The sequence below is a fragment of the Lynx canadensis genome, chromosome D1, assembly GCF_007474595.2.
Source record: "Lynx canadensis isolate LIC74 chromosome D1, mLynCan4.pri.v2, whole genome shotgun sequence".
NCBI lineage: Eukaryota > Metazoa > Chordata > Mammalia > Carnivora > Felidae > Lynx > Lynx canadensis.
The window spans coordinates 78,761,510-78,833,598 of record NC_044312.2 but is presented as its reverse complement, the minus strand read 5'-3'; the positions used below and the strand labels follow the sequence as shown (position 1 = coordinate 78,833,598).

The 72,089-nt window shown below is 37.1% G+C and overlaps 1 pseudogene; it reads left to right on the top strand.

Moving 5' to 3' along the window:
• Window positions 1–12,751: 12,751 nt before the first annotated feature.
• Window positions 12,752–48,524, top strand: LOC116738360 (annotated as a pseudogene).
• The last annotated feature ends 23,565 nt before the right edge of the window (window positions 48,525–72,089 follow it).

Genomic DNA, 72,089 nt, shown 5'->3' with positions numbered 1-72,089 from the left:
TTAACTACATCCAGCCTTACAGCATCAGTTCCTCTCTATATTTTGAGTAAGCAGTGTTGCTCTGGAGAGTTCTCAAGGGCATAGATTCACAGCAATTTTGGATTGATTTCTATGATTCCTGATTTGTTGTATTGTTAGAGTTAAAAAATACAAAGAGATGTGAAGACACAAGATTGTTTCCATCTTCAAGTATTTGACTGCTGATAGTTTCTCTCAAACGTAACACTGAAAATGGATGGGGCAAGAAAAGGAAGCCTTGCCTCTTAAACAGTACATAAATTTAATATTTGCAATCTGTTGAGTGCAAATTCACTGCCAACAATTGGGTTAATCACTTTGGATGTGTGTTCTCATTTACTTCTTCCAGCACACTCAGTACGATTATTTCTTTCAATATTTACTATACTTATTTTATGAACGAATAAAAAAGAGGTTCAGAATGGAATTAGAATCTACCAACAGTGACACAATTAGCATATTAGTTAATAACCATATTTAGCCACAGATAACAAATCTGGAAAACAGTGGCTTAAAACAGATTTTATTTTTCTTACCCAGAGGTTTGGAAGTAGGCATTTCAGATTAGGGTGGCGATTCCATGAGACTATCAGGATTCTGACAGAAATCTGAGTCCTCAATTGCCAAAAGACTGACCTAGAACTTGGGGCCAAGTTTGTCAAAGTCTAATCTAGAGCTCTTAGTTGCTCTATTATGGCACATCATCTGGATTTCCTGAGATTCAGACAAATGAAAAACTTGAATAGCTCGTAGTAGGACTTAATAAACACTAAATGTTCCATTAGGAAAATCTTATAAAAACATGGTGGGAACATAATGTACCTGAAGAATGTCTTTTTTTTATTTCTTATAATTGTAAACTTATAAAACATTTATAATATGGCACGCATAACCCTACTGAAAACATCATGTTGAAATTTTAAGGATGTGAGAAATGTGTTCTGTAGGTGTAGGAGACAATTACCTTTGTGTGCTTGATTCAAGTTCAAGACCACTGTAGATGAATTAATTTATTTTGATCTCCATTGTCCCATTTTTATAGAGATGTAAGCCTTTCTGTGCAGAATTGCAAGGAGCAAGGTAATTTTAGATGTTTACATTTATTCCAACTCATCTTTTATTTTCTTTGACCTATAAACTCATATACATTAAGAAAAGAATCAGTTGTGTTTTTTAGGAAGCTGGCAGTTTAGAAAATCTATTGAGGTGCTTTTATCTTTCAAAAGAAATAAAGCAAGTATGTTAATGAATGCCACCAATCTAAAACCTGTTTTTTTTTAATTAATCTCAAACACATGTTAAAAATGAATAATGTATTCTGTTTATTAACTTATACCACAAATACTGACAAAATTTGTATTCTGGTCCAGGTAAGAGTATTATATTCCTAAAGACAGATTTTTTTTTTTAATTCTTAATGTTTATTTACTTTTGAGACAGAGAGAGACAGAGCATGAATGGGGGAGGGTGAGAGAGAGGGAGACACAGAATCTGAAGTAGGCTCCAAGCTCTGAGCTGTCAGCACACAGCCTGACACAGGGCTCGAACTCACAGACCATGAGATCATGACCGGAGCCAAAGTCAGAAGCTCAACTGATGAACCACCCAGGCACCCCTTATAGACAGATTCTAAGTGCCAGTTGTAAGTTCTTGCTTTATTCATATATGAAATTCAGCTTTGCCTATAAAATAGACTGCAAGAGCCTTTATGCTAGAATCATCCCATGCTTGTCATAGGAATTCATTATACTAATATAAAATATGTATAAATTAATAATTTGCATTTTAAAAGAATTCATGACAGATTATTTAAATTGTCAAATTGTATAATATTAACAGATGCACAGGATAGCCTAGTTAATATAACATGATTTCTATTTAGTACAATTTAAGTTATCATGCATTCACCTGATATTTAATTATGTTTTAGTATATTCTATATATGTTTATGTACTTATCTTACTAATCTTTTTTTTTCTTTTTCACATTTCTGGAAGAGCAGTCCACTTACATAGAATGAAATTACCTTAGATTTTATTATTCTGGTTCAGCTTAAAAACAGCATTATTTAACTCTTTTTTATTTGTTTCAAATTAGTAGATCAGACAATTAGAAGCAAGATACCCATCTATCTGTGGCTTACAATACTAGAAAGAATTAGCCATTGCTTGTCCTATAAATAAATAGACTGAAGATTTATGATAAATACCCTAATCCTGTAGTGAGGTCCCTTAATTTGAGCACAGAACATAGTGTTAGCTAAAACCCTTTCTAATAACAAAAGCTTCATGTTAATAAAACTGCAATTAAACTTCTGGCATCTCCCAGGTGAAAAAATGTAATCCTTTTACAAAATAAAAAAGGAAAAGAAAAAATTTCCAGTAATTGGGGGAGGGTTAAATGTAATAAACAGCTGATGAATTATTCAATACATGTATTCAATACAGTAATCATTCAGATTACTGGCAAATCTAGAGAATTTAATAAGCTTCTCTAATTGACTTTCATGCCAAATTACATTATTTTTTTTCTACATTTTTACTGAAAAGTGCTTGTTAGCAAAATGCTGAGTCTTGACAAATAAGTACAACAGCATGACCACTCCCATGTTAAAGATATAAAAACGTTCATAGGCATCTGGGTGGCTTGGTGGTTAAGCATCCAACTCGAGATTTCGGCTCAGGTCATGATCTCGGCTCAGGTCATGATTGCACAGTTCATAAGTTCAAACCCCACATTGGACTCAATGCTGGCAGTGTGGAGCCTGCTTGGGATTCTATCTCTGTTCTTCCCCAGCTCTCTGTCTCTCTCTCTCAGAGTAAATAAACTTTCAAAAAAAGATGTAAAAAAGTTCTAATACTTTCCTTATATCTTATGAGTGTGTTTACTTATACAATGGTCAAATTAGGCAAATCATTCTCAATTCCAAATGAGTAAAGGGATATACAAACCTGAGCTGGATTCACTCAACAGAATTATATTGGGAGGAGAGAATATCTGTGCAGGCTGACCTTATGTAGACAGTCTCCAGGTCTGACCTAGTTGGGAAAGGGAAAGTAATGGTGTGAAGGACAGTGCAAACTATGCTTTCATAGAATCTTATGAGGCTAAATCTTGGCCATCCTCCTCTCTTGCTTACTGGCTTTCCTTTGTGTCCAACATAATAAAGTCAAACTTTGAGTTGGCATCCTTAAGAATTTGGGGCGCCTGGGTGGCGCAGTTGGTTGGGCGTCCGACTTCGGCCAGGTCACGATCTCGCGGTAGGTGAGTTCGAGCCCCGCGTCGGGCTCTGGGCTGATGGCTCAGAGCCTGGAGCCTGTTTCCGATTCTGTGTCTCCCTCTCTCTCTGCCCCTCCCCCGTTCATGCTCTGTCTCTCTCTGTCCCAAAAATAAATAAACGTTGAAAAAAAAAAATTAAAAAAAAAAAAAAAAGGAAAAAAAAAAAGAATTTGCTAACTGTGCCTAGACTATACATAGCAGCACAGGCCTAGTACTAAGATGTTCTACAGTTTAAACGAAAAATCAGCTGAAAATGTGATTTCTTAGCTAATGAACAAATGCGGTTTTAATCTGTCCCCTCATTCTTCACTCTACTACAGGCTTTGTTCTCACACTGTTATAAAGAGTGTACTTCTTTTTAATTTTTAAATTTTTGTCCAGCTTTATTGAGATATAATTAACAAACAACACCACGTAACTTTAAGGTGTATAACATAATCATTCGACATCTGCATATTGTGAAATGATTACCACAATAAAGATAGTTAACATATCGTCACCTCACGTAGTCACCATTTGTGTGTGTGTGTGTGTGTGTGGTGAGAACATTAACTCTCTTAACAAATTTCTTTTTTTTTTTTTTTATGAAATTTATTGACAAATTGGTTTCCATACAACACCCAGTGCTCATCCCAAAAGGTGCCCTCCTCAATACCCATCACCCACCCTCCCCTCCCTCCCACCCCCCATCAACCCTCAGTTTGTTCTCAGTTTTTAACAGTCTCTTATGCTTTGGCTCTCTCCCACTCTAACCTCTTTTTTTTTTTTCCTTCCCCTCCCCCATGGGTTCCTGTTAAGTTTCTCAGGATCCACATAAGAGTGAAACCATATGGTATCTGTCTTTCTCTGTATGGCTTATTTCACTTAGCATTACACTCTCCAGTTCCATCCACGTTGCTACAAAGGGCCATATTTCATTTTTTCTCATTGCCACATAGTATTCCATTGTGTATATAAACCACAATTTCTTTATCCATTCATCAGTTGATGGACATTTAGGCTCTTTCCATAATTTGGCTATTGTTGAGAGTGCTGCTATGAACATTGGGGTACAAGTGCCCCTATGCATCAGTACTCCTGTATCCCTTGGATAAATTCCTAGCAGTGCTATTGCTGGGTCATAGGGTAGGTCTATTTTTAATTTTCTGAGGAACCTCCACACTGCTTTCCAGAGCGGCTGCACCAATTTGCATTCCCACAAACAGTGCAAGAGGGTTCCCGTTTCTCCACATGCTCTCCAGCATCTATAGTCTCCTGATTGGTTCATTTTGGCCACTCTGACTGGCGTGAGGTGATACCTGAGTGTGGTTTTGATTTGTATTTCCCTGATAAGGAGCGACGCTGAACATCTTTTCATGTGCCTGTTGGCCATCTGGATGTCTTCTTTAGAGAAGTGTCTATTCATGTTTTCTGCCCATTTCTTCACTGGGTTATTTGTTTTTCGGGTGTGGAGTTTGGTGAGCTCTTTATAGATTTTAGATACTAGCCCTTTGTCCGATATGTCATTTGCAAATATCTTTTCCCATTCCGTTGGTTGCCTTTTAGTTTTATTGGTTGTTTCCTTTGCTGTGCAGAAGCTTTTTATCTTCATAAGGTCCCAGTAATTCACTTTTGCTTTTAATTCCCTTGCCTTTGGGGATGTGTCGAGTAAGAGATTGCTACGGCTGAGGTCAGAGAGGTCTTTTCCTGCTTTCTCCTCTAAGGTTCTGATGGTTTCCTGTCTCACATTTAGGTCCTTTATCCATTTTGAGTTTATTTTTGTAAATGGTGTGAGAAAGTGGTCTAGTTTCAACCTTCTGCATGTTGCTGTCCAGTTCTCCCAGCACCATTTGTTAAAGAGGCTGTCTTTTTTCCATTGGATGTTCTTTCCTGCTTTGTCAAAGATGAGTTGGCCATACGTTTGTGGGTCTAGTTCTGGGGTTTCTATTCTATTCCATTGGTCTGTGTGTCTGTTTTTGTGCCAATACCATGCTGTCTTGATGATGACAGCTTTGTAGTAGAGGCTAAAGTCTGGGATTGTGATGCCTCCTGCTTTGGTCTTCTTCTTCAAAATTCCTTTGGCTATTCGGGGCCTTTTGTGGTTCCATATGAATTTTAGGATTGCTTGTTCTAATTTCGAGAAGAATGCTGGTGCAATTTTGATTGGGATTGCATTGAATGTGTAGATAGCTTTGGGTAGTATTGACATTTTGACAATATTTATTTTTCCAATCCATGAGCAGGGAATGTCTTTCCATTTCTTTAAGTCTTCTTCAATTACCTTCATAAGCTTTCTATAGTTTTCAGCATACAGATCCTTTACATCTTTGGTTAGATTTATTCCTAGGTATTTTATGCTTCTTGGTGCAATTGTGAATGGGATCAGTTTCTTTATTTGTCTTTCTGTTGCTTCATTATTAGTGTATAAGAATGCAACTGATTTCTGGACATTGATTTTGTATCCTGCAACTTTGCTGAATTCATGTATCAGTTCTAGCAGACTTTTGGTGGAGTCTATCGGATTTTCCATGTATAATATCATGTCATCTGCAAAAAGTGAAAGCTTGACTTCATCTTTGCCAATTTTGATGCCTTTGATTTCCTTTTGTTGTCTGATTGCTGATGCTAGAACTTCCAGCACTATGTTAAACAACAGCGGTGAGAGTGGGCATCCCTGTCGTGTTCCTGATCTCAGGGAAAAAGCTCTCAGTTTTTCCCCGTTGAGGATGATGTTAGCTATGGGCTTTTCATAAATGGCTTTTATGATCTTTAAGTATGTTCCTTCTATCCCGACTTTCTCAAGGGTTTTTATTAAGAAAGGGTGCTGGATTTTGTCAAAGGCCTTTTCTGCATCGATTGACAGGATCATATGGTTCTTCTCTTTTTTTTTGTTAATGTGATGTATCACGTTGATTGATTTGCGGATGTTGAACCAGCCCTGCATCCCAGGAATGAATCCCACTTGATCATGGTGAATAATTCTTTTTATATGCTGTTGAATTCGATTTGCTAGTATCTTATTGAGAATTTTTGCATCCATATTCATCAGGGATATTGGCCTGTAGTTCTCTTTTTTTACTGGGTCTCTGTCTGGTTTAGGAATCAAAGTAATACTGGCTTCATAGAATGAGTCTGGAAGTTTTCCTTCCCTTTCTATTTCTTGGAATAGCTTGAGAAGGATAGGTATTATCTCTGCTTTAAATGTCTGGTAGAACTCCCCTGGGAAGCCATCTGGTCCTGGACTCTTATTTGTTGGGAGATTTTTGATAACCGATTCAATTTCTTCGCTGGTTATGGGTCTGTTCAAGCTTTCTATTTCCTCCTGATTGAGTTTTGGAAGAGTGTGGGTGTTCAGGAATGTGTCCATTTCTTCCAGGTTGTCCAATTTGTTGGCGTATAATTTTTCATAGTATTCCCTGATAATTGTTTGTATCTCTGAGGGATTGGTTGTAATAATTCCATTTTCATTCATGATTTTATCTATTTGGGTCATCTCCCTTTTCTTTTTGAGAAGCCTGGCTAGAGGTTTGTCAATTTTGTTTATTTTTTCAAAAAACCAACTCTTGGTTTCGTTGATCTGCTCTACAGTTTTTTTAGATTCTATATTGTTTATTTCTGCTCTGATCTTTATTATTTCTCTTCTTCTGCTGGGTTTAGGCTGCCTTTGCTGTTCTGCTTCTAGTTCCTTTAGGTTTGCTGTTAGATTTTGTATTTGGGATTTTTCTTGTTTCTTGAGATAGGCCTGGATTGCAATGTATTTTCCTCTCAGGACTGCCTTCGCTGCGTCCCAAAGCGTTTGGATTGTTGTATTTTCATTTTCGTTTGTTTCCATATATTTTTTGATTTCTTCTCTAATTGCCTGGTTGACCCACTCATTCGTTAGTAGGGTGTTCTTTAACCTCCACGCTTTTGGAGGTTTTCCAGACTTTTTCCTGTGGTTGATTTCAAGCTTCATAGCATTGTGGTCTGAAAGTATGCATGGTATAATTTCAATTCTTGTAAACTTATGAAGGGCTGTTTTGTGACCCAGTATATGATCTATCTTGGAGAATGTTCCATGTGCACTCGAGAAGAAAGTATATTCTGTTGCTTTGGGATGCAGAGTTCTAAATATATCTGTCAAGTCCATCTGATCCAATGTCTCATTCAGGGCCCTTGTTTCTTTATTGACTGTGTGTCTAGATGATCTATCCATTTCTGTAAGTGGGGTGTTAAAGTCCCCTGCAATTACCACATTCTTATCAATAAGGTTGCTTCTGTTTATGAGTAATTGTTTATATACTTGGGGGAACAAATTTCAAGTATACAATATGTTATATATTAGACACCCAGAACCTATTCCTCTTGTAATTGAAAGTATGTATACTTTGACCTACAGCTCCTCATTTCTCCCACGCTCGAGCCCCTGGAGGCAACCACCAATCTATTCTCTGTTTCTGAGTTTGATTTGTTTAGATTCCACCTATAAATGAGATCATACAGTAATTTTGTCTTTGATTTATTTCACTTAACAATAATACCCACAAATTTCATCCATGTTGTCACACATGTGAGGATTTCAGTGTATATATGTGTGTGTGTGTGTGTGTGTGTGTATGTGTGTGTGTGTATGTGTGTGTATATACACATTTATATACATATGTGTATATATACACATATGTATACATATATATACATATGTGTATATACACACACATACACACCCATATATACACATATATATATAAATGTACATGCACACACTACATTTTCATGATCTATTCATCCATTGATGGACAGTTAGGTTGTTTCCATGTCTTGGCTATTGTGAATAATGCTGCAATGACCATGGGAACACGTAGAGAGTCTATTTTAGAGGCAGGATCGTGTGTTGTTTAATAGCAGGAACACTTAAACCAGGTTTCTTGGTGAAAGTGTTTGCTCTGGCTTCTACCATGTAATATGGTTAAGTTATTTATTCACTTTTCTCCCACTTAGGCCCATAGCTACCTGGACAACCATAGTTATAGAAAATGAGTTTTAGGGACCCATTAATATTCTACTGGTCTCAGCGTTTCTTATAAAACAAACAAACCTACAACCATATACGTCTACTCTTAGATACCTACTTAATAAAAACTAAAATGTGTTTAAAATAATCATGTGTCTGAATATTCAGAGAAGCTGCATTTGTAATAACCAAAAACTCTAAAACAAACTAAATGTCCATGAAAGGTTCACGGATAAACGAATCGATCATTCTGTGTACGGGATGCTACTCAGAAATAAGGGAAAAACTACTTATTCATGTAGTAATGTGTCTATATCACAAGATATGCTAAATGAAAGAAGTTGAAACAAACAAGTACATATTGTATGATTCCATTTATTTGAAATTCTAGAACAGTCAAAACTAATTTATTAATGACTTAATAAGTTTTCTGGTAAGATGTGATAAAGGAGCCATGAGCAGGGAAAAGCTGTATCAAGATCAGGAGTGTCAGGACATATGTGTTGGAAAACCAAAGATATTGTGTTATTTGGCAAAAAAAAGTATAGTTTTTGCTTTAAAAATTTTTTTAAATGTCCTTTGATTGGTAAATCTGTTTACAAACTTGATTTTTCTTTCATGCTTTAGTCAAATGTAATGCTTGCTTCAGGGGGGAAAAAATCTCCTGTAATTGAAAGCTAGGCATTTATCTGTCAAGACAACAATACTGAGTATGTTGAGTGGCTCTTCTGCCTGAATATTTACAAACCTCAACAAGGCAGAGCATTAAAATAGTGACATGAGAGCCTCCCATTGTTTAACTGAATTAGCAACTTTACCAAAAGCAGTGGTAGAGTTTCCATAAAATTCAAAATAACAGATATGAATGTTCTAATAGATATTTGTGGGTTAATTTAAATACAGCTTTGAGAATAACAAAGGGACTTTTTTTTGTTTTTAATGCAAAAAGAATTTGTGAAACTCTAATGGCTTATTAAAGGGGAATAAATGACTTAGAAGGAAGGAAACTTGCTTTCCATTCTGTCTCCAATAATTTGGATTAGTCACCTAAGTTGTAAGGAATATAATACAACTTAGTCACCTAAGTTGTAAGGAATATTTGCCACCCCTTTGCCCACCCCTTTGCCATCCACCTATTCCATGTTCAGATGTCATCATGTTGCTTATAGGCCTGGTGATCGGGGAAACAAAACAAAACAAAACAAAAAAAACTTCTTGACTCGAGGGGTATATTTTATATTTTATTTATTTTTTTTATTTTTTAAAGTTTATTTATTTATTTTGAGAGAGACAGAGACAGCATGAGTGAGGCAGGGGCAGAAAGAGGGAGAGAGAGAATCCGAAGCAGGCTCCAGAGCCCAACATGGGGCTTGAACTCACAAACCATGAGATCATGACCTGAACTGAGATCAAGAGTTGGACTCTTAACCAACCGAGTCACCCAGGCGCCCCTTAAGGGGTATATTTTAAACAATAATAACGAAAATAATAGGTTTTTGATTATTTCAAGCTCTTACGTTCTAAGCACTCTGCAATAAAGCTTTTGAACATGAATTATATTATTTAAAAAGCAAATTCTCTGGAGACAAAACTATGAAGAATCTCAGACTCTGATAAATAAGTGATTTTCTCCAAATCCAAAGCCAGAAGAAAGAGGCAGAGCCTGACCTCACATCTGTGTTTGTCTTGCTACAAGCCTCTTATAATAACGGCATTTTCAGCCTCCCTGGGCTTCTGCTGGATCCACAGTAGCAAGCAGTCCATCATTTGGGTTCTTCCTCTGACTGGTGGGGAATATGGCTGCTCAGCTCTCTTGGTGCTTAAAATTCACCTGGACACTGATTAACTTGTGATTAACTTGGCCACTTGCCCATTTATTTCATTCTGCTCCTCAACGTTAGTAGCTAAATGGCCCCTGCCAAAGCCGTAGGGCTCACAGTGCTATGGCCAATGGATATCCCAACTGAATCTCCTTTGGAAATGGTCCTATAGACTTCTGGTAATTCTCAGTTACCATTCATCTCTACAGATACTCCTGAAGTTTCTGTGGGTGCCTTCAAGGTCCTAGTATCCTTAGTTCCCCAGGGTTGCTTATTTCTTCCAATGACCAACTAGGAGATAGTTTCTGTGAGTTGTTTCCCTTTTTTTTTTTTTTTTTTTAAATTTTTTTTTTCAACGTTTATTTATTTTTGGGACAGAGAGAGACAGAGCATGAATGGGGGAGGGGCAGAGAGAGAGGGAGATACAGAATCGGAAACAGGCTCCAGGCTCTGAGCCATCAGCCCAGAGCCCGACGCGGGGCTCGAACTCACGGACCGCGAGATCGTGACCTGGCTGAAGTCGGACGCTTAACGACTGCGCCACCCAGGCGCCCCTTGTTTCCCTTTTTTGTAAAATGACATGACCATTATCTATGCCTCTACATAGAAAAAGGTGCTCTGAGAATGCGTAAGTTGATGTATGCAAAAACTTTTTGAAGTTTTTAACACCTTTAATGTTCTCCTCTCTCAATTGAAGAGGATTGGACTAGATCATTTCCAAAGTTCCCATGGATCAATGATTCTGTGACCTCTAAGTTATGAGTTCAAAATCCTGATTTGGACTTCAAATGCCTCTGTTTACGCTGAGGCAGACTCTAGTAAGCATTCCATAAATTAATGAGTGCTTAGAATGAACTTAAAAGCACTCAGAAGGCTAATTTCTCAACTCTTGCTTGGGTTGCCTTATTTTAAAGGTCTTCTGATTTTCCTGAAGCGAGTCTCAGTAGACCACTGTAGCTCACTTTTAAAGACATCGGGCCACTAAGAAGTTTTAGATGATAGAGAATTTCTCTTATTTCCTTGGTCTGAGCTGTACCTATTGTCTCAAGAAATTTCAAATTGGCTTATGATGGCTATTGTAAAAAGGTCTGTTCAGTTCATCCAATCCCAAATTGAACATTTTTAATTCTAAAACAAATTTGGGGTATTAAATGACAGCAGTAATGTTCACAGCTGAACTATTGAGGGTGAAATGACGCTGAATACCTTCTAACATTTTTGTACATTGGCCATGTTTCAATCTGTAGGATATTTGGTTTATGTGCAAACAAAACTGTTGTATTTTTGCCTTTACAACTAAAAAATCTTACCCTCCAATTCAGTGTACTTAACATTCAGTATTCCATTATAAAATATTAAATTTTTATGGAGATTTTTTATAGCAGAATCACCTTACCACTTTCCAATAAGTAAGGAGTAAAAAGCTAGCAAAATGTAAGATTCTTGGAAGTCACGTCTTTGAACACTCTGCCCTGCCTTTTTTAGCTGTAGTAGAAGTGATGATCTTCCTACAAATAAAGCTGCTAAGTATAAAAATATCTGCATTTTTACTGAATATTAGTGTTTAATTGCTTGTTTTCAATTGAGAAAGAGATAGTTAATTGTTATTGAACTTTTTAATGGAACTTTAATTTCTAATGGCTCCATTGTCACATTTACCTCATGATAAATAGAATTTAGTAGCTACTGATTGCTTCATGTTTACAAAAATTTTCACTGGCTTTGGTTCTCAGACTAAATTACCATTTAAAATATATTTAATTCCGTAATTAAATCGTACATGTATCATTTTAATTCAAAACATAGGACTTATTAATGTAAGATTGCAAACGGAGACAGAATTAGGAATAGGAAATACTTTACAATAGGAATGCTTTCTAAAATCGATCACATGATACATATTTTCCTAACAACGTGTTAGCATCTCTATCACCCTATTTCACATGGACTGGAGATGTAAGATTCAATTGTGACATCCCCTCTTTGATTGATGAACGCATCTGAACTACATGAAATAATGATGGCTTCTATTTATTCGACATGTAAATGTACTAGAAAATCACATTATCTTTTATTATTATGTCAGTTCCTCAAAATAGGTAGGCTTGTATCTCTTTTCAGATGGAAAAACAGAGAGGGATAAAAATCAAGTACCTGATAAAAAGATTTTATCACCTAGTGAGGAGCAGAGGTGCACTTTATGCGCACATTCGCCCAAACCCAAACCTCTGTTTTTCCCCTACCTGGCCTCTGTTGCCTTTCTAGGATTTATCCCTAACTTCTATAAAGAAATACAGCCCATTTATCTAAGCAACAGCTGTTGTTTCTGTGCAGCCCCTCTGACGGATAAAGAAAACCAAACCGTGGGGAGTAATGACAAACTTACCTTCAAAATGCAGTGAAAAGTCTCAAGAGTCAGCTTGGTTCAAATGCTGGCTCTGCCTTTTAATGTGCTTTGTGATGATGTACAAGATTCAGAAGCCCAAAGCCCTAAGTCTTCCCATACACAGACCTGACAAATAAGGTTAAATGAGCCTGTAAAAACAGAGATTATGGTCGGTAATAAAAACTATACCCATCTTCTTTTTCTGACTCTTCTCTAACTGCCTCGCACCCTCCTCTTTCTCCTTTAAATGTATGGGTAATCGAGTAGGTCTAGGAACGAATGGCAGCTTCAGTTCTGTTTCGTGATGTTGGGGAAGTCACAGCCTGCCGGCATGTCTGTTTTGACATCTGTAAAACCAGAATAATAGCCTACAACTGCACACCATACTGTGAAGACAAACGCAGTAACACCCACAAAGCAGACTGAGCTCAGGGGAAGGCAGGAACCCTGTGCAATAAAAAGTAATGGCAGCAACCGCATTTAAAACTTTTATTTCCAAGATATTCACTAAGGAGATTTGAAAACCTGCTGTTCGGGACGTAGTGTCCTTTCATGAGAAACAAACGTCTGCCCGTATTCATTCACGTCCAGGTCAGCAAAGGATGGCTGTAGTTTAATATACTTGTTGCACCCTCTGTAGATTAACAAGGAGCCATTGGGAAAATAAACTGTGTGGTAATGGTGCTGGCAGGAAATTCAAAAAGCAAAACAAACAAAAACAGCAACCCCCCCCCCTCCCAAGGCCCATTCTGTGCAGTTATCTTTCAGCTGACAGCATGTTTTACTGTGAATTTTATTGGCTTTACCCTAAGCTAGCTTTAACCACCTTAATTGGGAGATTGTGCCAGCATCTTAGATGTCACTTTGCCCGACAACAGGTGTTCCTAATACGCCATGCCATAAGTCCCCCGGTGTCACATTCGATCGGATCTACTCTTTCCACGGAGCTCGGTAATTAGAAATTGTGCAACATTTCACACTTGATTTGAGATTTAGAGTTTTCAACAGTCTCCCAGAGGAGTACTGTCAGGAATAGAACGCTTTCAGATGAAATCGTTTGCTTAAAACAATGCATGCAAAAGCATGAGACACACTGATTAAAGGCAAGCGTTTTTACATTTCTTTAGTTTTAGAAATGCCTCAGCTCTCATTGCTCGGCATGGCTGTCGACGTTATAAATGACCATGAATATATCAGCAAGCCTTTCTCCCGCTCTTGCTCAGTGCCCCTGACAGGTTCTGGGGAATGCTAAACTGTTACAGGAGACACATTTGCAGCTCAGCCCGGGCAGTGCAGCCAAGCAATGGGAGTGTGCTGGGGGAGGACTTTTGTCTGGGTGTCACTCTTTGATTGAAAAAGAGCACATAGCAATGACCTTCTAACTGTCCTGGCAATGAAAGAATTACCTGGTGTGAGGAGAGTTAGTAAAATATTCCTTTTAAAAGAGCAATATAATAGCAGAGTAGAAAAGGGGGACTAAAATTAGAGAGAAAAGAGGCCAGTCTTTCAGGAGAACGCTTTGTCCCTTTCAGAATAAAATCTTTTAAAAACACACATCAGTAATCCACCCAAGTCAAACACCACCCATTGTTCAATGCCTTACAACCTCAATGGGCCTTTTTTTATTGTCCCCCCCCCCCGTCAGATTTGATACTGATTTTTTTCTCCCAGTCAGATTTGATACAGATTTGACACTGACTTGTCTGTAGAATCTGGTTTTCTTGTTTCAGAAAACTAATGAAAAGTGATAATAAAAAGCAGAATCCTATTTATGAGGCTTGTCCCATTCAGAGTTTTCATGGTGTCTCACACTCAGTAAGTCTTTGGGGGGCGGTGCTGCTGCTCTCCCAGGGAGACAGACTCCTGGCTTCTCTCATGCCTTCCAAGCACCATCCTTCAGAGCGCTGTGGGGCTAATCCTCCAAAAGATTGTCTGACTCCCAATTTCTTTCCAGATAAGGATGTTCAAGGGCTTCCTTCATCCAGTCCCCAATGCTTCACAGTCCCACCTCACCGCCCTCAAGCTTGCCTCCTAACATTCGTGCCACATGATTGCCTATCTCTACCCTGCATTTCCTGTTTCTTTTGCTATACACTGTATCTGCAATCCTTTGCCTTGTGTCCCCATCTCCATGTGTCTTTGTTGTCACTTACCCCACCTCTGCCCCTTAAGCTTAAATGAATTGCTATCTGTTCAGAAATCCCATACAATATATTCAGATGCTTCCTAAGTCATTTCATCACATCTTCTCCCGTGCATAATCATACACTGTATCATACGTAGGATAACGTAGTGCAATACGATATACACTATATAATACAAAATATCATATAAGATAATGTATTTGTGCCATATGTTTCCTCAAGGTCTAGATTTAATTTGGGCTTATGCCTCCTCTATATAGCACCTCCCAGAGTCCACTCTATTCAGTGTGTACTAGATAACCTAAACAGATACCAAAAGGAATATCTATATTCTCATTTCACTGATTCTCCCTTCATTGGTACAATTTTCCTCTTGATTTGTTCACAAATGTCTTCATTCTTCTGGCTGAAAATGACAAGGTTGCGATGTGGTCTAGACAGAAGGCAAGAGTGAATAAATCCCAAAGAAACGTTGAAGTGTATTGTGGCAAAATGGTTGTTGAAACTGAAAGGCGCCTGGATTAATTTATCCCATTCTTCAAGGTACCAACTCCTCCAAGGAAACCTGCCCTGATCCCTCAGGAAATGTTGCCTTTACCCTGGAATTCTGTGGACCACACTATATAAAAATATCACAATTGTGTGGACATCAGCACTAACTCTCACAAAAACTGGGACTATATTTTTAAACCAATGTTGGTTAAGAAAGCAACAGATTTTCCACTATTTTGTTCTTATTTGGAAAACATGCCATTGCCTCCTGTCCACCCAGAATACTATGTAAATTCTGTTTTAGGATTTAACTAGACACACATCAATTATCGAGCCTAAAACCCAATTGTAATCCTTTGCAACTCCAAACAGCCCACAAATAAAAGCTTTTAGAAAAAGAAGTTAGTCCTGTCATTTGAATTCTAACGTTCTCAGTCCTTTTTCATTCAACTTGTGAAATGTCTTTAATAATAAAATTCTGTTTGTGTCCCTTTCTTTATTTGTATCTTTTCATTTCAAGAGTAGTGCATATTATTTAAAGGATATCAGTTTTATCTTGATAGGTCTCAGTTTTCTCATTTTCTATGTACACATCATGATCCCACCTGCTTCTTTGGCTCCTGGCCATCTTTCAGCTGGTGGAAATCGGCTTTCAGAGCATTTGTAAATGACCGAGTTCCTGCTCTATCTACCTCACTATGCTATTGTGAGGATTACATCTGATAATGTGAAAGTGCTTTGAAACTAGAAAAGTCTTATACTAATCATATCATCTCTGAATTGTGGGTCATTTGAGACTGATGGCACAATCTTAATGGTGCCAGAATCACCGACCTTTAGATCAGTTAATTCCGTGAAATTAAATAATGTGCTTTGTTTCAACATTTGACCCAGTTGTTCATAGCTGGGATATAAAGTGTTCTGAGGTGTGTGTGCATGTGCACGTGCACGGGTTATATAGAGGAGGATGTTAACCTACTACAAAGTAAGTGCAACATAAAAAATCAATGTCAGTGATGACAACCTTATTTCTCAGTTGTTTAACCTGATCCAGGGCTCAAATTCAGATGGTACAATGACATGGACATGCCAGTTGTTAAATATTACGCTTTCATTTGAGTTAAAACTCTCCACTGCTTCTTCTTACTCCTTTCCCCTAGAACCCTGCCCCATTGCCAAGACAACTACTGTTCTGATTGGTCGGTGTCTTGATAAATATTTGATATTTGCCTTTTCCTAACTGTGTAAGTAGAAAAAAGGATGAAAGAGAAAACGAGATATGGGTTGCTCCTAACCTGGCTTGAACTTCACAGAGGAGGGAAAGAAAAGGGATGAGCTTCCTAACCGGGTCGTTTCTTTCAGATCTCTACATTTCTTATTTTCCAGTTCCCATTGCTGGAGATAGACCCTCCTGGACTGTTGCAGCACCCTAATTCTTTCTCTAGTCTCATAATATGTTCCAGTCTCCTCACGCGAACTGCCATTATGCATCGCTGGCATCTAAGGAGATATTGCCCTTCCTAGGTGCCTTTATTTACGCCCCAGGCATTCAGGGTGATACTCCTGTGTGTTCCCAGCATGCCATAGTCTCATCCTAAAGCGTGTATCACTGTGTACTGTAATACATTGCCTTTTTACTTGTTTTTTATCCCCAAGACTGATCATTCCTTATCAAAGTTCCCCGGCACTCAGGGAATGATCCACAAATGAACGAATAAGTAGGCTTCATGTGTTGAGATTTAGCATACGAGACCATGTGTGACCATTAAATGCATTTGATCTTGGTTAATTCCTGTTTCAGGCACATAAACAGTGATACTCAGAGAGAGTATCACCATTACACAGAACAACTGTCTGGATTTGAGCGGAGTCTGTCTGATTCCAAAATGTGTATCCTTGCAATGGCCTCACATTGCATTTCAAGTGAGGAATAAATCTTTCCTTTCCCACTGAGCCTCATAGCCCATGGGCGTTTGTGGTTCACCGAGCAGCCCCATTATTCTCTGACTCGGTTTTCTCCACTGAGATTTGAGAATTTTTTTAAACCATTTCTAAAGTTTATCCCATATGAATCTTTGCAACACAGATTCTGCTCTGTATCCAGCAATCAAATCAAAAGCCACTGAGGTTTGGGATTCTCCAGGCCATTTGTCAAAACGATTCTTGGGCTTGAATGCTTTATGCTCCAGTATTCTCTTTCTTTTGTTCTTTTTTGGGCCTGTGACATTTTTTAAGGCTTTACTCTTTGAAAACATTTTACAGTTCCCATTGTTTGCGCAGATGTATCGCACAATAGAGTGGTGTGGTAGCTGCCTTTCCAGCTCTTCCCCTTATCTGATCTTTCACATTGTGCCACACTTTTTTTAAGTGTTTATTTATTTATTTATTTATTTGAGAGAGACAGAGACAGAGACAGTGCAAGTGGGGAAGGGGCAGAGAGAGAGGGAGAGAGAGAGCATCCTAAGCAGGCTCCACACTGCCAGCGCAGAGCCCAACACGGGACTCGAACTCACGAAACTGGGAGATCATGACCTGAGCCAAAGTGAAGAGTCAGACACTTCACCGACTAAACCACCCAGGCACCCCTGGTCTTAGTCTTCATCAAATTATCCAAGAGAAAGTTTTTTTTAGAAATGTAACTTGTACCTGGTGTGGTTTATAAATTGGTATTTCTTCTACTCTTCCTAAACACGTGACCTCTTTTTCAATGCCATGGAAAAGGCCCACAGACTTCAGGCAGGTGGGTGTGCCTGCCTAATATGTACCACAAGGCTGGTACCAACGGCTGCTCAGCCCTTCGTCCAGATCCTGGCCAACCCCCAGCTGGTAGCCTCTCTTGGATAAGTTACAGTTTTTTGAACACTTATGAGTTTTCTCATATGCTAAGAGGAAATAGAAATAATAATCACCTTCTTGGGTTGGTAGTAAAAATAAATGTACCTTACTTGACTTAGCCCTGAAGGAATTTTAGTAAACTGATTTTGTATGTAATTCTTTTAAAATAAGGAGATTTCCGTTAGAAATTAAAGAGAGAGGGGCGCCTGGGTGGCTCAGTCGGTTAAGCGTCCGACTTTGGCTCAGGTCATGATCTCGCGGTTCGTGAGTTCAAGCCCCGTGTCGGGCTCTGTGCTGATGGCTCAGAGCCTGGAGCCTGTTTCAGATTCTGTGTCTCCCTCTCTCTCTGACCCTCCCCCGTTCATGCTCTGTCTCTCTCTGTCTTAAAAATAAATAAACGTTTAAAAAAATGTTTAAAGAGAGAGAGAGAGAATATAAATGGTTTTGAAAAAAACTCTTGGCAATGCTAGTGTATTGTATTTTTCATCAGTTTCCAATGCATCCTAATGGTGTATGGGAAAGAATTCCCAGGATTCTTACTATCAATGTGTTTTTAAAAAGCAGGGAGTGGTTAGCAGAAAGGAAAAACAAATTCTCTTCTATAGACTCCAGAAAAGAGAACAGCCCAGCCTACATCCAGACTTTAATCTGTGAAACCTGTCAGGCTTTGGCCATGTAAGATAATTAAGTCTTGTTTTAAACAGTAAGCCCGTGGTAAGTTTTTATAGCAGCAAATGGAAAATGAATACACCTACCTTGTTTCACCCACCAGGAAGTATGCTTCATGTGAACAGGAACTGATCTAGTGGTCACCATATTTCTTGTGCCAAGAATAGTGATTGGTACATAGTAAATATTCACTAAATTGTTGATGAATTTCAATTAATAGTTTTGGATTAATTAATCATTTTGTCAGATTCTACATAAAGACTTTCAAAAGAAAAATGTATCAAATAATAACTGCTTACATTTTGTAATTCAACAAGCAACTTTCTGTGTTATTTGGTTTTATTTTAGGATAGAATATGAATGAAGTACATGGTGCATTTAGTATTATTTTTAATTTAAATATTGGGAAACTGAAGATCTGAGATGTGAAATAAACTTTGCTGCTTCAGGCAGGTGTAAAGGGGCAATCCTGTACTCCAAGTCTGGTATTTGGATTTCAAATCCTTCTGAGCATTTAGGGATTAATTAATTAATTTGTATTCACATTCATCAATAATCGAGTACTTAAGAACTGTGCAGCACACTAAGAACTAAAACAAAGTAAATAAATGACCCTGCCTCCATAATTCAGAACCTAGGAGCCAATACAGACATACAAATAATCACTCAACATAATAAGATAAAGCTCACAGTTAAAGAAGGCAGATTCAACACAGTTTTCAATGTCTCTCCAGTTACAGTCCCAAAATGGCAACACAGAAATAAAATATGGAAAAAACTAATAACGTCAAAGCAAAGTCAAAAGGACTGAGCACACAAGGTTGCTCCGTCGTGTGTTTTCAGATAGAAGCGAATGAACAGAAGAGGTGACTCCTGTGTCTGGGCAGAAGTGGTCACAGCTCCAAGTGTTCAAGGAGATGGATCCAGAAATTAGGGAACTGCCAACAAATTCCTGCAGAGGGTCAGACCTGAAGCAGCCCAGGTACGACAGAGGAGGAACAAGACACAAGCTGAACACAGGGACACTAATCAAGAATCTGGATCTATCACAGTTTTCTTTTGCATAACTCTCCTGTTTCGAAAATATAAGACACTAAAGTACGCACACGTGCTTTGACAGACAGCATCGGTTCACTAAAACAGTACTTTTTCCCAATTCCTTTCTTTCTCTCCTGCCTTCACTCTTTAGCCTTAAAAAATTGCATACCTGCCCTTCCCGTTCTCTAAAGCATTTGGGGTAGCTTTGTGCAACCAGTTTGGCTGATGAATTCCAGCCAATAAGATCAGAGTGGAAACCTTTTGGAAATCTTTCTTTTTTTTAATTTTTTTTTAATGTTTATTTATTTTTGAGACAGAGAGAGAGAGACAGAGCATGAATGGGGGAGGGGCAGAGAGAGAGAGAGACACAGAATCGGAAGCAGGCTCCAGGCTCTGAGCCATCAGCCCAGAGCCTGACTCGGGGCTCGAACTCACAAACCCTGAGATCGTGACCTGAGCTGAAGTCGCTCAACCGACTGAGCCACCCAGGCGCCCCTGGAGATCTTTCTAAAAGGATGTAATGTATGAAACAATGGCAGCATATTTACATGACAGGATACAGAGGAGAGAATTAAGAATACATTCTCCTGATATTGCTAAGCTTTTAAACCAATGACAGTAACTTTCTAGTTCTAGATTTCCTACTATGTGAAAAAAGTCACCCCTATTTCCTTAAGCCATATATAGAAGTGTTTTCTGTTACTTGGAAGCAAAAATCATTCCTAAAATTTACATATACATAGATTTAGTAGAAACTCCAAAAGATGTATGTATATGAAATCATGAAAGAGAAGAAAATGTTGAGCCAGTTCCTGAGCGGTGGACTCAGGAGCCCAGGTATAGATTAGCTTTGGACAGGAAGATTGAGGATGTCTGTTTTGCTAGGACAGAAAGGACAGGTTTGATGATGAATATAGGTTCAAAAAAGGGTTAAGGGAGGGACAGCATGCTGAGAAATCTTTTGCCAGAAAACCTGAATTTTACTCTGTAAAGTAGGATGCAAAGTCGTGTGTATGTGTGTGTGCGTGTGCGTGTGTGTGTGTGTGTGTGTGAGAGAGAGAGAGAGAGAGAGAGAGAGAGAGAAGGCATGTGCCTGATGATAGATACTTGTTTGGTGGAGGGTTTGAGGAGTTAAAGAGAAAGTGACATTTGCAGCCACAGTTGAGGTGGCTAGGAATGGAAGCTGACTACAATCATGGAGATAGTTACAAGCATTGGAGACCCACCGTGACTGCATGGTGATGACTCAGAGGTAGAGCTTTGCACATAAGAGAGCTGACAGTGATAACCACAGGCGCGTGTCAGAGGAGTCTATGCAGTACACCAGGAGGGGGAACAGGGATGTATAGTGTAGAATCAAGGACGTAGAAATCAATTGTTGCCATAGTGTAGTTTTGAAACATTGAATAGGATATGTAAGTTCTTGAGTCTCTGGTTCTTCAACTATACAACAGGGCAGTAATGCCTACTTCAGAGGGTTATTATCTTGTTGCATGAGGTAAATTTTATTAAAGGCTCAGTAGCAGACCTCACGTATGCAGCACTTTTCATTATCCTCTAAAAAAGAAAGCTGGAAACGCATGTGGTCCTGGCAAGAGTCGGGTTTCAGTTAAGGTTAAGACTATCAGAAAAGAACCTCTAGTTTTTGGATTGTGCCAACAGATCGCTAGGAAAGAAATTTAGGATAAGTTATTGCAGCTTCCCCCAGCATCATCTGGCTTTAAGACACTGGCTTACAAGCGGGAGAAACAAATGGAAATGTCTCTCAACTATGAAGTCTTAAAACAGATTACCAATTAGAATTTCACAGTGAGTGCAATTGCATTTTTTTTTTTTTTTGCCTTTAGACATTTCATCGATACATTCTATCGCCTTGCCTGCTGGAAGACTTTCATCAAGGAGAAGATAACCTTTTAGATAGTTATAAGGGTGAGTCAAGAGACCAGCAATCAATGAATCACTCAGGCTTTGTAAATGACACGGCAGTTTCATGATCTCTAACCTTTATTGCACAATAGATATTTGTTAGGAAAGATAAATAAAAGAAAGAAAAACCATTGTGAAACTACTCTAGTGGTTAACAGTGATAAAACTACATAGTATCGTGATTATTAAGATTAATAGAAGATGACAACTTTCTGGTAACTCTGATGACTGTTACATCAGTTAATATTTTTTTTTTCATTTTTAATGTATTTGAACTTTCAAGCCTTGATTCATCCTGGATTGTGTCCAAAAATCAAAAGCCCACAGGAAATATTCTCCATGTTTATGTGAAATAACATGAGCTACAGTACGTTGTTCCATATAATCCAGAAGCATTAAGAGGTATTAAAGTATCTGAATTTTAGTGTTCTTCTAGGATTGAAATTTGTTTTTCTAGTAAGTAAGCAAGACATTTATTCTCTATTTCATGGATAACGGAATGACACATTAGAATCTGTGCACATTTTTACTGTACCTGAGAATTTTATTTTTTCCTCAAAGCCAAAATTGTCCTTTTTTTGAGGAAGAAAATGAAATATCTACTTGTTAGTCAAAATACAGTCAATTATTATTGCAATTATTTTTTATTAAAATTTCCCAAGACATGCTGATCTCTGAGAAGTCTGACATTTTGTTTAGTTAACACTTATAAAAGCCATTCAAAACAGAACTTTGAAAAACATTGAATCTCAGAGTCCAGAATTAAATGGGGTTTGGTAACGTTTTTGGCCTTTGGTTATTCAACTAATCTAAGGGAGAAAGAGAATAAATCAATTCTTCTGTGGATAGGTATGGCCAAGCCAATCAATCACTGTTTCCAGTTTTCATGTTACAAGTTGTTAATACAAAGACACTAGAGACAGGTGCTCTGTATTTAAATATTACTCTGTGAGCATTATTTAAAAATAGATGTCAGTTGGGTTATTTTGAGTAATTTTAGGTTTATAGAAAAATACAGAATAGGCAAAGTATTCCCATGTTCCCCAACACCCTTCCTCTGGTTTCCTCTATTATTAACATCTTGCATTATTGTAGTACATCTGTTAATATTGGTGAGTACTCATGCATTATTATTCATTAAGATCCATAGTTTAAATTAAGGTTCATTCTTTATGTTTAACATCGTATAGGTCATCTATTCTCTTCCCTTCAAAGTCTGGGCATCCACATATCTTTTTAGTGTCTCCGTAGTTTTGCCTTTTCTAGAATGTCAAATAGTTGGAATCATACACCACGTAGCATCATCAGATTGGCCTCTTTCACTTAACAATATGCACTTAAGTTTTCTCGTGTTTTGTGGGAGCTTGATGGCTCACTTTTTTATTGCTGAATAATATTCCATTGCATCAATGTGCCAAGTTTGTTTGTCCATTAACTTACTGACGAGCATCTTGATTGCTTCCTAGTTTTGGCAATTATGAATGAAGCTGCTCTGCAGGCTGATATTCATGTTTTTGAGTAATAAGTTTTCAACTCATATGGTTAAATATCATGGAACATGATTGCTAGGTCATATGGCAAAATGATACTACGTTTTGCCAGAAATTCTGCAAAACTGGGTTACAAAATGACTGTGCCATTTTGCGTTTCTGTCAGTAACGTACAACAGCTCTTGTTGCCCCACATCCTCACCAGCATTTGGTGTTGCCAGTGTTTTGGAATTTTGCCATTCTAACAGGCATGTAGTGGTATCTCACTGTTGGTTTAATTTGCAATTTCCTAATGACATATGATGTTAAGCATCTTTTCATATGCTTATTTGCCATCTGTTTATCTTCTCTAGTGAGACTTCTGTTCAGATATTTTGCCCATCTTTTAATTGGATAGAATTGCATTTTTAAAAAAAATATTTGATGCCTCAGGACAGACATAGACAAAGGCAATGATGCGAAAGCCAGCAAGATTTGACCAGGGGTAATGGAAGTCTGTGTCAATAAAAGGAGGTTTTTTAGCCATGGTATAATTTAAGTGAGAGCTGTTACCATGTCCATTCAGGTTCTGTTAGGTGTAAGAAGACGTATTCTCAAGTACATTCCAATTGTTGGAATGAAGAGATTGACCCATTTTTCTCTTGCTGTAATCAAACATTTCAGTGTTTAATATTTAAATCACTCCTCTTGCTTTAATGAACAACCTTGTGTTAAGAATTCTTTCATTTATCTTACAAGTATCTATTAAATTGCTACTGTGTGCTAAGTACAGTTTTAGGTTGAGAACTGTAGTGATGAATCAGACAAATGTCCCTCAGTTGGAGGAACTTACTGTAAATTTGGAAGAGTCAGACAATTAAGTAAGTGCATAAAAAATAAGACAGTTTTAAAGAAAGAAAATGAAAACAAGAGAATGAATAAAATAAGATAGGATTAGTGAGATAGAGGCTGATTAGAAGGGGCGTCAGATCAGAGAAGGAGCCTCTGAGAAAGAGATATTTGAACCAAACCTAGGTTAGGAATCAGAGGTGGGCAGATGGTGGTGATAGGTGTAGGTTTGGGCTGGAAGAGTGCTTTCCAAACCTGAAGGAAGAACAAGTGGGAAAGCCACGAAGTAGGGCCGAACTTGGCCTATTTGAGAAATAGAAAGCCAGTATAGCTGAAGCGCGATGAATGAACTGAGTGAACTCTAGGGACACCTTGCCCAACTGCTGATGGTTTTCAGGAAAACAAACGAACAAACAAAAGCACATGAAAACATTTCAGCTACAAAATAAAATCTTGTACTACTGCTAAATTAAAACTTCAGAGGAATTAAGCAATGAAAAGTTTATAGTATCACTCTCCAATAGGCAATTCGATATTAAAACAAGAAATACCAAACCATAAAATAAGTATATGGAAGTCTAACTTAATTCTGATTTTTCCCTGGATGGCTATTATGGCACACACTAAAATATTACCCAACCTGTATTTCTCACCTCCATTCCTATTAATATAACCTAAAATTTGTTGGAGATTGCAAGGTCCTAGCTTGCTATTTCAGTAGCTATTACCGCGGAGAATTGCCATATGACACAGAGAATAACAGTAAGTCATCAACAAAATTCAGATGGTAAATTGTGGGAAATCTGTTGATTTCCTGATAAAAGAGCAAGAACAGAAGAGATTGCCTTCACTCCCATACCCCTTCTGCCTTGAGGACTTTCTTGGTGTATCCATCTGTAGCAGCTATGTTGCAATCATTAGGCTATAAGCCAGGTTCTCTGATAACACCACAGTGCAAATGAACCTAGACAAGTAACAGCACATCTCCCGAGGCCTGGTTAGCTGAGAAAGCAGTATATGGCTTCAATGTAGTCAGGCTTTCTGTCTTTGTCGCTCATACATGTTCCTAATTGCTAGAACTATTTGATGATTTCTTCTCTAATCAAATAGCAAAGGATCACTTTTACTTTGAGGGGTGTGGATACACTCTGTACTTGTGCTCAGTATAGTCACCCCGACTTCAAAGAGCACAAACAGGAGGAAGCCACGTGCACTGAGCTCTTACCAGGATCCAGGGGAAGCTCTTAAAGCCAGATGTATTTATCACTTCAGCATCACTATGAAGCTGGTGCTCTTAACATTCACAGTTTATAGATAAGGAATCAGAAGTTCAGAAATGCAAAGTAACCAGTCCACAGCCAAACACCTCATGAGTGGCAGAGTCAGGGTCTGAACCCAGGTTCCAGGGCCCCTGGCTCTAATCATTCTGTAGGACTGTCTCCTAGAATTAATGAGCCATTTCTTTACGTAAGATTCAGTGGACCAGACCAATGAGATTTTATGTACAAATTCTGATTCCTTCAGAGTTGATATGAAAAAGGATAAATTCAAAGTGACTCTACATGTACATATGGTACATGTACATGTAATCTACTACTTGTACATATTAAGGTTTAGTATTTATATATATGTTTTTATCATGGTCTTTATAATGAGTAGTTAATAGTCTCGCAGGGGAAAAAGTGGACTCAAATAGCAGTCTTGATGGAGTGCCAAGCATTAGCCTCACTTGAATTAAAATGGCTAAGTAATATATATTTTTTCTTTTAGAAAGCAATTTTAAAGAAAACACTAGCAGATTGTTATGAGACGAAATTAGCGAATAGTCTGCTAATAAAGGCCATTGAACAGTGTGTGTTTCTGTTTGTTTTGGAAACTGAGAAAACGTTTGTACACGGTCACCGCAGCTGTTCAATGTCTTTCTTGAGCTAGAGGTTCCCTGTTGTTGTGGCATAATTACAGAGCCCTGTGTGCCCAAGAACCTCAAAACAATCTGCATTTCAAAGGAGCTCAAGAGCCCAGCAATCTGTCAGTTCAAGCCCATACACTATTCAAAGAAGAAATTTGACAGTAAAAAGTCTTTACACAAATAAGAAAATTGAGTTACAATAAAGTTAAGAGAATTAGTTCATGTTTCACAGGTTATTCTGTTACATGGATTTTAAGAGGAAGGCATCTCTTTAACCATTAATACTCATTAACGAAATTTCTCATGAGTGTATGAAGGCAATTAATAATGGCGTTATTGTACCCCTAAGAGCCCTTCCTATTGCTTTTATATTACCAGAAACAATGCCAATACATATCTTTACAGTTGTGTTGATGGTGGTACAAAGTACTCTTTTTATGGAGAATACAAAATATCTAAACTCATATACTGATAACCTGGACAAATTTCACACAATCTCAGCATTCAAACTGAATCATCAAGTATGTCAATGATAAGCAGCCTGTTCCATTGAGGTATCTGCTTGATTGTGACTCTCAGAGAGGCTTCCTTACCCCTTCAGAAAATAGCAGCCAGCCCTCATTTTCTCATTTCTTCCTTCCTTTATCTTCAGAGAACCTAAAATTGATGTATCTGTTTTTGTTTCCATACTTACCATCTTTTATCCCTCTAGAATAAGTCTTTGTCTATTCTCTGCCATTAGGATGCTGACCAGGGCTGGACTGATGGTAGATGCTTATTAAATGTTTGCTGAAATAACTAATGAATGCACATTGCTGATTTCTTCTCTGAACTACTTATTCAACGATACCAAATAGTCATCATGTCTTACTCATCCCTTCAGGTGAAATACAGACATCATAAGGTTTAACAAGCATTCCCTCTGGAAGATGTCCCCTTCCTTCTCCTGTGTGATAGCATAGCATATGTAGACAACACTACAAATATATTTACTTGTCGGATTAAATGCTTTTTTCATAATTATTTTGATAATACAAGTCCTTGACTCTTGGTTGAAAAAAACCCAAACATTATGCGTATTATATTTTATTCCAATATAATGTAACTTAACAAGGACTATGTAATTATTACACAAGATTTCATTTTAAAAGTTTAACATAAGGACTGCAGCAATCTTCACTGGCATAATAGTTAAACCCAGGTGGCACATAATTATCTTCATACTTTCTTATCTTTTTGTAACCGTAATCCAACAAATTACTTTAATTAACCATAATACTAAGGAGAAACAGGAGAAGTGATTAAGAAAATAACTTTCTAATGGAAGCATTTACTCTTATCCTTGACGCTGAAAAATAGATTTACGATGAAAATTACAAGACTTTCTCTCCGTGGGCTGAGATATAAACCCTCCTTTGGTACCGAACACTTAACAGAATATTTAATAAGCTATCAGAGGATAAAACAGAACTTACTAAATGAGAGGTTTCCCACACTCACACCTGAGCTCTTCTGCTTCTCTATTGAATCCTAGAGAACAAACCTTCACATTATAATCCAGAGGGAAAGGTACCTCTAGTCAAGTCTGAGAATCTGCCTCATCTACTTTATCATCACCCCTTGACTTGTTTCAAGTTTCACACTTTACAACAACTATTCTTTCCAATTAAGTGGTTAGGTGTTATGACTACTTCAAATGTTTTTTTTTCTTTTCTTTTCAAATGAGTGGTGTTTTCACATTTTGCCTGTTTTTGAAATTTATTTACTTGGTTTCCTTTTGATTATTTCAGTGATGGCAATGCAGATGAAAATCCCTTTGCTCTGATATATTTAACCGGAGGATAATGGGTCTCATCTAATTTAAATCAGTACTTTCAAAAAGAAAACTTGATTTGTCTACAAATGCATTGATGATTCCATGGTTTATTTGATTAGTTTTGCACCCATATCTACATCTATGTTTAATATAAATTGAAATTTGTCTGTAATTATGACATTTAAAAAAACAAACATGAGGGACATCTAGGTGTCTCAGTCAGTTAAGCATCTGACTCTTGATTTGGGCTCAGGTCATGATCTTATGTTTCGTGGGTTCGAGCCCTGCATCAGGCTTGGCACTGACAGTGCAGATCCTACTTGAGTTCTTTCTCTCTCTCCTTCTCTCTGCTCCTCCCCCATGTATGTGCTCTCTCTTAAAATAAATAATAAAAAAAACACATGAATATGAACCCCTTTGATTATTTTAAAACTCATCTTTTGTTGTCTTCATGGTTATTAATTCAGTTTTTATGTATTATATAACAAAATAGCAAGGTGAGAGCAAGGGTTTCAGTTTATTACAGATAAGTACCTCAGCACAAATAACACATTGCAAATACTCTTTTTATTCATAGAAATAAAATATTCAATTACACGTAATTACTCTACATTGTATGTCACAAGTGCTCTTTTAGGAATCAAAAACATAGCATTAAGTTTGAAACTACTGTGGTGGGTAACATAGTTCAAGTATGTTTGTCTAAATTCTCCTAAATGTTGCTCATACTATTAGATTCAATTGTAAAAAGAATTCAACTATGGAGTTCAAAAGGAAAGGTTGTCATTATTTTATTTAATGATTTACAGACATAGCAATGCCAACAAACATCACCCACATCTTTAATGTGATAAATAGGACAGATGCTGGTTAAGATATGTTAAGCCTCCTTCTGTGTGTCATGTCTTACGGTCTACATCTAGCGTTATAAGCACAAATGCCTACAGAGACCAGGCAGAAAACGAAAATGGTAAGTTCAATTAGGTGCAAACATTAAATTACACCACCGTATGAATTTGTCTTTTATTTTCTACTTTTTATAGAATTCTGGAGAAAGAAAAAAAACTTCACTGTAGAAAAGGAACAGTGCAAGCACCATGAAAAATAGCGACTCCTACTTGGACCTAGTGGCAGGGAAATAATAGAGCGTAGTAATGGACATAAATGATCAGACTCTATGCACATTATAGAAGTAGTTCTAGTTCTAACAAGGTTAACTGTCTGTATACACACACACACACACACACACACACACACACACACTTTTATAGTAGGTAATCATTAAATCATTATATTACATGCTTATATATGTATGTATATATATTCATACATATAAATATATGTATATATAGTACGTGCACACACACACACACACACACACACACATTGATGTAACTATTTGACACCAAGTAGAGATATCAAATAAGCTTTTAAGGGAAGAAGATTTCAGGGAAGTGGTTCCATTTATGTTAATTTGACAGCACTCAGCCCAGAGGGATGGTATTTAAAGCCATAAATGAGATTATCTACACCCACATGGACCAATATGGTAGACTTAGCCACAAAGGGCTTTTGAACATTAGAAACATGAGTCATCTGAATTGAGATGTATGGTAGGCATAAAATACCATAGATTTTAAAGACATTGTGTGAAATAATAATCTAAAATACCTCACTAATGATTTTATATTGATTGTACTTTCAATCATGTTTTAATATGTTGTCTTAAATAAAATATATTTTAAAATTAAAATTGCCTATTTTTACTTTTTATACAATTGTATTAAAAAAACAATTTTTTTGAGAAAAAGAGTGTGAGCAGGGGAGGGGCGGGGTGGGGGGGACAGATGATTCAAAGTGAGCTCTGCACTAACAGCAGCGAGCCTGATGTGGGGCTCAAACTCACGAACCAGGAGATCAGGACACTGAACTGTGGCTGGTTTGACATTTTTGCTACATAGTCCCAGTTTAGAGTATGAAGGTAGAGAGAAGAGAGAAAAGCTCCAATGACTGACCCATAAAACTCTCCTTTAATTAGAGGCAAGGTATTAATTTCTGAAACACAAGTGAATATGGTATTTGAAGGAGGAGAGAATCAAATATATTAAAAAATGTCGACAAGTCAAAATTAGAATGAAGAAATGACCACTGCTGTTAGTGATTTGGAGGTCATTGCTGACTTTGACAGGGTTAAAGGGTTAGTTCAGAAAAGCTATAGGGATGAAATCTAAATGGAAGTGAGTTCCAGAGAGGTGGGAGAAAAGGAATCGAGTGTGAACAACTCTTAAAATGGATCAGAGAAATCTTTATCCATTCATGTATCAATGGACACTTGGGCTGCTCCATAGTTAGGCTATTGTAAATGATGCTGCAATAAATGTAGGGGTGCATATATCCCTCAGAATTAGTGTTCTTCTATTCATTGGGTAAATATCGAGTAGTGGAAGTACTAGATCATAGGGTAGTTCTATTTTTAATTTTTTAAGGAACCCCCACACTGTCTTCCACAATGGCTGCATAAGTTTGGATTCCCACCAACAGTACACAAGGGTTTCTTTTTTCTCCACATCCTTGCCAATACTTGTTGTTTTTTGTGTTGTTGATTTTAGCCATTCTGACAAGTGTGAAGGGATATCTCATTGTGTTTTTGATTTGCATTTCCCTGGTGATGAGTGATGTTGAGCATCTCTTCATGTGTCTGTTGGCCACCTGTATGTCTTCTTTGGAGAAAAATCTGCTCGTGTCTTCTGTCCATTTTTCAATTGGATTATTTGTTTCTGGGGTGTTGAGTTGTATCAGTTCTTTATATATCTTGGATACTAACTCTTTATCAGATATGTCATTTACAAATATCTTCTCCCATTCAGTAGGTTGTCTGTTAGTTTTGTTGGTTGTTACCTTTGCTTTGCAGAAGCTTTTTAATTTGATAAAGTTCCAATGATTTATTTGCTTTTTTTTATTTCCCTTGCCTCAGGAGACATGTCTAGAAGAATGTTGCTACAACCAGTGTCAGAGAAATTAGTTGCCTGTGCTTCCTTCTAGGATTTGTGTGGTTTCAAGTCTTATATTTAGATCCTTAATTCATTTTGAGGTGTTTTTTTTGTATGATGTAAGACTAATTTGCTTCTTTTTATTATTATAAGAATGTTGCATTGAGTAGCATTTTGACTGAAGTTTTATTTACATCTTTGATAATTTTATTAGGATAAAGTATAAGAAATTATAAAGAGAGGGCATATATGTATTTATATAAATTTTAATAACAATGTGAAAGAGTTCAAGAAAAATATTAGACCAGATTTCACTCTCACTAACAACACATGGAACTGCCTCCTCCAAGAAGTCTTAAAAATAGTCGTTATAAAAAACAAAATGAGGGGCGCCTGGGTGGCGCAGTCGGTTAAGCGTCCGACTTCAGCCAGGTCACGATCTCGCAGTCCGCGAGTTCGAGCCCCGCGTCAGGCTCTGGGCTGATGGCTCAGAGCCTGGAGCCTGTTTCCGATTCTGTGTCTCCCTCTCTCTCTGCCCCTCCCCCGTTCATGCTCTGTCTCTCTCTGTCCCAAAAATAAATAAAAACGTTGAAAAAAAAAAAAAATTTAAAAAAAAAACAAAATGAACAAAAAGTGGTTATCATGATTACAGAGGTACTCCTGTAAAAAATAACTACTACAAAAATATTTTGAATGTTTTCTAAATTGAGAATTTGGTGAAATTCCTGAAGCTTATTCCAAGAAAAATAAAGACTCTTCCAAAAATTTGTACTCAAGATAAGAAGGTGCTGTGACTTTGGTCTTAACCCACTTTTCCCATTTTTATATACTGAGATTCTAGGATGAAAATAAACCGGAAAACATTTTAAGTCACTTCCACACAATCTCATTGTATTTGAAGTATGTGAAATTGAATGCAAATACAAAAAAAAAAGACACAAAAACATGCTTTGTAATTCACATGAATATCCCTTCCTTCATTGTAAGACCAATGGCAATAAACCTGAAAAAGGTTTGGCCTCTCTGTTTCAATTTCACGATGGTATAATTAAGTTATTGATCTGTGTTGTACCAACTGAGGCCTTTGTCAGAAAGTAAAGCAAAGATTGGTCTTTGTAAATATATGTAGGCAGTTAGAATTGTAATTATGCATGATTTCAGTTATGGCAAGCGCTTGAATAAGCTGAAAAATGTCCTGAGAAACAGCTGTTTGTGTACTGATACAGGGTTTCATAGTTTTCTAAATAATAGAGGCACAGAGACTATTGTGGATGTTGACGTGGGAAGAAAAGTGGAGTAGGGGTGATGAATTGCTCAGCAGGGTTGAACATTCAGGGCCTGGTGATTATAATCTCTTTAGAAGGGACACTTAATAGGATATTATACAAAGTAATAGTGTAACAATTGGTGAAGTAGAAGTTAAAATATTGCACTTTACAAGACATATCATGAGAAAATGTGTGCCAAGTAAGGTGTTGCATTGCTGAGTTCACATGCAGTGTAGGGAATTTCAAGGGGATCATTTGCATATTTTTAAGAGCTAGAGGACAGACTCCTTGTTTAGAAAATAGTACCCAGCAACTGCCAAGTGGAGTTGGCTACATCTAAAAGAATGTTTTGCTTTTGACCTGCTGGAGTCATTTTCATGTGTGTTCTTAGAAATCTCGGAGGTAAGAATAGGAAGAGTACTTTTTGAATGTCTTCTTCTTCTTAGGCACCCTTTTAGTTTAACTTTGTGTAAGATGTCACCTGTAATCTGTTAACTCCCCTCTGGTTGGAATTAATTCCCATCTAGAAAACAAGGAAACTGAGGCTCTGGAAGATTAAATAACTTTGTTCCCTGTACACAATTCATGGGAGATGCTGATATTTTAACAAAGTAGTACAACTGAACAAAACAGTGCCCAAATCTAAAGTTCATCCTCATTTTTTAAGCCATGAAGGTGTAACATGGGAACTTGTGATGATTTAAGATTTTATTCCATCGTCACACTGAAATAGGTATTAACATTCTGTTTGGCCTCTGCCCTGAAATAGGAGAACTTCAGCTTGAACATAATATTCCTTAAATATGTTCAAACTTTGCAGGACATTGACATTTCAACCTCTAATTGGTGATGCACATCTCAAAACAGAGTCCACCACTGCTATCAAAATGAAGTCTAAGCATCTTTGTTGCCTGTTTTCGTCTTCTGTCAAGTCACCCTGAAATCCTAGCTCCAGACATGCTCACTCACTTCTAGTCACCTAAACATGCCAGGATCTCACCAACCTATTCTGTTCTCTATGCCTGAAGCACCCCTCACTCTCCAATCTCAAACAACTGATATGCACCTTGACTTCTTAGTAATTTTCTACCCAAATCCTTCTCTGACATTTGTAAGTTGAAAGCACTGCCCCCCCCTTTTTTTCTGTTCCTATCACATTTCAGATTCGGCCTTTTGTATCATTTAATGTCCTATATTTCAATCGTCTGCTTTCTTCTCTATCTTTCTCACTAAACTTCAAACACTTTAAAGGGTGGGGACATCTCTTAGTCATTAATGTAATCTAATTTGTTGAGACCTTAATAAATAATAGATACATTAATATATAAATTAAGTATAGTTTAAGTATGTTAATATATAGTAGCTATAGTACATATACAACTAAGTGACTCGATCAAAGCTATTTACTTGCCAAAAGAAAAAATCACGGTCTGAAAAATGAACTGTCTATATTAAGGGCTCTACCATGTTAAGCTGTGGGTCACCCAGACTTAATACCTCAGAATCATTAATTAATGAATACCTAATTTGACAGAATCATAAAAAAAGAAAAAGAAAACAAATAAAAAAATCTAATATTCATAACACTGACATAAAATTATCATTAACAGAGAGCTATAATTATTATAGTTTTCTGCCATATATGTATTTGGAAAGTTACGATCATAACTTACATCCAATTTTATATTTTATATTTTTGGAGCTCTCTGAGGTATTTTATTTATTTATTTTTACTTTAAGCTTTTATTTTAATTCCAGCTAGTTAACAGAGTGTTATATTAGTTTCCGGTGTACAAAATAATGATTCAACAATTCCATACATCACCTGGTGCTCATCACAAGTTCACTCCTTAATCCGCATCACCTATTTAACCCATCCCCTCACCCACCTCCTCTCTGGTAACCATCAGACTGTTCTTTATAGTTAAGAATCTATTTCTTGCTATGACTATCTCTGTCTCTCACTTTTCCCCCATGAACAATTGTTTTGTTTCCACATATGAGTGAAATCATATGGTATTTGTCTTTCTCTGTCTGGCCTATTTCACTTAACAGTATATGCTCTAGCTCCATCCATGTCTCTTCAAATGGCAATATTTCATTCATTTATTATGGCTGAATAATATTCCATTGTATGTATATGTATACACACACACACATATATGTGTGAAGATGTGATATATGTATCTTCTTTATCCATTCATCAAGTGATGGACACTTGGGTTGCTTCCATATCTTAGCTATTGTAAATAAGGCTGAAGTAAACATAGGAAGGCATGTATCTCTATGAATTAGTGTTTTTGTGTTCTTTGGGTTAAATACCCAGTACTGCAATTGCTGAATGGTAAGATAGTCTATTTTTAACTTTCTGAGAAACCTCCATAATGTTTTCCACAGTAGCTGCACCTGTTTGCATTCCCAAACAGTGCATAAGGGTTCCTTTTTCTCCACATCCTCACCAACACCTGGTGCTTCTTGCGTTGTTGATTTTAGCCATTCTGACAGGTTTTAAGTGTTATAAAATTTTCCTATAATAAAAGCTCTTTAGAAAAGGCACTAAAGTAATTGAAGTTGGCAGGGGTGGGTAGAATCCTCAAGGTACGTACTTTCAGAGAGCTGATCTGTATTGTAGAGGAGAAAAAAAAGAATTTTCCGTATACTTTTCTGAATTCCTATGCACACGGGAGACCGTAAAAAATGAGCAACTCTCCAAAGTGGCTTAAAATTCTGGATTAAATATCATTTTAATAGGAAAAGAGGAAGGAAATGTAGGCTTCCTGGGGAGAGCAAATGATTTTTAGAAAAGATAAATAGACCCTTGGAAGAATAGATGGAAGGTATAATAGTCTGTGACAAAGTGTCTGGATGGGGTGTCGACACTTCTAGTTTCCTTTCCTGTGATAAGACTCAATCTTCCCTAATGATGAAACTGTAGTGGAAAGGTTCTATAACAACTGAGTTCCTTTTGTGGGACCTTTATTTAGGCAGCCATGGGAAGTCCAGAAAACTTTTCCCTGAATTTGCTGTTTTTCAAATGCCTATGGCTCAAAATAATAAGCCAAAGTGGCCTGTTTTGGGTAGCATATTCTACTATCCTTCAGGATTACCGAGATTGATCATTTGTCCCCTCACCTGCAGCTCAAATCTGTATGTGTGCAACATTTTATGCAAGGAAGAGGCTCACAGAAGGAGAGGAGGGATTGCAGCAATAGCAGCAATAGAAAATTTCCTGTAAGCTATGTTTCTACTTAAACACTGAGACTGCCTATTTTATACCATCTTTATCAGCACCGAGTTAACTTTCTTCTTGAACAACAAAAACAAAAACATTATGAAAAGAATTCAGAATCATAAAGCAAAGATTGCAGAGGAACTGATACATAAACTGTTATTTCCAAAGGGGAAAAACAATCTTCAGTGTGTCAGCCAAGATAGACAGGTGAGTGGCTGAAAATCCCATTGAACGCAGTCTCTATGTTTAGATTCAAACATAATAAATATCTGTACTTTTCGGAGATGAATTGTCTTTTTAGCATTATATAATAATTAGCATAAAATAAAGAAATGATCGAAGAAGCTGGAAATTTGGATTCCCTAAAATTGATTTACATTTGAAAAGAAGAGAAATGTGTGCAGAAGGATTCATTATAAAATCTTTTGGGGAGCCTGTTTGGCTCAGGTCATGATCCCAGGGTCGTGGACTCAAGCCCCAAGTTGGGCTCTGCTACTGGGCGTGGAGCCTGGCTAGGATTCTCTTTCTCTCTCTCTCTCTCTCTCTCTCTCGCTCTCTCTCTCTCTCTCTCTCTCCCTTTACCCCTCTTGCCCTGCTCAGACACGCTCCTCACTCTCTAAAATACAACTTAAAAGAATTTTTTAAAAAGAATCTCTTACCCCGCAAGTTTGAAAGCCAAAATCTTTTTAAGTATTACTCCTAAATAAGTGATGAAGCATTTATTTTAATGCAAAAGCAAACAGCATCCTATTGAAAAATCCAGAAGCAGCAGAGCAAAGTGAAAAGAGCACTTGACCTGACATACCAGTTTCCAGGCATTGCTTCTTTCTACTGCTCACTTTCCCAAGGCTTCACACAAGTCATTACCCTCACTGCACCCCTGTGTCTGTGTATAGGTGAGGTTTACGTGAAGAAAAAAAATAATGGGACAATGTATGGTAACATGCCTTGAAAACTGGAAAATTCTGTATGAACGTTAGGACAATTACTAATGTTGTCCAAGAGGAGACTATTTATCTGTTTATAGAAAATGAGCATGGAATATCAAATCTCCAAATCATGTAGGTGCTGCTTGGATGTATAAAATTAACCATGTTGATCAAATACCTACAAAGTTAAGAAACAATATCAGGCATTTTATAGACTGGGCAGGGGAGAAGATGGCGGGATGCACAGAGTATGCCATTTCAAGGAGCTGATTCGCATTTCTAAGATTTCTGATTTCCCCTCTCTGCAGTCTAGAGTTCCAAGAACATTGAACTCTTTTGACAAAGATTTGTTTCTCATCCAGATTTTAGGATCCTTCTCTTAGGCACATCTGTGCACTTCCTTGTAAAATCCAGCTTCAGCAAAAAACCTACTAATTCAGTTTAACCAGAACCTCCCATGCTCAATATCTGATCACCCCCAATATCTGATTGGGTTAGTCATCCTCCCCAATCCCCCAGGTGACACCTGATTACCCCGTCTTGTCCTCAGTAAGAATCCTGTTACATTGCTTTAGCCAATGTCCTCCTTAACCTTAATGTTTCCTCTTAGTAGTTTTCCATCCACTGACCCTACCCTGCTTCTTAGCCATAAATTCTGACTTGCCCATGTTATATTTGGATTGAACCCAATTCTATATGAGGTCTCTTTTCCCCTATTGCAATAGTCCTGAATAAAATCTGTTTTTACCTCTGTAACTAATGACTAGCTCTAGTTTTTCTTTGTAACCATGCAATCTAAAGATCTGTTTGGGAGCAAGTGAACATTCACATCAGGTGATAAATAGGCTTAGTCAAAATTATGCAATATGGCCTATGAGCAGACTGGAATTTATGAACACTTGAAAATGAGCAGTGCCTTTAGAAATGCTCCTGAATAAATTGAGAGGACAGGATTGACTTCTCAGCAACCAACTCAAGCCATTTAACTGCTTCCAGAAGTTTTTGAGCAATAAATACATCTATGAAAAATATGGCAGAAAAAAAGAGAAATTATCGATATAAAGGAAAACTGCAGGGCATCTATTAGAGGTAGGGTCAACCCCACCCAAATGAGAGGTGGGGATCAGATGGCAAGACATCAGAATAGAAGTACTTTGAAGAAAAACATAATAGAACAGCAGTGGATAAAATATCTGGGAGGTACTATATTTTGTGCTACAGGATCTGAATAGAAAATAAATCTTCCCCTAAAGGAGCCCTTAGTGCAGGTTTGATTTGCATTATTAAAGGAAAACCCTGCCATTCTCTTGCCTCTTTAATCACTGGTTTCAGCCTCTTTAACTTGACAGGGATCTTTCAGTTGCAGCAAATTACCCCAAGTCAACCCAACTTTAGGAATAAAGGGAATTTCCTGGCTTTCATTATATGGACATCAAGCTTGAAAACATTCAAGGATATTTAGATGCAGGAGGTCAAGAGATACCTTCTGGATTCATGCAGGGTTTCTTTGTCTTTCCTCTTTGTCAGCTTCTGTAACAGGTAGGCTATCACTCCATAGAAAAGTTAAATACCTGCTAAGCATTCCTGAAACACATTCTCAAAATTTAGCAACTCCAGGAATAAAAAACTATCCTGTCATTTTTCAGTAATTCTTGCAAAAAATTTGGGATTCAAACTGATGTACTGTGCAAAAAAGAAAGAAAGTTTGAGAAAGAAAATCAGAGGTACTAAGTCCTTCTTCTCATTCCCATCAGGCTGTCTAATGTTTCTGATTCCAATTTACAACGTGTTGGTTCTTTCCTCATACCAGCAAGCAGTTCTCCAACAGCAGCTGGATGTCCTGCAATTTCACTTTCTGACACAACCTACCTGGCACATAGCACTAGATTTCACAGGCTAAAGGCTCAGCCCTACAAGACTGCACCCCCCAACCCCACGCTTCAGAAGCCAATTTGTGTGTCCATGTTGTCACCTGTGCTTCTGAACAACTAACTACAGATTGGACTATCCAATGACTCCCACCTTACATTTGATTAATTTGCTAGAGCATCTCACAGAATGCAGGGAAACATTTTACTTACCAGATTACAGGTTGATCGTATAAGTGAGTTACTTCGAAACAGCCAGATGAAAGATGCATACGGTAAGGTATGTGAAAAGGGCAGAGATTCCACGACCTCTCCTAATACACTAGTATCCTCAAATCTCCGTGTGTTTACCAACCTGCAAGCTTTCCAAACCCCATCTTTCTGGGGTTTTATGAAGGCTTCTACATAGCCATGACTGATTAAATCATTGGCTGTTGTTGATCCATTCAACCTCTAACCCATCTTCTCTCCCAAGAGGTCAGAAGGATGGAACTGAAACTACCAACCTTCCAAACATAGGTTGGTTCCCATGGCAAACCAACCCCATCCTTAGATAGATCCAAAAGTCACCTCATTAACATTAAACTCAGATGTGGTTGAAAGGGGTTTGTTACAAATATCAAGACACCTCTATCATTCTTTTCACTTAAGAAATTCCAAAGGTTTTAGGAACTCTGTGCAGGAATGGGATATGAAGACCAAATATATCTGTTTTATAATAAATCACAATATAACCCTGGTCTTTTTTTTTCTTTCCTCTGTTGAGGTGAGTAATAAACGCAAATAGTTCAGCCAAATATTATGTTTCTGGTAGTCACTGGATGTAGGGTATTGACACTGTAGAGAAAAAATAAAATTACACTGACTTTGTAATATTTAATTGTCTTAATGGTTGTGATTTCATCATTAGTCAGAGACCCTTAATTTTATTTCTGATCAAGTAACTATGCGTCTTCCTTTGTTACTTCACAGAGTGTCTCTGAAACATGTGTCAGATCACCATATCGTTTATTCACAAAAAAATTAGTGCATATTTGTGTGCAAAATATATCATAAGCCCCCAGGTACTTAGTAAGTATATAGTAAAATGCTAAAATGTAAGAGGATATTAGATGAGAAATTACATAATATAGAGGAAGGCCAATTTTAAGTGGTGTTTTTTTTAATGTTTATTTATTTTTGAGAGAGAGAGAGAAACAGAGACAGAGCGAGCAGGGGAGGGGCAGAGAGAAAGGGGGAGACACAGAATCCAAAGCAGGCTCCAGGCTCTCAGCTGTCAGCACAAAGACTGACCGGGGGCTTGAACCCACAGACTGTGAGATCATGACCTGAGCCGAAGTCAGATGCTTAACCGACTGAGCCACCCAGGCGCCCCAAGGAAGGCCAATTTTTAAAAAATCAAAAGAAAAAGTTCTGATCTAATTTTCTTTCAATACTGTTTGAAAACGTTTCTTATTTAGATTTTTACATTTCATTTCTTTCTTCAAAGCAGATAACAAAGAAGCAAATACTTCAAATCCTGTGTCAATAGAAAACCTCAATACACTGCCAAGACAGAATGAATGTACTCAAAGATGTAGTCTAAGTAAAAATATTAATGTGTTTTTGATGAATTGCACTACTATTAATTTTTATGGCTTAATTTGACCTAATATCAAGAATATAATTGGATAATTGACCTAAATAAATAAGAGATGGCTTCAAGCTTTGATTCTTACTAAGAATAAATTATTTCCTAATTTTTCCATTTTTCTTCCACACAAAAAATAAACAGCTACTTCTGAGAACTATTTCATAAACAGCTGTTGTCGTATATATTATTTTTAGTGGAGTTAGTACTTATTGCAATTTTAAAACAATGATTTCAAAATGCTAATCCTTGAAATGCACTGAGAAAATTTTGAGGGCTAAATATTTGAGCATTACATTCTCATAGAAACAGTCCTATTGTCCTTGTATAACATCAAGATGAACAGAGTCTTGACAATGTAATATATTTTCATTATACTTTTAATTACAGTTAGTTGTTAATTAAGGACACCTTATACTGAACAGCAGCCATCTGACAAGATTAAAGGGGAAATAATTGGTGTCAGTAGATAAGAACTTTGTCAATATGAGCATAGCTGTAAGTAATTTATGACATATTGAAAAATAATCATAGCATAACAAACAATTCTGGTAATAAAAACATGTTGGTTGGAAGTTGACATCAACTTGTATATTGGGAAGAAATTCTATAGCTTTGCCTATATGCCCAGTTATGACCTTGTTGAATCAACTGAATTGCACTGATGAGGCAATGAGTGGCAAAAAGTAATTTGGGTCACTGCACTGACAGAATCTCCATAGTTTTAAGTTCTCCTTGAAAGTTAGTTTGGCCAACATAATGGATATGATAGTTTTCATCTTGAATTAAATATCATTTTGGCTTCAAAAATTAGTTGACTTGAGGTTTTTGCAAAGGTTCAGCACATGATATGGCGTAAGAACTTTCTTGATCCCAGTAGAGGGAAGAAAAGGAGTAAGCAGATGTTAGATAAGTTTTAATGTATTTTCATAAAAATGGAAGAACAGAATTTAAGGTATGGTTTAAGTCTGCTAGCTGGTTGTAGAAATTTTGCAGGTTCTCAAGACCTCAATAATAAGAATTAATAGATTTTTATTTCAAGAATTTCTAATTATATGACTCAGCTATCAGCTCATGCTGCTGATTCCTATTTCATTACCAACCTGTTTATAATTTATTATATTAGATTTGTCTTGATCTAGGCTCAAGATTACTTTGTGACAGACATACTTTTTCCACCTTGGCTGATGATAACTGGCCAGCTCTCTCTAAGGGGCTCTTAGTTCCAACTACCGAGATCAGATGTGATAAGCCAAAATTACACTTTTATTAGATTCAGTGGGTTATAAATCACTCTTTAAAGCCCAAACCATTGTTCTGTACTTTCTGTTCCTTTATAGTGACTAGAAAATGGTGATGACCAGAGGAAGTTTAGGTGTCATTGGATGAAAAATATGGCAGAACTTCTCCCTTGGCCCTCAACCAGTCACTTCTGGGTGGTTACATAAAGAAGAAATAAAATTTCATACTGTTTAACCATATTTTTGCAGGTCTGGAGGAGGTAGCTTGATAATTTACACTATAGCTAGAAGTGAAATACTGATATAACAACAACCACAAAAACTAAAATGTGTGCCCTTCACTTTAGTATCAGAGAATAGGTGATAAAGAAACACACAAAACAAGTGACCTCTAAGTACCGAGGTAAAACCACTAAGTGTTGAGGTAAAACAATTTAGTAAAACCACCCTGTGCTACAACTTTAAAGGCATTTATGCGGTCACAACTATTAGAGACTATTACTCTAAGGAAACAGTTAGACAAAGGTAGACTTATAGGAGAGATGGAATGAAATCAAGTTTCCACAGGGAAGAATCACTCTCTATATTCTTATGAATAAGAGTTCTAAAAACCTCATTGGCTGGACTTCTGCTTATAACTATTCTTATTCCATATTAAACAGTACTTAAATTTCACCAGAATTTACTATTTACCACAATAACACATTGAGGCATTCAGAGCAAGTAATATTCCTATTTTCACAAATGCAGTTACAATTGGTCAAGGTCTAGGTCCTACTAATGTCATATTCAAGATAAGACCTTGTGTTTGTGACTCTTAGTTCAGTGTTCTTCCAATAATTGTACATTATAACATAAGGATTCAATTATTTTTATTAGCCATCCTATGTTTTCCGGCATAAATCTTTAATTAATCAGTGTCTACATTTGGACATCTGTCTGTAACATGTTAATATCCACTAGAGAGCATCCAAGTACAAAAAACACTGAACGACTAAGTAGACAAATTATCTCAGCCAGTTGATGTCAGTTATTGTCTGTCTTTAGCCAACATCGTTCTGCCTTGATGCGCACATATGAACTAAAAAGACCTAGTTATAGGAATGGAGGCTACACATAAGCCCAATATCAGGGACTCTACTTCCCAAGACTAATCTAATCATCATTATTGCCTAATGTCTGAAATGCCAGCAACAGAGAGCCTTGTGAAGTCTTCATATGATATCATATCTTTTTTCTTTTTCCTTTTCTTTTTTTTAAATATTTTTAACTTTGAGAGAGAGATAGAGTGTGAGCGGAGGAGGGGCAGAGAGAGAGGGAGACACAGAATCTGAAGCAAGCTCCAGGTTCTGAGCTGTCAGCACAGAGCCCGAGGTGGGGCTCGAACCCATGAGCCGTGAGATTATGACCTGAGCCGAAGTCAGACACTTAGCCGACTGAACACCCAGGCGCCTCCATGTGATATCATTTCTTGACTAGACCAAGTGGAAAGTTGATTTCTCTAGAGCCCTTCCTTGGAAAGAACAGAATTACAAAAAACAAAAAACAAAAAACACCACACACACACACACACACACACACACACACTTATTCTGGGTAATGGATTTGTTTTTTCTATCCCCTGGACTTTGACCTCCAATTTCTGAAGGCTTACCCACTACTTGATGCACTGGAATGGGATCCCACATCACATCGCAAGAGACTAGGGCACTCACTTTCAGCAAAGAAGGTGTGGTTTTGGGATTATGATTGGGAGATCCATTTTTCATATTGCATTCATCACCTGATAGATTGTTGCGACAGCCTGCTGAAAGCACAGCTGATTTTCCCCTTTAGGGTGATACTCTGAAGGATAAGATTATATCCTTCAGGACTCTGACTATATATTCAATACAAAAAAAAAAAATGTTACCCAGTAGAAAAAATACACTCGCATTTAGAAACCAAGTGAGGAAGCTGAATGGTCTCATTATCATTTCTGATGACCTAAGAGGGATTTGATGCTTTCTGTCTCCACAACTCTGGACCCTGTAGGATCAGAAATCCTGATCTTTAGAAAGAAATTACTTTCACATAGGATACATAAAAGTATCTTATGTAACTATAATTACAAAATTCAGGGGTGTCCAGGTGGCTCAGTTAGTTAAGCATCCAACTCTTGATATCAGCTCAGGTCAAGATGTCATGGTTTGTGAGTTCAAGTCCTGCCTCTGACTATATTGACAATGCAGACCATGCTTGGGATTCTCTCTCTCCTCTCTCTCCTCTCTCTCTGCCCCTCCTCAGCTTGTGTTCTCTCTCTCTCTCTCTCTCAAAATAAATAAACTTAAAATAAATAAAATAAAATAAAATAAAATAAAATAAAATAAAATAAAATAAAATAAAATCAGATGATTCCTGAGCATATAGGGTGCCTTTTGTTTCCAGGACCTCTACACAAGAAGAGGAATTACTCCCTAGGCAATGGTAATGGACCCCGACAATTATGAGAATGTAGCGCTGCTGTTACACGAGACGCAGAAAAAAAATGCATGTTAAACTTGGTTGTTCCATTTGGATGCTTCTTACTACACTTTTGACCAATTATAACTATAAATATATAACAACAGCCATTTTCTGAGAAGAGCAGAGGATCCGGGCTCAGACTCCTTTGAAAGCAGGGTCTAGGTAACTTCGCCATGCAAGGTACTAAGGCCACAGAGATAGTAGCTCAGAGTGTTGGGAAATTAGAAATCGATAGTGAAAGAGGGAGACAGTAAGCATCATTTTTAGCCCTGAGACCAGCTGTAATTTGTCCAGTTAATGTCTATTTTGTATGGTTCTCCTCAGAAAGAAAGGTCCATTTGCATCCTTGAGCAGCAGCTCTCTTAATGAATATGGAAAAGTCAATAAAAAATGCCAGATCTTTCCAAGCCAGGTTTGCTGCCCAGCTGCAGTTTGTGAGGTCAGCAGACAGCCTCCAATTTCCAGATCTTTAAAGTCTGCCTCGCCTGCAGACAGCTACCTTGTTTGGGGGAAGCCACATCCAGTGACAGAGGGTCAGGATAGATAAGCCCAGCCATTTCAGCTTCTGTAGTACACACTGATAGGCAATGCTCATTGCAGAGGACTCCATCAAATTAGTCATGGTGTTGACAGCCCTGCATTGCAATTAAACTTTTTTCTCTCATCAGCCTTATTGGTCCACCTTCTGTTTACACAATTTCATCTCTGGGGCACCTGGGTGGCTCAGTTGGTTGAGCGTTCGAGTTCAGCTCAGGTCATGATCACATGGTTCGTGGGTTTAAGCCCTGTGTTGGGCTCTGTGCTGACAGCTTAGAGCTTGGAGACTGCTTCAGATTCTGTGTCTCTCTCTTTCTCTGCCCCTCCCCCACTCATGCTCTTTCTCTCTGTTTCTCAAAAATAAATAAACATTAAAAAAATGTAAAAATATATATATATATACCTGTTCATCTCTAATAAGCTTTTTGAACCTGTATGCATCTGGAGAACCCAATGTGCAAGACATGACTAATAGTATTTCTGCCCCCACTCACCATTAACTACTCCCCTCCACAGTTTTCTTTATTATGAAGTTGCTCAGAAAACAGAAACAAAACTTTGAAGAATCACCCTTGGTGACTTTCTTCCTCTCATACTCCGAAAATATTTGGTTTGCTATCTCTTCAAAATTATCCACAATCTTACCGCTGATAATTATTTCCAAAAGTATCATATAAGTCCAAGTTACAACCATGTCTTGCCTATATTATTATGGTAGCCTCCTAACTAGTTTCTCTGCATTGACACAATGAAAATAGTGATCAGTTCACAATATAACTTAGATCTTGCCACTTTTCGGCTGAAAACCCTGCAATCAAGGTAATCAAAAAATGGGACAATGCTGCAGAAAATTTGGCCTTTCATTATTGGCTTAGTCTACCACATTATTTTATGTTCTGATAACTAAAGTTGCATTTGTGTAACAAAACTCAAATTGAACACACAGATGCATAATGTGGGGGGAGGGAGGGGATATAGTCATAGAGATCAAATAGCTAGGTGTTACTGATCACGATTTCATTGATCTCCCTCAGCTTGATCCTTGCCTAATTGAGAAAATAAAATCTTTTACTCTTATTTCCTATTTGCTTTCTCTGGAATTAACCATAGACCCACAGTAATTACAATAAATTCCAGGTCACATCTGTTTAAGCAAAATCTTTAACTAATCCTTCACAGGCTGTCACAACTCTATACCATTTATGTTATTTTATATATATATATTCTCATTTGAGGATATTTGACTTCCTGGTGTTCTTTATTCTTTACCAGGCATCCATATTAAGGTGCTCAAATGGTTACTCTTGTGGAATAGGCAATTATTATTCAAGATAGGATAAATCTGTTACAAGGTAGAAATGTATTATGTCTCCTATTATGGATTTCAACTTACTTAAAAACACACCCAATTAAATAGAGCATAATGAGATTTCTGAGTTGAATTCTGAAATGGTGTCTATACACACATAGCCATAACATTAAGGGAAGACTGCCACGTATACATAAGTCACATGTGTCATGATATTAGGAAGGCTATATATAGGCTATTTTCTACTAAATTGAGAGCATAATGTCAACATTGTTATTATATTCTGTCTACCTATTTTATTGTCTTTTATAAGTGCACTTAGAACAAATAGATATATAAGTTGTTTACCTTATTTTTTTAACCTGCAAAACTCCTGTTTTTCTCTTTATTAGTAGAGAAATCTCATCTTTGACTCCATTTTTTAAAGTTATCAAGCAGTCATTGGCTGACACATCACATAATTCTTATGCTTTGTCTTTTTTATTTCTCTTTCAAAATACTTACCATCAGATATGGCTTAGACTCAGATTTTTATGCCAAAATGATCTTTTTAGCAAGCAATGTAATTTTCTTTAGATTATTTACATTCTCAGCTTTTCATTTATCCGTCTATGGTTTATTTTAACTACAAACTTACAGTTATTCTTTATTATTAGAAAGGATAAAAATATCTATGAACCATTATTTTCGTCTTCCTAAATTAGAATCATGATAATTAAGAAGCCATTTACTAATTGGAAACATGGAACTAAATTTCAAAGACCTTTTTTTCTCTGTGTTCCAGACTCTAAATAGTAAAAATAGCAAAGTTGAACCGAGCAGGTTCTTTAATGTTACAAATGTCACTTCCCAACTTAGTCTCTTTTTTCAACACAAATGGATAAGACCTTTTTTTTTTTTTTTAAGTTTTTAACTGCTGATTCCTTGAGTGCTTTGAAATGGAACCTGCCTATTCTGATACATCCATTTTCTTCTCCCTTATCTTTTCAGTTCTCTGGTGCATAGGAATGTGTTATTTAGCCATCAGAATCTATCATTCTGCCCCCCCCCCCGCCCCGCTTCTCAAGGACATGCAACTTTATGTGAAGCTGACAGTATTAATAATAAAGACAAGTTCTATTGCCATTCATTGGGTAACTACTTTATGGAGGCACAGCTAGGCATTTTGGATATATTCTTTCTAATATTCACAACAACCACACATGGTAAATTTCATGGTCTCTGTTTTATAGAAAAGTACAAAGAGGCTCCAGAGGTTATAAAACTTGCCTATGATTACATAGGTAATAATATAGACTGGATGTGAACCCAGTCCATCTGTCTCCAGAACCCATTAAATTTTCATTAAGTAGGAGCTTCATTTTCTTAGGTTATGTCTTCATTTCTGTTCTTCACTTTTACCACCCACTATCTAAATTCTAATCTTTTAAGCTACATATATCCTATTTCTATATTTATATATCTATGTATCTATGTATCAATATACCATCTATTGGCAATCTTAAATTTATTCAGTAAAAAATGCTCACTGAAATATCTTCCTTTAGATGGGATAGAAGCTGTCTTCAGAATCAGAATCAAGTTCTATAATCTGCATTTATAATTTCTTGTACCCAAATATCTGTCCCGAAAACATTGGCTGCATGTTTCCTGGACTATGGATCCATTTTCTAGATTTACTGTCTTTAATCTAAATGGTAGATTACTCTTGATTATTATCCTTGGCTACTTGCTTAGATTAAACAGAGTGCCTTACCTTTGATCCTCATGACCCTTTGCTTCAACATTTTCTTCTTGATGAAAAAGAGATTAGAATAATGACAAAGGTTTTGACTTTTATAGACAGACCTGAATTTGAACCTTAGCTTGGTAATTTATTAAGTGTATGCAAGATCCTTTATTTTACCTTATTCCAAAATTCAGCAAGTTTCTGATTCTCATCCCGATGTTATACCTACACTATGCCAACTAACATTGTTTGGCTTGGTTTTTAATTTATTTCCGAAATACAAACGAACAAAAACAGATCACCCATTTCTCCTATGCTCCAACACTGGCAACTATCAACCTGTTCTGTGTGACTTTGACCTTGCTTTTTTTGTTTAATTAATTTATCTATAGATTCTACATATAAGAGAGACTATATGGTATTTGTCTTTTTTTGTCTGACTTACTTCACTTAGCATAATTCCCTTGAGGTCCATCCATGTTGTAGTAAATGGCAAGATTTCATCCTTTTTTATGGCTGAATAATATTCCATTGTTTATATATACCATTCATCCATCAGTGGACACAGGTTACTTCATATGTTGGCTGTTATAAGTAATGTTGCAATAAACATGGGGGTCCATATATCTTTTCAAGTTAGTATTTTATTTTTCTTTGGATAAATACCCAGAAGTAGAATTGCTGGATGATATGGTAGTTTTATTTCCAATTTTTTGAGAAAGATCCATACTGTTTTCTGTAGTGGCTGCACCAATTTACATTCCCACCAACCATGAGTGTGTTCCCCTTTCTCCACAACCTTGCCAACATTTATTATTTCTTGTCATTTTGACACTAGCCATTCTAACAGGTAAGTAAAATTTATTCCAGCGATGCAAGAGTGGTCCAATAGTTGCAAATAAATCAATGTGATACATCACATTAACAACAAAAAAAGATAAAAACCATGTAACTATCTCAATAGATACAGAAAAAGCATTTGACAAAATGTCAGATCCGTTCATGATTTAAAACAACAACAACAAACTCTCAACAAGAAAGTAGCAGAAAGAGAAATGAAGACAATCATCACACGTCTGTGCTGAGCTCTGCCGCCTGAGCCTCAGCAGTACCGCTAGTCTTCCCCCTTGAGCACCACTGGGGAAAACAAGGCCAGCTGCACAGGGACGGCGGGGGGGGGGGGGGCGGACCTGGGGCTGGAGCTGTGGCAGGGGGCACGTGACTGGGTGGTGCTGGGTGCCTCCACTGTCTGCCAGGCACCGAAGTCGAGGGGGCTGGGTCTACTGGGGTTTACGTGCTGTGGAGCAGGACCAATGGAGAGGTGAAAGCAGTGATGTCCAGAAGCCTGTGGTCGATTTCTTGATGCAGCTAGAGGATTACACGCCTATGATCCCAGATGCGGTGCCTAGTTACTACCTGCACGGCGCTGGCTCTGAGACCTTGGACCCAGGCATAATTCAGCTCATCTCCCTAGCTGCGGCTGCCCAGAAATCCATCTCAGATATTGCCAGTGATGCCCTACAGCACTGAAAAATGAAGGGCACAGCTTCCAGCAGCTCTGGAAGCAACAGCAAGGACCGCAAGCAGCACGCTAACCATGGAGGACTTGACCCCTGCAGTCAGCGGAGTATGGCATCGATGTGAAGAGGCCTCACTAGTTCACCTGAGCCACTGGACCTAAAGGCACTTGTTTGTCCCCTTGTCCCCACACCAGCCTGTTTCCATAAAAAATTTATTGTGACACGGAAAAAATAAAAACACAATCCTGTTTAAAATTGCACCAAAAAGAATAAAATACCTAGAATAAACTGAACCAAGGAGGTGAAAGAGCTGTAATCTGAAAATTATAAAACATTGATGAAAGAAATTGAAGACAACTCAGGGAGTTTTTCATGAATCAAAAGTATGGAGATCAAAGTACACTTTGAGCTATAGAAATGTATGATGCCATCTTACTAATAAAATGGAATAATAAATGTATCATTGATATGAAGCCTGCATTAGTTTAGAAGCAGCGACTTGGTGTCCGGTCTGGAATTTTGAAGTCTGAACAACTTTTTGAGATCACTTAGCACGGCTGATTTTCTCATTTGTGTTATTAGAGATTTGGGCACTGTGAGATTATTATTCAAATTAACCCAGAAAATAAGCCAAGAATTTGGTTCTTCAAACCCTTAGGCCAGTTCACTATCTAGAATATTCCCTTTAATTCATAAAAGTCTGTAAAACATTATTTCTCTTCAGTGGGCATGGTGATCACACACACATCTGAATAATGAAAACCAAGTTTTTACAAATAGGGTGATGTTATTTCTTGCTATTTTTCAATATCTTCTGCTACATAAAACTGGTCTCCAATCTTCAAACTAATTTTTAATTTTCTTCCCTCGATTATTTGTGTTTTACTTTTTTGGGGGGGGAGGTCTTTTTTTCCTCCTGAAGGAAAAATTAGTATGAGATCAGTGATATAATATACACTTTTATACCTATGACTATTACCGGTTATTTATTGGTTCTAGCTGAGATTTAGAGCACATATAGAATAAAAGTAATATGAATAAAAATAATTATAATAAGTTACAACTGTGCAGTGACCCTTGAACAACACAGGGCTTAGGAGCACCAACACCCCTATGCAGTCAAAAATCCACATATAACTTTTGACTCCCCCAAAACTTAACTGCTAATAGCCTACTATGGACCAGAAGCCTTACTGATAACATAAACAGTTGATTAACATATATTTTATATGTTATATGTAGTATATACTGTACTCTTACAATAAAATAAGTTAGAGAAAATAAAATGTTATTAAGAAAATCATAAGGAAGATGGGGCGCCTAGGTGGCTCAGTCAGTTAAGACTTGATTTTAGCTCAGGTCATGCTCTCACAGTTTTTGAGTTCGAGTCCCACACTGGACTCTGCACTGACAGTGGGGAGCCTACTTGGGATCCTCTCTCTTCCTCTTTCACTCTGCCTCTCCTCCCTTACTCTTCCTCTTTCAAAAATAAATAAACTTAAAAAAAAGAAAATTAAAGGAAGATAAAAATATATTTATAGTACTATACTGTATTTGTCGAAAAAAATCGGTGTATAAGTGGACCTGGCTGTTCAAACCTGCGTTCAAGTGTCAACCTTATGTAGAATTTTTACCTCTTACAAAGCACTCTGATGAACTGCATCACGTCTAATTCTCATCGCAGCTATGTAGTTAGAATTTATTGCTTGCATTTTATCAATCAGGGAAGTAAAGCTCGAAGAATGCTTTACTCAGCACAGATCTCACACTTAACTAATGGCAGTGATGAGACACCAGATCTCTGACTAAAGACTGAGCACTTTCTAGGACACCCCATCACCGATTTTTCAGTATCTTAGTATGTGTACACACTTCTTTCTCACATACACAAGTCTCCTATGCAGTTTGGACTCACACACGTGAATTTAGTTGGCAAGACACAGAATAGTGCAGAGAACTGAACTAACTATATTGTGATCATATAAATGCAGCCCAATCCTCCTCTCCAAGCAACATCAATATTAGCCACCACATAATCTATATCCTGTTAATTCCAACATGACTTGGTCACTGCAGACAGCACTGAAATACAGTGACTGTAACCATATTCTATTAACTACAAATGGTTAATGATCCAAACTCCTTACTCTACTGTCCTAAGGGTTCTCTAGAGATCCATTTCCTTCCACAAACCATGGCCTCGCCTTCAGATACTGAGACCAATTATTTTTTTTTATTTTCTCTAATGTAGCATAACTCTGTCTTTTGACTACAAGTTTTAATTTAGGAAACAGCTAGAATTCATTTGGCATTCAGTCTGATGATGAAAGTTGATGACCAAATACAATCATATGTTCTTAATTTCATGTTGTCACTAAAAACAAAAAATAATAAAGTAAATAAATACATAAATAAATAAAAATCTTCTCAGATGTATCCCATAAAATCCACAAAGAATAACTGAAATAATTTAAGAGCTCTCTTGCCCAACTTCCCTTAAAACATTTGCTAGCAAGTCATTAATAAAGGTCTTGGTAAAAATTCAGAACATTCTATTGAATTGCAGTTTTTCTTTCATTTACTAATTTTAAGATGTTTAATGTCATCATTATTTGGGAAGACAAAACTCTGCCTCTGACCTGATATTAAATCAAGCACAATGTAAAAAGGGCCTCTAAAAACAAAGCCAATTTCCCAAATATGAAAGCCCACGAAAAGAGTGTTTTTGTTTAAAACATATTTTTCTTGGTACTGCACTGACACAAACATAAAAGTACTTCAAGAAATTTTCTGAATAATTCCAATTTTTGGCTACTTTTGTCTTTGATGCCAGTTTCTTTAATTACTTTAAAGGTCTTGTAAATCTTTTCAACCAGAAGATGGTGTCAGGAATCCCCTAAATTCCCTTTGAGTTGAGGGTGATTAGAAAAGTAGAATGAACAATGAGAATCAACGCAGAAACTTCAAATGGAAAAAGAAGGTCTTTCCTCTTTAAACCACATTGATGGGCTGTGGAAGCCTTCATCCTGCTCCAGTTGGATGCCATCTCCCTCAACTTCATTAGGAGACATGACACGAAGAAGTTTCCTAGGGTTTGAAGTGTAGATAGGAAAAATAACCTGCATTTTCAGTTTCTGGAAGAGACATCATAACACATTTTTCCACAGCAATGGTCAGCATTGATCAAACCAGGAACAGCAATGCAGGAAATACATATAGAATAGATAGGCTTATTTCGTCAGAGGCAAGCCTTCTCAACACATATGTATCATTGTCAAAAAAGTGTGAGGGGTAGAAGCTTCACCTACTGCAGAGAGAGCTGTTTCATCACTAGAGACAATGGGTCCTCATTATCATCATTAATCATCATCATCATCATTGTTTTGTCTTCAGGACTAACGTTTGCTGGACATGTGCTATATTCTAGGCAATGTTCTGAGTACATACACTAATTCATTTAATTGTCACAACATTTACATGAGGTACACAATATATTATTTCCATATCACAGAAGGGGAAGTGAGAGGTGAAAGAAGGAAATTAACATGCAGAGGTTTCCATAGATTGTAATTAGTTGCATTCAGCACTCAAGATATGCCATCTAACTTGAGAGTTTACCTCTTGATAACTAAAATCTATTGTCTCCCTGTAATGGCTCTGGAATCAGACAGAAGTGGGTTACATTATTAAATTCATCTTTCACTCGTTTGGAGACTATGGTCAAGTAACAAACATACTAAGTCTCATTTTCGTCCTCCGGAAAGTGAGCAAATGATAATAGCTATTTCACAAAGATGTGAACTTTAAACAAAAGAATGATGAAAAATGCTTCTGGAAGTGAGACTTATCCTTAAGATACCAAAATAATACTTTAGTAATTAGTGTTATGTGTGTGCATGTGTATACAGGGATGTGTGTGTGTGTGTGTGTGTGTGTGTGTGTGTGAGTGAATGTGACAAGAAGTATTAATCAAATTTGATGTTTCCTCAGAGAGTAATTTAGCACTCTGAAAATCTTGCTGATTAATCAGCGGTCAAGAAGACTTTTAATCTAAGTGCTTAATTAATTTAGCTAATGGCATAAACAATACCAGAGGACATAAGAAGTGAGGCAGCTCAGATTTTTGGTGCTCTTCATTCTGCTGCATTTCTCCTTTTTGGTCTTGCTTCCCATTCCTTATTCTCCCATGTTCTTTTTATTCTACTTTTGTTGTAAGGAAGAAGAAGATTTGTCAGAGTTGGAATCTGTGAAGCAATGGACAAGTCAAGTACATTCCCTACCCCATCTCTATATACACACTTAAAGCCTTGAGGTAATAACCCTGAAACATTTGCAGGGATATTATAGTAAAGGAGCTTGAGGAATCCTCCTGCCTTGTACGACATACAAGACTCCTTGATTCTCTATCACATCATATTATTCTGCAATATCTGCTTCACACTATCAATTTGGCAAAGATTCAAAAGCCAATCACATCTATGATGTTATGTTATCACCAAAACCTGCTCAATGGCTCGAACTCAGGACAACAAGTTCAGGCAAGGGTTATTAAATTCACTAGAACAACATAAATGGGAAAAGGGTGGGTAGATATTCAACTTTAGCATTTTCCATTCAACCCATCAGTGACTCTGGGAATGTTACATGTACTTTGCTTTTCTGAGAGTATTCTTAGATATCTGGAGTTCCTCCAGGTACAAGAATGAGTAGTGACTGTAAGGCTATGCGTCTTGCCTTTTCGACGTTTTGACAATCATGTAAATTATTCCAATGGTACAAGTTGGAAGTTCCTAAAATATGAGATTAATAGGGAATAAATGGGATTTCCCCAAAAAATCCTCCGTGAGAAAATTTCTAATTTTAGCATTGCTTTTCCTGAAATACTTCCCACCCACTGCCCCTTTTCTAAAGGTTTGTTCTGTCAAATATTTCTTTTAGTTAAATTCTACTTTGTGGTTATAGGTTTACTAGCAAATATGTCACTTAAAGCCAATTATGTATTCTGTATGTATTTACTCCCACAATCAATACGATTGGTAGCAAAAGGGCTAGGTGGATCTATTGAGGTTCTTCTGGGTTTCAGGCTAGTTCCTAAAGGTAATTTTTTAAGTCTAACTCTAATATACAAATTTGCCAGAAGGACATTTCTTTTTTTTTTTTAATTTTTTTTTTCAACGTTTATTTATTTTTGGGACAGAGAGAGACAGAGCATGAACGGGGGAGGGGCAGAGAGAGAGGGAGATGCAGAATCGGAAACAGGCTCCAGGCTCTGAGCCATCAGCCCAGAGCCTGACGCGGGGCTCGAACTCACGGACCGCGAGATCGTGACCTGGCTGAAGTCGGACGCTTAACCGACTGCGCCACCCAGGCGCCCCCAGAAGGACATTTCTTTATAAGCTTATTTATCCTGAATAATTATGTAGCATAAGAAAATATCAGCCTACCAAACCAATGTAAAACTTATCAAATCAAAGAGGTACTGGTGAAAGAATTTTTAGAAATATGTTTTCTTAATCATGGCTGGTAAGTGAATTAGTTACATCTGCACTTTAGAATAGAGCTGTCTGCCTCCAAAGAGCTCATCTTCTGTGCTTTCAAATTTCCTTGACACGCTACTAAAGTTACCTTTCATTCAAAGCTTCCAGTTGTCGTGTGCTTATTAATAATAATTACCATTTGTAGGTTTCTTACTATGATCCTGAAACTATGTGTTACGGGCTGAATTGTGTCCCTCCAAAATTCATAAGTGAAAGTCTTAACCCCCAGTGTGACCGTATGTGAAGGTGGGGTCGTCAGGAAGTAGTTAAGGTCAAATGAGCGTTAATCCAATAGGACCAATGTCCTTAAAAGAAAAGCAAGAGATACCAGGGATGCTACATATAGAGGAAGGCCATGTGAGGACACAGTAAGAAGATGGTCGTCTATAAGCTAGAAAGGGTGTCTTACCTGAAACCAGCCAGGCTACCACTTCGTACTTTGCCCAAAGAACCATAAGCAAATAAATTCCTGTTGTCTAAGCCTTCTAGTTTGTGGTATTTTGTTAGGGCCACCCTAGCCAACTAATACATTCTAATACTGAAGAAAGTATATGATTACTACCAGTTTTTTGATTATGAGGCTTAGAAATGTGAAGTAAAGTTACCAGAATCACACAACTAATGAAGGACACCTCTGGACAACTCTTACCACTGCATGAGAGAGGACTAGAAAAGCATGTCTTTGGATGTTTATTAATAGGAATTGACCAAGATGGCCTTAATATTCCCCTCAGCCTGACTAAACTTTGGACAGCTTTCTTCCTGACAATCGGCCTTTGACCTCTTTTCTTAGAGCATTTACTTTAGAAAGTTTGCAATTGTATATTATGTACACATTATTTGAAATGTGTATGTAAGTCTTCTCCCAGACTCTTGCCAGTTTTATAATCAAGGGAATGTCTTTCTCAACGACTTGGGAACCACCTTTTTGAAATGTGAACGTTGAAAGAAATAGTGCCCCTACCTCCCAGTCTTCGTGGAAGGTGGGAACCTAACCTAAATAAACATCAAGGAGCAATCACACATGGCCTAATCATGGAGAAAAACAACTGCCAACACAGGACTAAGTGTGCTCTCACTAATGTCATCCAGGACTTTTCCACTTGCTCACCCCCACACTTAAGAGCGCTCCCAGAGTTGAGTTCACTCTTTCTCCTTTTTACACTAGTTTTGTATAAAGCCTTCTGCCTGCTTAACTATCCAGTGCAAATTTTGCTCTGACAGACTTTAAAGGGACCCAGACACCAAATATCTAGAATGGGATGTCAGCAGAATTTAACTTCTTAAAATATATGTAGAGGAGAGTGATAAAATGGAAGCGTCTAAGATGCAGAAACCTGGACGTGGGTGCTCAGAGGCTGTCGGGAGTAATCATTTAGATATTTGGGTCATTGAAAAGTAGAGCAGGAAGCACCCAGTTTTTAAAATGTGTGTCTCAGTTTGAGTTCCCCAGAGGTATACCCCAAGGCAAGGACTCAAGCGCAAGTAGCTTGTGTAAAGATGTGAAAGAAACACCAGTGGTAGAGAAATGAAGCTAAGAGAAAAGGCAGCCAATAAAGACAACCTTTTCAAGCCAGCTACTATTGCCAGTGAATGGAGGCTAATCTCTCATGAGAAACTTTGGAAATCAGTGTAAAACGCACCACACAAAATGTGAGGGACCTGGGATATTTGTGCACCAGCTCTGGTAGGCACTGAAGATCGAGGTTATTAATCACAAGCATTTCTTTCCTGCCGGGGAAGCAGCCAAAACTCTCAAGTGGCCCCCAACCACAGGGAGTTCTATAATGAAGTGTCCAAATGCTTCTTTCCATTTCCATCATGTATTCCTTCTGAAGGATATTAAAGCAGTGCTGTTGGTTCCCCAGTGTATTGAATATACTTTTAAATAAAATGGGCAGTGCTGTTTCTTGTTGTTTTCCTTACCAAGGCTTCTCCCAGATCCTAATAAGTATATCACCTCAAGGACAAAATATTAAGGAGACAAATTTTTCTAAGTCAAAAGTTTTCCAGGAGTTTCTGTGTTGTCATAAAAGTATTATGGTTTAACCTAGAGATAAAAAGAGCTTCTTAGAACTATTTTATTTCTACTAGGAGGAAAATTGATGTCTGTTTTAGTACCTTGGCCACACTATACCTTTTGGATGCAGGAAAGGCAAATCCTTAATAACACATATTCTGCGATTAACAAGAGTTCATACTCCTAAGGCATTAAGAATGACTCAGAAGGTGAGATGAAGCATAATTCTATTTATCAGATGAAAATATTCCAATTTCAGCTCTCTTGCTTACTGTCTCAAAGACCTTGAAGCTAACAAAAATACCTTAAAGCTAACAAATTATTTTGTCAGAAAGAATCATATACATACACACACCTACATATACATGAATACTCCATACATTACCTACGCATATACAATATATTTTTTTCTTAGACAAGAATCTTAGGTTATTTTTCTGTAAAATGGGGACAGGAAAATGTTACCCTGCCAGACTGTTGTTATGGAAAAGAACTAACACAATTTTATTGCAACATGAGTTATCATTTCCACATCCCTACCTATCACAGCCTCTGACACAAACTTACCCCCAGATGCCAAGGATATCCTTTCCTCCTTGTCCATACTTCATCACTTCATCAGCCACTTTTAATGAAGTCTTGTCTTCCTTGGCTTTCAGTACATTTAGGAGTGTTTTTTTGTTTGTTTGTTTATTTGTTTGTTTTTGCTGATTTTGTTTTTTATATTTATAGAAATAGATGAAATAAAAGCATCATAGTCCATTTTTAAGGTAGGGGAGAAATTGGGGCACCTGGGTGGTTCAGTCAGTGGGATGTCTGACTCCAGCTCAGGTCATGATCTCACGGTTCGTGGGTTCGAGCCACGTGTCAGGCTCTGTGCTCACAGCTCAGAGCCTGGAGCTTGCTTTGGATTCTGTGTCTTCCTGTCGTCTCTCTGCCCCTTCCCAACTTGTGCTCTGTCCCTCTGTCTCACTCCCAAAAATAAATAAACATTAACAAAATTTAAATAGAGGAGAAGTAAATAATAGAGGCAACATGTGTGTACTCACTAGCTTACTAGCATACTTTGTTTCAAAGTGTTAAGCTCACTGCTGATTATTTTTCACCAAAAGGTAAAACAGTTAATAACTTCTTTTCTTTTTTTAAATTTTTCTGTGAAAGGAGACAAGCTACAGAGTTTTGTTCAAGGTAAAATAGTTGGGTTTACTCAGGAGAAAGCCAATTTAAAAGGAATTACATAGATAAAAGGCAAAAATAAGAACTTAACCCAATGTCTCAAATTCTTCAGTAGATGATAATGACATTTTTCTTTTGGAAAAAGTAAAAAAATAAAATAATATAGTGATTACATTATCATATCTTCCTGATGCTGCAATAGCAGAATGGAGCCCAGAACTTATCTTTTCCAGACTAGGAATATCAGCCTTAAACCTGCATATGCTTGCAAACATAAAGCTGATCATAGAGTAGCTAATTTCTGAGTAATTGACAACCTTTCTTTTTCTTTAACTGAAGTAGCCTATAGCCATTTGCTTTATAGAATTCAGAATTTGGGAATTATAGTTAAGAGCTGTCAAGAAATCAAAGGAGAGGGGCCCCTTGTTTGTTCAGTTGGTTAAGCATTGGACTACAGCTCAGGTGGTGATCTCACAGTTCACGAATTCAAACCCTGCTTGGGACTCTCTGCCATCAACGCAAAGCCCACTTCAGATCCTCTGTCTCCCTCTCTCTCTGCCCCTCCCCTGCTCGCACTCTGTCTCTGAAAAATAAACATTTTGAAAACTTAAAAAAAAGAAATCAAAGGAGAAAAGCAATCAGTACTAAGAAAAAAAAAGTGATTAATTTTATTTAGAAATTAATCAAAACCAATATTGAAAGTTGGCAATTTTGTATGGTTCAACCTTATAGATGAACTAGACATACGACTTTTCATGGATCCATGCAAAGACAGCAACCATTCTTCTATGATGAGGATTCTTAAAAATGTACAAAAAATGTACAAAATTCTAGGTCATTTAGTAAGTATAAAATGCATAGCTTTTCATTCATTCAATAAATATATATTGAGTAACTACATGTACAAGACCATTAAGAAAACAGGTAATATCCCTGTCTTCATGGTTCTTAAATTCTATCATGCAAAAAATAAATAAGAAAAATAAATAAAATGCATATTACCTATTATACATAACAATAAGAGCTAAGGGGAAAAATAAAGTAGGGAAGAAGGATATTGTATATAAGAGTAATAGTTCCAATTTTATTTCATTTTATTTCTTAATTTTTAAATGTTTATTTATTTTTGAAAGAGAGAGAGAGACCAACATTGAGAGGTGGAAGGGCAGAGAGAGAGGGAGACAGAATCTGAAGCAGGCTCCAGGCTCTGAGCTGCCAGCACAGGGCCTGATGCGGGACTCAAAATCACGAACTGTGAGATCATGACTTGAGCAGAAGTTGGATGCCTAACCGACTGAGCCACCCAGGTACCCCATAATGGTTCCAATTTTAAAACAGGTAGTTTGGGAAAGCCTCAAAGAAAAGTGAAGACCTAAGAGATATAATGGATGAAATCATGCAAAAGTTTGTAAGATGTGATTTCAGGAAGACTGGACCATGAGTGCAAAGGCACTGAGGCAGGAGTTTGCCTCATGTATGAAGAAGTCAAGTGTGGACAGAAAGGAATGGGCTATAGGGAATGTAGGAGGAGGAAATTCATATGGTAGGACCAGATTAAATTGTGTTGTAACTACTTTGATTTGTACTTCAAATGAGAAGTAAAGGCACCAGAGGGATTAAGTGAAAGAATAATATAGCGTCGATTATCACAGAGTAACTCTGACTATTATGGTGGGAATAGATTTTGGAGGCAAAATACACAGTCAGGATGACAAGTTGGAAGGCTGTTCCAATGTTTTCAGACAAGAGCATTGATGGTTCGACCTGGTAAGTTAGTGGATGTGGGAAGAGTAAATGGAATAGCTATTTGATTATAAATGTAGCTACAGGATTTCATCAGAGACCCAATTTGGGACCTCAGAAAAGCTGAGGCATTAAGAATGATTCCAAGATTTGGCCTGACCAACAGAAGAACAGAGTTTCAATTAACTAGTTGTACAAGACTGTAGGAGGAGCAAAATTGGAATAGAAAGAATATACGTAACTCAAGTTGTGAATATACTGACCTTGAGAGACCTATTCGTCAGCCAAGAATTGCAAAAACAGTTTCTTATGTGGGTCTGGCATCCAGAGAAAAGGACTGCATTTGACATACATATTCATCAGCAGAGACTAAATGAGATGACCTAGATATAAAATTATAAAATATAAAATTGTATGGGACAAATAGAATATTGGATAATACATAACATAAAGGCGTTTTATATAGGAAACATTTCCTGCCAAACGGTTGTGCCTATTTCTTTGATATTGGATCTCAACTTGAGATTCCTATTGATGGAAAAGCACAGGTCAGAAGAAAAGCCTACAAAGAATAAGATAAACTGCCTACCTTGGGAAAAAATACCTCTTCAATTCCCCTTTTCACTTCTAAGCTCATGCTCACAGCAGACTAAGACTCTAAGACTCAAGCTATATCAAGTATCAATAAACTGCAATTTACACCCTGTCATGCAGCCATTTGGTGGTTGCTCTTTACATGCACCTAGCTGACTCAGAGCTGAGCTTCTATTTTGAGCAATCCAATGAGTCATTTAACCTTTTATACCTTTTAAAAATAGTGATAAATTATTCTTTGGCCCCTTCATGGTGGCGAAGTAACGATCTGTGAGGTCACGTCTGCAGGGCAATTTAAATGTCTCACAATAAAAGGATGTTGGATGTTTTCAAAGCGAGTTGCTGGACTTTCGGGCTCAGAATCTAAGAATAAACCCGTGATATTGGATAATTTTTGTATATTTACACAAATTGGGGAAAATGGAGAATCATTTGTTACCTTGGCAAAGGAGACACATTCTATTGTGTCCTAAAGACAGCTGTATGCTTCTCTCAAAGAGGTCTCTAATGAATAGATAATGACTTCTTAAGCATTCACCAGGCACAAGCATCTCTGAAAGATGCACACAAAACCCTCAAAGGCACAAGGGCATTGACTCTGGGAAAGCACTCTCTCCCTTGTGTCCTAGCTTGTGTGGTTCTAATATACAATCAATTGCTCAGGTTATAAACCTAGGATCCATTCTTGTCTTCTTCAGCCTCCCTTTAATACACCCCCTAGTCCTCCCCTCTTCTTTTTTTAAAGATTTTTTGAAGTTATTTTTTATTTTGAGAGAGAAAGAAAGAGACCAGGGGAGGGGCAGAGAGAGAGAGAGAGAGAGAGAGAGAGAGAGAATCCCAAGCAGGCTCTGCACTGTCAGCACATAGCCTGAGGTGGGGCTCGAACTCAGGAACCATAAGACCATGACCTGAGCTGAAATCAAGAGTCCCACGCTTAATCGACTGAGCCACCCAGGCGCCCCTTTCCACTCTTCTTTTAAACCATTTTTCTATCCACTCCTGTCCCTTTATCACTGTGTCTGCTTTATTCTAGGCAGCCATCATTCTCTCTGTCATCTGATCTCTTTGCCTTTGGTCCTACATTCCTCATTTCTTAAGCCATATGCACAGCCTACGTGGTCCCATTTGGTCTGTCTTCTAATCCTTTGATCCAATCCTATACCCTTTCACTCTTTCATGTACATACAGCCTTTGCTTCAGTTGTGCTGAATTATTTTTACTTCCCCCAAAGCATAGTTTTGTTTCACAGTCTGGGTTTTGCAATGTGCTCTCCTTCCTTTTACAATGAGAGGTGGCATAGGGAGTGCTTGGGAACAATGGCTTCAGAAGCAAGATGCTTGTGTTCAAATATGAACTCTGTCCTGTTTCATCTATACGTCCTGGGCCTCAGATCCTCATTAGTAAAACAGAGACAATTTTTCCTACCTTATACAGCAGTTGTTATGAACTAATGAGATAATTAATTTACTTAGCACATATTGAGCATCAATAGTGTTAGTTTTTATTTTATATTTTAGGCCAAAATAAAATAAGCCTCAAATTGCTTCTTTCCTTTTTGTGAAACCTTTCCCACCACCCTCTTCACACTGCTACTATTGTAACTGATCACTCTCCTTTACGTTATACTTCTCTGCAGTGTGGACAACACTCCCACCTTACAAGTGCTTGGAATGATTGTTTACACATCTGTCTTGTGCGCTGAACTGTAAAAACTCCTTGGATGTTCTTGGCCTTAGTTCTCCAATATTTATATTTTCATGACAGATTCTGGCAAAGAATAAATACTTAACAAGGATATATTGAAGGAAAAAGTCTTAAAATTGTTACTAAGTTTACCTACGTCATGAATATCCAAGAGATACACAGTGAACCTTTCCTCATGACTCCTGGGTAATACGGGATCCCCAAGAGCTTCATGGTAGAAATGAGCATTTTTCCCCCCTGTAAATGTGAATGCTCCCTTTCCTCACATTCTAAGAACTTTTTATGGAGGACGGCCTCTTTTGTCTAATTTTTAGTTTTGGAGCAATTCTTCTCCCACTTCGAACCAACTGCTTTCATTGACCCACAAACCTAAAATGGTTTGTTCAACTGAAGGTTCCAGAGGGCTTGTGATAGGTACAGCTCAGCATGCTCTGGAGGAACAATTTATATAAAATAAGTTTTAGGAGCTTTTATTTTGCAAACTATTGTTAGTGGCTAAACTATTTAGCAGCAATACTGATTATTAGCATCCTGGCTTTCCTGAACATAATGATATCATGACTTAAGAGTGAAAGATTGAATTGCTTCTATTTTAAAATATAGGTGTGTATTTAACTGGAAATATATTCAATTCTCAATAATTAGACCCGACACAAGTTTCTCTAAAATTAAATGACATTAGCGGATCTCTACCATTATTATTATAATTTCATTACAAAATACTAAAATATTGCACCTTTAAGCAAATGAACAGTTAAAAGCCCATTGATTTTTTAATTCTTAAGGTCAATGCTTCTGCTATTGTGTTTTGAAAGCATTTGTCTGGTGACTTTGCTGCATGCTGAAAGAAATACAAATAATGCATCTTAGGCACTAATCAAAAGATTTAATCAGGAGTTTAGCTTCAGGCATTTTGGAGAATATTGAACTGGGTGTCTTACTACCTCCACATTTGTCCTTGGCAAACAAGTTAAAAATACCATCCATAATAAATCGTGTTTGCCTCCATAATAAAACATCTCAGTCCTGTGGAACCATATAAACACGAGGTGAAGGTGAAGGTGTGTGCAACTCTTCCCTGGGGACTTCCAGGAGATTCTTACCTCTTTCAGTAAACCCCATGAGGTACTTAACAAAGCATCATCTCTCCTAAAGCAAGAGCCTTCTGCCCTGCAGCTTCCTAGTCTCCTATTTCTCAATTGCTTTCTGATGGGTCAGCATATGCCCTAGTATATCAGGTTTAAAGTGTTTGGTGCTAGGGGCACTTGGGTGGCTCAGACACCCACCTTTTGGTGTCAGCTCAGGTCATGATCTCATGGTTTTGTGAGTTCAAGCCCCGCATCAGGCTCTGTGCTGGTGGCTCAGAGCCAACTTGGGATTCTCTCTCTCCCTCTCTCTCTGCCCCTCCCTCACTCACACTGTTCTATCTCTCAAAAATAAATAAACTTTTTTAAAAAAATGTTAAAAAATAAAGTACATGATTCTCTCTATTATCAAAATAGGTTGGGGGAAATACCTCCCATAAAGTGAGGAAAGTAAGTTTTTCTTTCCAGTTCAACTAAGTATCAATCTGAGATACAAGATCTAGATCAGAACTATTTAAAGGCTTAGTACCTGAATGTAGATGTATGTGGTGCATACAATCCAGCAATCACAAGGATGTTTCCTACAACCAGTAAGATGAAGATATGACAGAAACACCAACTAAATTTTCAGTTGGACAGTGTGGCATATTCATACAATTTTTAGTTGTATAAGCCAATATGTTCAAACAGTTTTAGCCTATTGTAATATTCTGCAATTACAAATTTTGCCTATTTTAAGCAGTGTCTATCTATTAGATCTTTGCTAGATGTGAGCTGTCAGCTAAGAATGGCTGTTTACAGTAAACTCTAGACCTCTAAAGGACAAATCCAAAATAATTTGGTGAGACAAAAATTAAACATGTAATGCCCACAGTTTGCAACAAGATTTTGAAGGTGAGTATTATTTCCGGTACACCTTCTTAAAGTCAAGATATATGAAATTATGTCATTTACTTCAGACTATAACCAGTTTTCATTAATGGGCATCATTTGGGCTGTTTCTAATTTTTATTCTTTTGTATAATGTTGTAATAAACTTTTGTCTACAAATATTTTCAGACATTTTTATGTTGAATTAATTCATAGAAAATTAAATTCGAATATTAAAGATAATCCAAATTTTCAGTTTGCAGATGAAATTGTTAATACTTTTAAAAAAGAGAAAAATTGGGGCGCCTGGGTGGCGCAGTCGGTTAAGCGTCCGACTTCAGCCAGGTCACGATCTCGCGGTCCGTGAGTTCGAGCCCCGCGTCGGGCTCTGGGCTGATGGCTCAGAGCCTGGAGCCTGTTTCCGATTCTGTGTCTCCCTCTCTCATCTGCCCCTCCCCCGTTCATGCTCTGTCTCTCTCTGTCCCAAAAATAAATAAACGTTGAAAAAAAAAAAAATTTAAAAAAAAAAAAAAAGAGAAAAATTGAAAACTGTAAACACTATTAAAACTAATAAAATAGTTTAGTAAATGGCCAGCAAAACAGGGATATGTGTGTGTGTGTGTGTGTCTGTAAATCAAGAGTTGTTTTCTTTTTTTTTCTTTTTTTTTTTAATGTTTATTTATTTTTGAGACAGAGAGAGACAGAGCATGAATGGGGGAGGGTCAGGGAGAGAGGGGAACACAGAATTCGAAGCAGGCTCCAGGCTCTGAGCCACCAGCCCAGAGCCTGACGCGGGGCTCGAACTCACAAACCGCGAGATCGTGACCTGAGCTGAAGTCGGACGCTCAACCGACTGAGTCACCCAGGCGCCCCCAAGGGTTTTTTTCTAGACCATCAATATCCAATGGATAAATGGAATTAGAAAAAAATCCTATTCATAATACAAAGAAACTATCAAAATAAAGCATATTTGGGGACTTGTATATCTTAAGAATGTCAGGTTTTGGTTTCATTTCAAAAGACACCACTTAAATATTATTTATTAAGGGATTAACAAAGTCTCAAAAGAAACAAAGAAATATACCTTCATACTTTAGATGGCATTTGAAATAAATGGTCTCTAATATCCCTTTGAGTGCTATTATTCTAGAACTCTATTTTCTATACCTCCTTGTGTATAAACATGAGGACACATGATTTAGAGGATTGTTGAAGGAATGCATTAAGAAAACAGAGAGCAAAATATAAGCTCAAAATTGCCATAAAATGTGCTTCCCTGCTTGAGGGAATAATGAACATGATAAGTTAGACATCATGCCACAGAATAAATTAGAATATCTTCTATAAGCTTGTTTAGATCAACAAATAAATATAAATAATTTAAATATAAATAAATTAAATAACACTGGATACTTCAAATATGCTTATTTGTTATTTATGCTCAGAAAGATAGTCTCCCAAATTCATGTAATTAGCAAATGGAAGAACAAAATTCAATTGTAAATCTTTCCATTGAGAATTTATGTTTCTGCTCACAGTAAAACTATCCTCCATCATTTCCTAAGAGGTTTTATTGTAGTTTGCAGTAAAGATTATATACTGGGACTATTATAATTAATGTATGTTCACGTGGTAAATAACATGATGGGGCATGACATCAGCAAGATAGCAAAATGAGAAATCCTGGGGTCCTCCTCTCCCCACTCCCAACAAAAACACCAGTTCATCAGTTGGCGGACAAATCCCTTTGTAAGATATCCAGGAATCAGTTGAAAGGCTCCTGCACCCCAAGCAAGCACAAAACCAGAAACATCCAAGCTGATATGGAAATTTGAGATACCGTCCTACCAGAATTCTCACACCCTGGCGGAACACAATACGACCTCACTTCTGCTGTTTACCCAAAAGAATCAAAATCAAAATCTTAACAATATTGGCACTCTTAGGTTCATGGCAGCACTATTCACAATAGCTAAGATGTGGAAACAACCTAAATGTATTTTTGTGGATGAATGGACAAGGAAAATGTGGCATATTCATACAATGGAATGTTTCCGTCTTAAAAAAGAAAAAAAATTCTACAATAAGTGACCACATGGATGAAGTTTGAAGACAATATGCTAAGTGAAATGCCAATCACAGAAAAACAAACACTGCATTATTCCACCTGTATGAAGTATCTAAAATAGTTAAACTCACTTAGTCAGAGAGTGGAATGGTGGATGCCAGGGCTGATGGGAGGGGGAACTGGAGACTTGCTAATTAATAGGCATAAAGTTTCACTTACACAAGATGAATATGTTCCAGAGGTCTTCTGTACCGTATTGTACCTATAGTTAACAATACTGTATTACACACTTAAATTTTTTTAAGATGGTGGATCTCATGTTAAGTGTTCTTACCACAATAAAATCAAGTTAAATTTTTTAAAATGGCATGACAAAGGTTGGAATGGACTATGGCAATCTTCTACCCCACCCTCCTCAACCCCAGTCTCCAACACTTAGAAACAGTCACTTTCTTTTTTTGTTTCTTTTTACTTACTTTCATACTTCTTAATAATATGTATACTACCATTAATGAGTTTTGAATTCTAGACATTATACATTGATTTGCAAGAATGTTGAATGAGAATTTAGCTGTCTTATACACCCCTGTTCATGCCATTTCAAACCCCTTCAGCTTTTCTTCCTCTATTTTTTCAGTATAACCATTTTATGCTTTTTGATCAAATCATTATTTCATGTTTCCATTACTGTAACCATGTAAATGTTTTCCACGGTTGAGCCACATAAGGAAATCTGGTTATATTTCTTGGGTTTTTTTTTTCAACTTTTGTATTACATGGAGTTATTTATTGTCTTTCTTTTGTGTTTTTAAATTTTTTTTAAGATCTACATCTAATACATCTCAAAATGTCTGATACATATTGACTTTTTATAATAAAACAAGCTTTTGGACCTCACTTCACCATTGAACACATTTGTTACATAAAGATCTATTTGATAGATAAAAAAAAAAAACAAAAACAAAAAACTAAAAGCTTAGATGGATTAAATTGTCTAAGGTCTGTAACCAGCAAGTGACAGAGCAGTCCTGACACTGGAGTTCCTGAGGCCAAACCCTTTGTCACGTTCACTGTAACAGAGCTGACTCTCAACATGGTATTTCTCCCTCTTCTGGCAGATTTCCTCATTAGCTTCAAGTATCAGCACTGGTCTTGGAGTCTTCTCGTCATTTGCACTTAACACGTCAGGGAATTCACGTTATGCACCAAATAACTCCCTATGTGATTCTACTGGCAACAGAAGAGGCTCAGTGAATAGCCCTACTTTGATGCTTGAGCACACCTTATGCCCTGGAAATTCCAATGGACAACTTGATTGGAAAGAGGTGTTGGGCTGTAATGAGTCTCACTATGTGAAATGCCTTCCCTGGGAATAGAAAAATTATTCATGAAGAACAAGAACTTAGTGACTTTACACTGTCCTATCAAGTACTCTGAGAGCTGATTATAGTCAGACTAGAATGGATAAAGGTAATTAAAGCTGCTACAGATAAGATCAAGTCATTTTCTGCTCCAGAATTTGAATGCATCAGCTTAACAGGGAAGGCATAATTTTGCCTCTGCCACTGGGAAAAACAGGTATCCTGGACTTGGCTTTTTCAACCCTGAGTAGTCTTGCTAGCATGAATGTGTCACCATAGCATGAATGTGTCCTACATGAGCTTTTCCACTCCTGTTTATTTAGACTCTGCCCCTCCTTCAAGAAGCGGTGCTTATTCCCGATTCACTTTATAGACTGCACCAAACATAGCAATAAAGACTAGGAGGCCTAAAAGATTAAACCTTTTTACAATGCTGACAGTCAACTTCATCTGCCACTAACCCCACAGTTTTAAATATTTCCAAGAAATATACTTTCTCTGGAATCAAATTTATTATCCTTTCTAAATTTGGGGGACTCAAGAAATCTGAGAATGCTTGGGAAACGTATTAAATAACCCTATGCCAGCCTCTGAATCCCTAGTCTCTGAATCACAACGCATCCATAAAATTATCTACACATGTGTGTCTGTGTGTATACGTAAATATGTGTATGTCTCTATGTGTGTGTGTGTGTGTATGTGAGTATACACAGTTTTTGAAATATTATGAATTAATGAGAAGAAGAAAGTCTTTATATATGTACAAGGCCTGGGTTAGGGGCTATATTTTTTTTATTTCAGCCACATGGCTTTGAGTATTGGGAATCATCACATCTGTTACAGAGAAAAACAAATAGGTTCCAAAAAGCCAAACAACTTGACCAAATGCATGCAAGTAATAAACAGTTTCGTCAGGTCTCAGCTCTTAGTCCATCTGTCTCCAAAAATCCCTCAATGCCTATTATAGCCATATAATAGTTATTTAATACTTCTTAAACTTATTTTCACATATAAACTTAATGCATGCCGATTCAGGGCAGATATTTATCACACACCTCTCCACACCCTCAGAGGGTAAAATGTTTATGTAACATTTACATAAAGTTTATGTATTAGGACAAAACAATGCCATCCGCCATGCCTGGCATTAACATAAAATCTGCTGTGCCATACAAACTGTGAAACACAAGTTAGTGTCGGGCTTATTTTATGAGAAGGTGAGTCCTGCGATATACGGCACAAGTGAAGCTAAAAGCAAAATATGATCGTCATGTTGTGGTGAGAGCCCCAAGGACTGTTTCAGAGGATATCATTCCAGTCACAATGCCTCTGCCTCTGATGTTGCAGTGCCTATGTGCATATGTAGTGCATACATTACAGAAGAATGAGCCCTTGACATTCCACATACAGGATCTTTCTGACTGTCCTCCACTCAAAGAAAATTTAGAGATGCCTTGACTTCATTTTTAATCTTTTCCACCTTTCAGATTGCTGCTCTTCTTTTTTAAATCCAACTAGGGGGATGCAAAGAAGCTTGAACTTTAGACCTGCAAGGAACCAGAGAGATCAATCACTTAGCCCTTTATGAGTGGTGATAATCTACACTTCAGAGACTGTTCTTCATACAGATTCTAGTAACTGCAGTATGCTAATGTTAGTAATTAGTGTTATTATGGCAGCAGATGAGGGAATTTGCAAGTGGTAAAGGGCTTTTGCTGCACCTAGAACTCTAATGCTAAATACTTCACTACTCAAATTGAATTGGTTAGATTCTAAACATAGTTGCAACAACAGTAATGAAAATAAAAGCAACTACGACGTATTGAGTCCCTACTACACAGTTTATGTGCATTATGTCATGTATCCTCACCACTAGCCAAGATGGCTTAATTCCTAGCAGGTCAACAACCATCTTTTCCACCTTCAGTTTTGATTAAAATATCCTTCCTATCTTTCTTCCTTTAACTTTTAACCTAACAAGCGGCCCGCAAATTTATAGGTGGCCACTAGACTTAGCTAATTAAATAGTGTAGTATTCTAACTGGGACTAAAATCATTATTCACTAATCAAAGAGCTTTCTTCAGAGCACATGGATATTTTACAATTAAATCATTTGAGACCAGAATGTTGAATAAACATTTTAAATCAACCATAAGCTACACTCAATGCCCTGGTATAGTTGTAGCTAAAATTCAGATATGAAACTAAATAGACACTTCTAGTCCAAACAAGATAGCACAGATTCATCTTTCCTTACCCCTTTCCCCCAAAGTATAACTATAAACCAGAAATATGTAGCAAGAAATAGACACAAGGCAATTCTGAGAGAGAAAAAAAAAAGAGTAATTCAAATTGGTTGAAGTCTTCAGGACTAGAGAAATCACACAGCAATATACAGCATCTACAAACCCCATCCTAAAGAAGAAGGTAATCCAGATCCAATGTCTCCTGATCCCCAAACTAGCATTAAAACAGGTTCAGAAGAGGTTCAGTTCTATTGGGTTTGGACAAATGTCTCTGTGATAACACCAAACTGAACCAGTAAGACAGACGGAAAATCTCATCAAAGAAACAAAAATCATTTAAAAAATCACATGGAAATTGCAGAACTGAGAAAATACAGTACCAGAAATCAAAATCTCTCCTGGTGGGCTCTGTAGTAGAGTGGAGATGACAGGAGGACTTGTGAACTTGAGGACAGATCAATACAATTTATCCAATCTGAACAACTGAGAGGAAATAGACTTAAAAATCAAATAAGCAGAGCCTCAAGGAATCAGCAGAACATTAAAAAAAAGATCAAAAAGTTATATATTTCAAGTCTCAGAGGAATTGAAGAATGTTAAGCAGAAAGAGTATTAGGATAAAAAGTGAAAATTCTGAAATTTGGTGAAAGGCATAAACTCAGGGGCACTTGGCTGGCTCAGTGGAGTAAACAACTCTTGATCCTGGGGTTGTAAGTTCAAGCCCCATGTTGGGTGCAGAGATTACTTAAAAATAAAATCTTAAAACAACAAAAAAAGAAAGGCGCAAACCCAAAGCATATCTCAAATAACATAAACTCAAATTAATCCATGTCAAGACACTTCACAATTAAGCTTCTAACAATTAAAGATAAGGGAAGAAAAATTTGAAAGCTTGTGTTTTCCTGTGTTCTCTATTCTGCTCCATTCTTAATTGCTTTAGCTGCAAAATCAGTCTTGAAATTATAGAGTGATTCCTCCATTTTATTCTTTTTTTTTAAATTTGTTTTAGCTGCTCCAGAGTTTTTGCATTTCCATAGGAAATATATCCATAAAATGTGACTTGACACAAGTACAAAAGCAATTCAATGGAAGGGTTTGATTTTTTTTTTTTTTTCATCAAAAGGCGCTGGAGCACCTGGATACCCTTGAGGTGGTGGGTAAGGGACCTTGACTACCTCACATCTTACATAATAAACCAAAACACATTATGGACTCAAGTGTAAACTGTAAAAATATGGACATTTTAGAACAAAAAATTCATAAGAGTTCTTCTGAATCTGAGGTTAGGCCAAATGTTTTTAGATTTGACACCAGAAGCACAACTTATAAAAGGAGAAAGGTGATAAATTATAACATCGAATTACATACATTGGTTCTAAGTCCCATAGGAAATTATTAAAACAACAAGCTATTAACTGCAAGAAAATATTTGAAACCACATTTCTGACAAAGAACCAGTATCTAGAATATATAAAGAACTCTAAAAACTCAACAGTAGAAAACAAACGATCTAATTAAAAATGAATAAGAAAATATTTGAACAGGCATATCTTCAAAAAAGATACAGATGGCCAATGAAAACATGAAAAGACATTTAACTTAATTATCCATTAGGGAAATGCAAATTAAAACCACAGGAATATATCAGTACACTCCTATCAGAAGGTCTAAAATATAAAATAATGACAAAATCAAATGCTGGTGAGGATATGGAGAATCTAGATTATTCATACATTGTTAGTGGGTATATAAAATAGTAGAGTCTCTCTGGAAAAGGGGCAGTTTTTTGTTTTGTTTTGTTTTGTTTTAAGTTAAACATATGACTTCTATATAACCAGAAATCAACCTGATATTTACCCATGGAAATTAAAACATATGTCCACACAAAACTTGTATATGGATGTTTATAGTAACTTTATTTGTAATAGCACAAAATAGAAACAACTCAGATACCCTTCAATGAGTGAGTGGTTAAACAAGCTGGAGTACACACCACTATGAAATGTTATGCATCAAAAAAGGAACAAACTATTGATACATACAACTGGCATTAATCTCCAAAGAATCATGCTGCATAAAAAATGCCAATCCCAAAAGGTTACATGCTGTATGGTCCGTTTCTGTAACATTCTTGTAATAACAAAAGTATAGAAATGGAGGATATATTAGTGGTCACCAAAAGTAGGAGGCTGGTGGCAGGTGTGGTTATAAACAGAAGAACATATGGTGGAAAGTGTTCCATATCTTAACTGTATCAATGTCAATATCTTGGTTCAATAGTGCACTATAGTTTTGCACAATGAGGAAATCTGGGTAAAGAGTACAAGTGATCTATCTGCCTTGTTTGTTACAAATACATACTTATGAACAATGACCTCAAAATTTTTTAAATAATTTAAAAATATATATTCTAACTTCTTCAACAAGAAAAGTTAGCACAAACAACTGACAATTTAAAAAACTGTTTCTATTCTAATGCATTTTCTGAATTGCTAGTGACTGGAGTGATGGGTATCTCCGAATGAGCTATTTGAAGCAACGCTGCATTTTGATTCATTTGGTTTAAACCATAGGGAATATTAATCATGTCACTAACAAAGTCCCTTAGAAAGGACCACTCCAGGGTTGCTTAAGCCAATGGCCTATTAGTGTCATCAAGGACACAGTACTTTTCGGCTTTGTTCTCTCCTATCTTCAGTGTGTCAGTTCACTTCTTCTCTGGGTCATAACCTATTGACTAAATACTGGGCATTACAAGCCCACACAACAACTTCTTTCAGTAAGAGAAAACATTTTCCTTTATTGCTTCTCTTTAATTGGTGAGAAAACATTCCCCAAAGGTCCCTTCCAGCAGCCTTTCTGCTACACCACAGGGGGGGCAAAAAAAAAAGGGGGGGTGTGGATTGCCATATTTGCTTGAACTAATCAGTATTTTATAAAAGATGTGTGACACAAACAAATACAGGCTTTGTTATTAAACAAGTACATATCTAAATTTAGGGAAGCAGGTAGTGGCTACTACAAGTGAACAAAACTAACAGCATCTTTCTTCATTTGCAGAGAAGTTTTGTTATACAATAGAAATGTGAATAAACTGGCAGTTATGAGTTCTAAGTCCAGACTTCATTTCAAGATCCCTGCATGACATTGGCTAAATCCTACACCATCTCTGGCCTTCAGTTTTATAATCATTAAAATGAAGAAGCTAGATTCATGTCTCTTCTGTGATTTATTCTATGATAATGTTGCCTTATGCTTTATATACCTGGTAGCCTTAAGCATACCATACACGACTCAGTTTGAATCC